At 35.6% G+C, this 60,948-nt stretch overlaps 4 protein-coding genes and 1 non-coding gene across 11 annotated transcripts; 4 read left to right on the top strand and 1 right to left on the bottom strand.

Moving 5' to 3' along the window:
• The first annotated feature begins 14,120 nt into the window (after positions 1-14,120).
• LOC110817604 (methylsterol monooxygenase 1-1-like) lies at positions 14,121-19,182 on the top strand. Its single transcript, XM_022046222.2, has 5 exons — positions 14,121-14,751; positions 15,491-15,813; positions 18,165-18,312; positions 18,411-18,443; positions 18,782-19,182. The coding sequence occupies exons 1-5, from the start codon at positions 14,422-14,424 to the stop codon at positions 18,857-18,859; spliced, it is 912 nt and encodes a 303-aa protein (XP_021901914.2). The 5' UTR covers positions 14,121-14,421; the 3' UTR covers positions 18,860-19,182.
• A 161-nt stretch (positions 19,183-19,343) lies between these two features.
• Positions 19,344-19,416, top strand: TRNAK-CUU (transfer RNA lysine (anticodon CUU)). The gene has a single exon. It is a non-coding gene; the product is annotated as a tRNA-Lys (tRNA).
• A 5,849-nt stretch (positions 19,417-25,265) lies between these two features.
• On the top strand, positions 25,266-30,382 carry LOC110817531 (uncharacterized). Of its 4 annotated transcripts, none has more exons than XM_088217588.1 (2): positions 25,266-28,202; positions 29,543-30,382. In XM_088217588.1, the coding sequence occupies exons 1-2, from the start codon at positions 25,846-25,848 to the stop codon at positions 29,604-29,606; spliced, it is 2,421 nt and encodes an 806-aa protein (XP_088073714.1). In that variant the 5' UTR covers positions 25,266-25,845; the 3' UTR covers positions 29,607-30,382. The 4 variants fall into 4 exon arrangements, with proteins under 4 accessions (XP_088073714.1, XP_021901810.1, XP_021901812.1 ...); XM_022046118.2 differs by having other exon boundaries at positions 25,267-28,202; positions 29,540-30,382; XM_022046119.2 differs by having other exon boundaries at positions 25,269-28,156; positions 29,540-30,382.
• Positions 30,383-41,301: 10,919 nt separating this feature from the next.
• On the top strand, positions 41,302-45,432 carry PHR1 (photolyase 1). Of its 2 annotated transcripts, XM_022046185.2 has the most exons (10): positions 41,302-41,773; positions 42,823-43,163; positions 43,249-43,322; positions 43,433-43,489; positions 43,733-43,886; positions 43,971-44,007; positions 44,236-44,294; positions 44,549-44,630; positions 44,713-44,784; positions 44,978-45,432. In XM_022046185.2, the coding sequence occupies exons 1-10, from the start codon at positions 41,465-41,467 to the stop codon at positions 45,143-45,145; spliced, it is 1,353 nt and encodes a 450-aa protein (XP_021901877.2). In that variant the 5' UTR covers positions 41,302-41,464; the 3' UTR covers positions 45,146-45,432. The 2 variants fall into 2 exon arrangements, with proteins under 2 accessions (XP_021901877.2, XP_021901876.2); XM_022046184.2 differs by having other exon boundaries at positions 41,304-41,773; positions 43,249-43,489; positions 43,729-43,886.
• On the bottom strand, positions 45,249-60,621 carry LOC110817578 (SNARE-interacting protein KEULE-like). Of its 3 annotated transcripts, none has more exons than XM_022046181.2 (21): positions 60,347-60,621; positions 54,850-54,908; positions 54,650-54,731; positions 53,429-53,507; positions 53,262-53,312; positions 53,064-53,160; positions 52,913-52,945; positions 52,012-52,137; positions 51,744-51,935; positions 51,565-51,648; positions 51,375-51,473; positions 51,221-51,297; positions 49,168-49,264; positions 48,813-48,938; positions 48,631-48,726; positions 48,389-48,508; positions 48,200-48,274; positions 47,208-47,398; positions 46,250-46,340; positions 45,821-45,910; positions 45,249-45,738 (listed from the first exon to the last, which is right to left on the bottom strand). In XM_022046181.2, exons 1-21 carry the CDS (start codon positions 60,417-60,419, stop codon positions 45,685-45,687), a joined length of 1,992 nt encoding a protein of 663 aa, XP_021901873.1. In that variant the 5' UTR covers positions 60,420-60,621; the 3' UTR covers positions 45,249-45,684. The 3 variants fall into 3 exon arrangements, with proteins under 3 accessions (XP_021901873.1, XP_021901872.1, XP_021901874.1); XM_022046180.2 differs by having other exon boundaries at positions 48,200-48,277; positions 60,347-60,619; XM_022046182.2 differs by lacking the exon at positions 54,650-54,731 and having other exon boundaries at positions 48,200-48,277; positions 60,347-60,428.
• Positions 60,622-60,948: the final 327 nt, after the last annotated feature.

Here is a 60,948-nt window from a genome sequence, read left to right on the forward strand (position 1 = left end):
AGACATCATACTGCATTTAAAACTGTAAAATAGAACAAACAACAACTGACCGACAAATACACCAGACTCGGGCTCCATTAGCAACCTCAAATAATTTCACACAGCTATTGATTCATGAAATACCATTTTATCATTTATTGCACTTTAATACCGTGATAGGAAATAGGGTGAGGAATCCTTACTTGTTTTAGAGTCCGAATACGGCTCTACAGTGCGCCTACAGACTGTAACGGCCCCGAAAATTTAAAATAAAACGTATATTAAAAATATCAAATGCGGAAGCGAAGTCAAAAATTCGATTAACATCCCTTACACTAAAACCAAAAACGTGCTCACAATCTAAAAGATCAAACTACCTAAAGGAGAAACTTGAAAGTAAAAGCTACGAATATGACTATGGAGTCTTTAGGCGTCCCCTTCGTCGTCCTCCTGCGGAACCGGCTCGGGAACAATGTCTTCCTGATCTGAAATGATTAAATAAGGAATGAGCTATACTAGTCCAGTAAAGACATCACGATATCTCACCGTCACGGAGGTAAAGGTGGGTAGAAAACACAAAAAGGCCAATGGAGCATAATTTACAACAAATCCTTTTATCAATAATAAAACCTTTACCATTCACTTACCTCGGTGAAATTCATAAAAACAATATACGAAAGCAATAACATCATCATCATCATGAAATCATATATAAACTGTATAGCATAATACTTATCAAGCCTTTCGTAATTCAATCGTTACACAACATATTTTCCTCATTTACCAGCCCACTAGTATTCATGGGGATCCATAGGGGTCCCGCTACCCGTTAACCCTTAACACTTGAAATCATATTTCAGGGCCGTCCCCATACCCCGTCTGGTATGGGCGCCAAAACTATAAACCTCATTACCCCATCCGGTATGAGGGTGAAACGGGCCGTCCCCATACCCCGTCCGGTATGGGAGACCACAATCCCGGTAGGGTTTCCTATGGACCCGGTCCGTCCACCATCTCCCAGGATATCTAGTCAGGCTGACCACATTATACAATTACCCATTTACATAATCTATCATCCTCTTTTCCCTCAGTCAGCATCATCAATCCACATACAAACATGCAAAACAGTAATTTATGCCAAACAGACAAACATACAGCATCAATATCCCAGTCATTCAATCCATAATCGGTAAAACAGTAAAATATGCACACGAAACTGTAAAATGAAAACATCAAACCTCATACTGCATTTAAAACTGTAAAACAGGCCAAATAACAGTTAACCGACAAACACACTAGACTCGAGCTCCATTAGCGACCTTAAGCAATTTCATACATTCGTTGATTCATGGAATACCGTTTTATAATTTATTGAACTTTAATACCGTGATAGGAGATAGGGTGAGGGGTCCTTACTCGTTTCGGGGTCTGAACACGGCTTCACAGTACGCCTACAGGCTGTCCCTAATTTTTCTTGAATTTTTCCCGGGGAACTGAAACGCACTACTGGTACCTGCACGATTTCCAAAAAATCCCAAATTAGGCCCAGGGCCCCTTTCGGCCAATATCGCAATTCCGGCACGGCGGCTCCGCCGTGCTCCGGTGACGGCGCCGCCGCAAGCGGCGGCGATTTGCCTCGGTTTGGCCGTTTTCGACCGTTTCCGGCCGAATTCGGCCACACTTGCATCGATCATTGCGATTAAACAACTCTAGGGCCCTCGGGGGCCCAAAAAATTACAGAAAACTGAAGCTTACCGGTGGCGGTGCTCTCGGGTGCGGCGGCTCTCCGGTGAAGTTCGTGTTTTGGTGATTCGGCTCTGATCAACCTGTAGAGAATAGAATGGTGATCACGGTAATATAAAAATTGCATTAAACGGAGGCCGGGAAGGGCCTCATCGGAGGCAAAAACTGAGGAGGGACGCGGCGACGCCGCAGGGTTTCGGCCGTGTTTTTCGGCCGTTTGGCCGAGATTTTGACTCCGATTTGGCCACAGGAGAAATCAGCGTGGAAAAACGAGTCGGGGGTATGAAATTTACCTCGATCGGCGGTCGGAAATCCCTCCGGTGCGGCGGCGGGTAGCGGCGGTCGGCTTCTGGTTCCTCTTCTCCGGCGAGGGTAGGCGGTTAGGGTTTTGTGGTCTGGTGTGGGGGTCTTATTTATACCCTTTTGCCTTTTGATCTCAGCCGTCCATTTTAATTTAATCTGAGCCGTTCGTTTTTGATTGAATCTGGGCAGTCCGTGCGGTTGCATCTGGGTCGTCCGATCGCACGCTTGATCTAGGCCGTCCGATCGCGCATACGCGGATCGCCAACGTGGCTCGTCCCGGATCGACGTGATCTTGCCACGTGGCAGGTCCCAGTTGGCCGGGACTGCTGACTGGGTCTGCTGACGTGCCCCCCCCCTTTTTTTTTTCTTCTTCAATTTCCCGGGCGCTACACTGTCCCTAATTTTTCCTGAATTTTTCCTGGGAAACTGAAACGCACTACTGGTACCTACACGTGTCCCAAAAAATCCCAAATTAGACCCAGGGCCCCTTTTGGCCAATATCGCAATTCCGGCACGGCAGGTCCGCCGTGCTCCGGCGACGACGGTGGCGATTCGCCTCGGGTTGGCCGTTTTCGGCCGTTTTCGGTCAAATTCGGCCACATTCCCTGCGATAAAACAACCCTAGGGCCCTCGAGGGGCCAAAAAATTACGAAAAACCGAAGCTTACCGGCGGCGGTGCTCTCGGGTGCGACGACTCTTCGGTGAAGTTCGTGTTTTGGTGATTTGGTTTTGATCAACTTGTAGAGAAAAGAATGGTGATCACGGTGATATAAAAATTGTATCAAACGGAGGCCGGGAAGGGCCTCATCAGAGGTAAAAATCAGGAGGGGCGCGGCGGCGCCGCTGGGTTTCGGCCGTGTTTTCCGGCCGTTTGGCCAGAATTTTGGCTCCGATTTGGCCACAGGGGAACTCAGCATTGAAAAACGACCCGGGGGTATGAAATTTACTTCGATCGGCGGTCGAAAAACTCCCCGGTGCGGCGGAGGGTGGCGATTGCCGGCTCCTCCAGCGTCTGGTTCGTCTACTCCGGCGAGGGCAGGCGGCTAGGGTTTTTGTGGTCAGGTGTGGAGGTTTTATTTATACCCTTTTGTCTTTTGATCACAGCCGTCCATTTTGATTAAATTTGGGTCGTCCGTGCGCGTGCATCTAGGCCGTCCGTGCACTTGCATCTGGGCCGTCCGTGCGCACGCTTGATCTGGGCCGTACGTGCGCGCGGGGACGCATCTGGGTCGTCCGATCGTGCGCACGCGAATCGCCCACGTGGTCCGTTCCCGGGTCGACGTGGTCTTGCCACGCGGCAGGTCCTAGTTGGCCAGGGCTGCTGACTGGGCCGCTAACGTGGCTGCTGACGTGGCACAATTTTTCTAAATTGCGTTTTGACCCCCGGTTTCTGATTTTCTTTTCAAAAATACCCCCAGAATCCTAATTTTCACCCTTTTTTCTCAAAATCAATTTCAATTAAATTCAAATAATATTTTTACCTAATTTTACAATTATTGTTGTTTTTATTTTTATTAACTTAAATTAAAATAAACTAAATAAATAAAATAAATAAATAGAAAATAAAAAATAAAATTAATGATAATAACAATAAAATTCTAAAATTGTTGGGCGTTACAACATATTTAAACTTTAAAATAAATACTTACTACAAAAGAAATAATTAATCTTAAGTACTGTTCAAATTAAAATTAAAATTAAACAATCTCTTAATAAATCTCTCACTGTTAAGGAGTGGAATTTTGATTATCATGATCTGAAAAAAAAAATAATAAATATGATGAACTTAATATACTCAATAAGTGTGTAAGTACCAACAAATAATAGAAGAATCAATCAAAGTTGATAGAAAATGTTTAAAACATTTTTTTTTTTAATTCAGAAAACATGTAATATATGCACCCCTAATTCATCCACCAAATATTCTAAATCAGTTTATTTAATAAATATTCAGAATTTATTGCTTTAGTGTAACGACCCCGGAAATATTAAAATGAAATGAGTATTTAAATATATCAAATGCGGAAGCGAGATCAAAATTTCAGTTAACATCCCTTACACGAAAAACCCAAAACGTATTTAAAATATAAAAGATTAAACTAACTAAGAGAGAAACTCGAAAATAAAACTATGGGTATGACTACAGAGTCTCTAGGCATCCCCTTCATCGTCCTCCTGCGGAACGGGCTCGGGAACCATGTCTTCCTGATCTGAAATGATTAAATAAGGAGTGAGCTACACTAGCCCAGTAAGAACATCACGATATCTCACTGTCACGGAGGTAAAGGTGGGTAGAAAAACACAAAAGACCAATGGAGCATAATTTACAACAAATCCTTTTATTTATGATAAAACCTTTACCATCCACTTACCTCGGTGGAATTTATGAAAACAATATAAGAAAAACAATAACATTATCATAATCATTGAATAATATAAGCTGTAAAACATAACACTTATCACGCCTCTTGTAATTCAATCATTGTACAACATATCTTTTTCTCATTTACCAGCCTACTAGTATCCGTGGGGGTCCATAGGGGTTCCGCTACCCGTTAACCTTTAACATTCATAATCAGTTTCCAGGGCCGTCCCCATACCCCGTCCGGTATGGGCGCCAAAACCATGAACCTCAATACCCCGTCCGGTATGAGGGTGAAACGGGCCGTCCCCATACCTCGTCCGGTATGGGCGCCAAAACCATAAACCTCAATACCCCGTCCGGTATGAGGGTGAAACGGGCCGTCCCCATACCTCGTCCGGTATGGGCGCCAAAACCATAAGATCTCCATACCCCGTCCGGCATGTGAGACCCCAATCCCTGTAGGGTTCCCTACGGACCCGGTCCGTCTACCATCTCCCAGGATATCTAGTCAGGCTGACCCCCATAATACAATTATCAGTCTACACAATCTTTCATTTTCCTTTTCCTCAGTCAGCATCATCAATTCACATACAAACAAGCAAAACAGTAATTCATGCCAAACAGACAACATATAGTATCAGTTTTTCAGTCATTCAACCCATGATTAATAAAAACGTAGTATATGCACACAAATCTGTAAAATGAACACATCAAACCTCATTTTGCATTTAAAGCTGTAAACAGGCCAAATAACAGTAAATCACCAATCACACTAGACTCGGGCTCCATTAGCCACCTTAAGCAATTTCACACATTCGTTAATTCAAGAAATACCGTTTTATCATTTTGAACTTTAATACCGTGATAGGAAATAGGGTGAGGGGTCCTTACTTATTTTCGGGATCTGAATACGATTCACAGTGCGCCTGCAGGCCGTCCCTAATTTTCTCCTGAATTTTTTCCGGGGAACTGAAACACACTAACAGTACCTGCACGTGTTCCAAAAAAAACCCAAATTAGGCCCAGGGCCTCTTTCGGCCCAAATCGCAACTCCGGCACGGCGGCTCCGCCGTGCTCCGGCGACGGCGCCGCCGCTGGCGGCGGCGAGTCGCCTCGGGTTGGCTGTTTTCGGCCATTTTCGGCCGAATTCGGCCACACTCGCATTGGTCCTTGACAGAAAACAACCCTAGGGCCCTCGGGGGGCCAAAAAATCACGAAAAAACGGAGCTTACCGGCGGTGGCGCTCTCGGGTGCGGCGGCTCTCCGGCGAGGTTCGTGTTTTGGTGATTCGGCTCTGGTCAACCTGTAGAGAAAAGAATGGTGATCCCGGTGATATAAAAATTGCATCGAACGGAGGCTGGGAAGGGCCACGTCGGAGGCAAAAACCGAGAGGGGGCGCGGCGGTGCCGCTGGGCTTCGGCCGCGTATTCCGGCCGTTTGGTCGGGATTTCGGCCTCGATTTGGCCATAGGAGGAATCAGCGGGGAAAAACGAGTCGGGGGTATGAAATTTACCTCGATCGGCGGTCGGCCTCTGGTTCGTCTTCTCCGGCGAGCGGCGGGCGGCTAGGGTTTGTGGTCTGGTGTGGGGGTTCTATTTATAACCCCTTGCCTTTTGATCTCAGCCGTTCATTTCGTTTTAATCTGGGCCGTTCGTTTTTAATTGAATCTGGGCCGTCCGTGCGATTGAATCTGGGCCGTCCGATCGCGCGATTGATCTGGGCCGTCGGATCGCACCCACGCGGATCGCCAACGTGGCTCCTTTCGGAGTGACGCGGTCTTGCCACGTGGCAGGCCCCGGTTGGCCGGGACTGCTGACCGGGCCTGCTGACGTGGCTGCTGACGTGGCCCTTTTTTTTTCTCCTCCTTTCCGGGTGCTACATTTAGTGTCATAACTCATGGCAAAAACAATTCAATAAATATCAAAATTCAATATTCAGTATCATAATTTAAATAATAAACAATTCAGTAAATGTTAATTCAATAGTTCAGTATTATAAACTTTACACATAGCTTATTATTCATTCATATCGGTTTATATCATATTAAAAATAGTTTCATAACGCGATGTCATTTTTTATGGTATCAACGAGAGCAACAATGATCTCCTTTACCATGTGAATACGTCACAGTTTACACTTCACAGTACATAGTTTACAGTTCAGAATAATTATCATTTCGCTACGTTTGGCTAAAGTTGTATCCATGGATAGGGTTCACCACAATTGTAGAGGCCTGGTGTAACACCCAAGTGTTATTATTTTTATTTTTTTTAATTATTTGAATTTTTTAGATTTTTAATTAATTTAATTTGATTTAATTTAATTTAATTTCATGAAAATACAAATAATAATAATGATAAAATTGGGTAAAAATACTATTTGGATTTAATTGAAATTGATTTTAGGAAAAAAGGGTGAAAATTTAGATTCTGGGGGTGTTTTTGAAAAGAAAATCAGAAACTAGGGGTCAAAACGCAATTTAGAAAAGTTGTGCCACGTCAGCAGCCACGTCAGCAGCCACGTCAGCGGCCCGGTCAGCAGCCCCGGCCAACCAAAACACGCCGCGTGGCAAGGAAACGCTGACCAGGGGACGGGCCACGTGGGCGATTCGCGTGCGCGCGATCGGACGACCCAGATCCGTTCCCGCACGCACGGACGGCTCAGATTCACACACATGGACGGCCCAGATTCAATCAAGTACGGACGACCTAGATTTAATCTTGATGGACGGTTGAGATTAAAAGGCAAAGGGTATAAATAACCCCACCCACACCTGACCACGAAAACCCTAGCCGCCAGTGCCTCGTCGGAGAAGAAGAACCAGACGCCGGAGGAGCCGACCGCCGCCACCCGCCGCCGCACCGAGGAAGTTTTCGACCGCTGATCGAGGTAAATTTTCTCCCCTTTGTTCGTTTTTCGATGCTAAGTCCGCCTATAGCCAAACCGGAGCCAAACCATCGGCAAAACGGTCGAAAAACCCAGCCGAAGCCCAGCGGTGCCGCCGCATCCCTCTTCAGTTTTTGCCTCCGATGAGGCCCTTTCCGGCCTCCGTTTGATGCAAATTTATACCACTGTGATCACCGTTCTTTTCTCTACAGGTTGATCGGAGCCAAACATCAAAACGCGACTCATGCCGGAGGAGCCGCCGCACCCGAGAGCACCGCCGCCGGTAAGTCTCGATTTTTCGTGATTTTTTTGGCCCACCGAAGGTCCTAGGGTTGTTTTATCATAGGGACCGATGCAAGTGTGGCCGAATTCGGCCAAAAACGGCCAACCCGAGGTGAATCTCCACTGCAAGCGGCGGCGCCGTCGCCAGAGCACGGCGGAGCCGCCGTGCCGGAATTCTGATATTGGCCGAAAGGGGCCCTAGGTCTGATTTGGGATTTTTTGGGTCACGTGCAGGTACCGGTAGTGTTTTTCAGTTTTTTGGGAAAAATTCAGGGAAATTAGGGACAGCCCGTAGGCGCACTGTATAGTCGATTTCAGACCCCGAAACAAGTATTGACCCCTCACCCTATTTCCTATCACGGTATTAAAGCTAAATAAATAATTAAATTGTATTGTGTGACCTTATAGATGCATAATTGATTAAGGTTGTCAATGGAGCCCAAGTCTGATACAGTGTTGGTCTGTTATTGTTTGATCTAATTTCTAGTATTAAATGCAGCATGATGTTTGATGTAATTATGTTATGGTCTCGTATGCATGAACTATGTTTCTTTTATTATGATTTGTATTATGGTGACTCGGTACTATATTGTCTTATTTGGTGTCAATTACTGGTTTACATGTTTTGTATGATTGGATGATTGAGATTAAGGAAAAAGGTAAAAAGGTTATGTGAATTGATAAGTAGATAATGTGGACAGCCTGACTAGATATCCTAGGAAATGGTGGACGGACCAGGTCTGTAGGGAACCCTACCGGGAACGTGGTCTCTCATACCGGACGGGGTATGGAGACCTTATGTATTTTTGCGCCCATACCGGACGGGATATGGGGACGGCCCGTTTCACCCTCATACCGGACGGGGTATTGAGGTTCATAGTTTTGGCGCCCATACCGGACGGGGTATGGAGACGGCCCTGGAATTAGGTTGTAAATGTTAATGGTTCACGTGTAGAGGGGACCCCCTATGGATCCCCAGGGATACTAATAGGCTGGTAAAAGAGGAAATCTATTTCCTGATGATTGAAATGTAAAGGTATGATATATGTTATGTTATAAAGTGTATATTATTTCATGATATTATAAAGTTATTATTTTCATATGTTGTTTTCATGGATCTCGTCGAGGTAAGTGGACAGTAAATGATTTTATTATTGATAAATGAATTTATTATAAATTATGCTCCATTGGTCATTTTTGTTTTCTACCCATCTTTACTTCCGTGGCGGTGAGATAGTATGATATCTTTACTGGGCTGGTGTAGCTCATTCCTTATTTAACTATTTCAGATCAGGAAGACATTGTTCCCGAGCCCGTTCCGCAGAAAGACGGCGAAGGGGATGCCTAAAGACTCCATAGCTATATTTATAGTTCTTATCTTGAGTATCTCTTTTAGTTAGTTTGTTCTTTCATGTTTTGAGTACGTTTTGGTTATTGTGTAAGAGATGTTAATCAAAATTTTTATTACGCTTCCGCATTTGACATTTTTAATACATATATTTCATTTAAAATTTCTGGGGCCGTTACACCTGGAATCTTTAAAGAAAATAGATTTATAATTTAAATGCGAAAGCGAATAATAAACGCTAGGGTTTATATTCCCTACACAATAAATTGAATTATCCAATAGGGTTACGAGAATATCTTTTTTACGTGATTCATAACAAACAAACGATAATTAAAGAAAAATGAATTAATAAGTATTCTAGGGCAACCTTCATTAGTACTTAAAGAGAATCCGAGATGTTGACTACTCATAACCCTCTTGCTGATCGAGATTTAGATCTTAGTCTTCTTGATTTTAAATAGTTAATGAAATGGTGAGTTACACTAGCCTAGTAAGAATATTACACTAATCACTGATATGGAAAATCGAATGTTAGTAAAAATTAGAAAATAACTAATGGAGTCATTGCTTTAAATAAATACATTTAACTTTAAAACTTTTTATTCAATACTTACAATTATGATTTTTTCCAAAATCAACCTATGAAAACAATTAACCAAATGACATTTCAATTTCATGTATAGGATCAGTAATCTTTCTTTTTAACCTACTTACTGGGACCTTTGGGGGTACATAGGAATATCCCTTTACTTGTGGACTCAGTATCAAGATTGAGAATTAACCCGACAGCTTCCATACTCCGTCTAGTAATGAGCGTTAAAAACATATCAACTCGATACCCCGTCAGATATGACGGTGAATTGTATCTCCTAAAACCTTCTAGTATTGAACTTCTCAGCCCCGTCCGACTATGTACCGGGTTCATCTACCATTTCTCAGGATGCCCAATAAGTTTTTATTTATTTAGACTCTTATCATCCAAACAACCACTAAACCATGCTAATATATCATTTCATATTAACATATTAATTCAAATGGCACTTAAACAAACGATATAGTTTAGCATAACCAAATAACCAATAACCAGAATACCGGATAAAAACCACCAATTCAATTACACACAGTATAATAGTAAGCAAATATATGCAATATAGAAAAATAAACAGGGAATTAAAATAAATGTAAACTAACAAGTTTTGGCTCCATTAGTGACTTGTAATATTTTTAGGGTTTTTTTAATTTTTCATAAAACACACAGTTATCGATTATTGATCCTCACTTTACTGTAACCGAGAATAAGGTGAGGGATCCTAACCCAAATTAGTATTTTGAAACTTCGTGCTATCTACTACACCTCTTAATGGGTCTCAGATTTTCTAAATTTTATATAAGAATTTAAAATACTCGTTACATATTTAAAAATACCCCAAACATTCAAAATCGGTGTTGAAAGCCCTTTTCGGCAAATTTTAAGGTTCCGGCACGGCAGTCTCGCCGTGCTCCGGTGCTGGCTTTGCCAGCCACAGTGGCAATTCACCTCGACTTGGTCGATTTTTGACGGTTTTATACGTATCCCTGCGAAAAAACACGTTAGGGGGCCTCAGTTGGCCAAAGAATCAAAAGAAACTGAACCTACCGGCGGGGGGGTCTCTAGGTGCGGTAGCTCCACCAGTTCTCCTTCACAGCTGGAGTTTCTCCTGCAGCTAACCTGCACAAAAAAAGATGGTGAATACAACAGTTAAAAAACTATATGAAACGGGAAGTGGGAAGGAGCTCATCGGAGAGGTTTTAGGGTTTCGACCGCAGCGGCTCCACCGAGCTTTACCTACAGTTTTTGACTCATTCACTATCCTTTTTGCTCCGATATGACCACGAAGAGACTCGAAATCGAATTTCAAACGGGTAGGGGAGAATTTTACCTTTTTTAGCTGTTGGCAGTGGCTTCGGTATGATAGTGGCCAGACGTCGGTCTCCTTCTCTGGCGAGAGCAGGTGCGGCTAGGGTCAAGATTCCTCTACAACGTAATGTTTATATATTTATCCCGTGTCGATATGGGCCATCCATTTGCGTCGACGTGGAGCGAGGAGAGTCTTCCAATTGTTGCATGTTTAGGCTGATTGTGTGGGCGAATTCAGACCGTTCATCGCGATTGATTTCGTTCGTCTGATCGAGCCTAAGGAGGGAATGCATCTTAGTCATTCAGGCGCGCAGGTTTAAATTTGGGTCGTCGGATCGCTGGGCACGCAGATCGTCAACGTGGCCTTTTGCGTGGCACCAATATTAGCATGTTTTGCCACACAGCGTGCTCTGGTTCACCGTGGCTACTGATTAGGCCGTCTCACGTGGTTGAATTTTTTCTTTTTGCATTTTGACATGCTGTTTTTAATTTTTCTTTCAAAAATATCATCCAAACTAAAAATTTCACCCCTCTTCCCCTAAATTACTTTCAATTTCGTCTATAACCTAATTTTCTCAAATAATTTAATAAAATTATATTAAAATAATATTTTTTTTATTATATATGTATATTTTATAAGTTAGAAAATTTATCCAGGGCCAGATTTCGGGCCCAGGTATTACAACAATTACATGCCAAAAGGCTACACATGCACCCACCTCTCGGTGATACCAGTTAAATGTGTTTTACAAGTCTTTTAATATTTATTTATGTATTTCAACTCATTACTAAATTCTCTAATTTTATTATTTAATATTTCTTATACCTGCAACACATTTACTGTAAATATTTATCGTTATAGACTCTTTTATGTACTCTTGATATATTCATAATTACACGGCAAAGTACATATATGATTCAGTTACAAAATACAGCAAAATAATTCATTAATAATTTCAGTAATATATGTAAATTAGAACACAAAAATTAATAATAAAATGTTATCAAAATTCTACACCTATCTATAATTGAATAATATATTTATTAATTATTAGATGCCATAATTTTAGTTTCTTAAACAGATTAAGCTATCTTTGTAAGCACTTGCACACTTACCTATTTTTCGTTATCGAATCTAATTCTCAAAATTATTCTCGAGATATAAGATCAACTTATTATAGTGATATATGTATCAGGTCAATAATGAATTGAGCATCTCCTAATTTTAAACACCCAGGCTAAGGCTTATTCCTAATTCTAAATTGGGAAAACAAACTACATTATCAAAATTAAATGGATTAATTAACTTTAAATCAAAAGCAATAAACCAATAGGGTTCTTGAACTCAAATACCCAAAACGAGTTTTTGGGACTTACTGCGCATGACCACATGAAGTCTGCAATTAAACCACCACGCGCCGCCGTTGCTCGCCGCTGCGGATTGGCTAGAATTCTCTGCAGAACATTTTGCACCCTCATATATGTTATAGATCTGGTGGTACCACGTCGAAACACACCTGGGAACGCGAAGTCACGCTTGGCCGTCGCCACGAGTTTCTTCTTCTCCGGTCCCACCGCTACGTGCAGCATCAATTTCTCATTCTTTTCTTCTTCTTCTTCTTCCTCTCCCCTATCTCAGCTGTCGATGGTGCTCCGACAACGGCGGTTTGCCTCGGGTTGGCCGTTTTCAGCCGAATTCGGCCACACTCGCATTGGTTCCTGTGATAAAACAACCCTACGGCCCTCGGGGGGCCGAAAATTTACGGAAAACCGAAGCTTACCGGCGGCGGTGCTCTCGGGTGCGGCGGCTCTCCGGTGAAGTTCGTGTTTTGGTGATTCGGCTCCGATCAACCTGTAGAGAAAAGAATAGTGATCACGGTGATATAAAGATTGCATTAAACGGAGGCCGGGAAGGGCCTCATCAGAGGCAAAAACCGAGAAGGGGCGCGGCGGCGGCGCTGGTTTTCGGCCGTGTTTTCCGACCGTTTGGCCGGAATTTTGGCTCCGATTTGGCCACTGGGGAAATCAGCGTGGAAAAACGAGTCGAGGGTATGAAATTTACCTCGATCGGCGGTCGTAAATCCCTCCGGTGCGGCGGGGGGTGGCGGCGGCCGACTTCTGGTTCGTCTTCTCCGGCGAGCGGCAGGCGGCTAGGGTTTGTGGTCTGGTGTGGGGGTTCTATTTATAACCCTTTGCCCTTTTGATCTCAGCCGTCCATTTTGATTTAATCTGGGCCGTCCGTTTTTTATTAAATATGGGCCGTCTGTGCGATTTAATCTAGGTCGTCCGATCGCACGCTTGATATGAGCCGTCCGATCGCGCCTACGTGGATCGCCAACGTGGCCCTTTTCGGAAAGACGTGGTCTTGCCATGTGGCAGGTCCCGGTTGGCCGGGCCTGCTGACGTGGCTGCCAACGTAGCCCTTTTTTTTTTTTTTTTTTTTCGGGCGCTACATTATGTGACAAAAATAAAAATTTTATATTATAAGTTATGAACAAAAAATGATGATAATTTTTTTTTAATTTTATTAAAATATTATATTGTATTCTTATATTATTGATTTGTTAAGAGTTTTTGTTATGCTTTATTGAGTTTTTTATTTTATTAAAAATTATTTTTGATTTGTTGCTAACTCTTCTATGTTTCTAAAAGTATTGAATTTTTACTTTAATATTTTGAAAATAATTTACTGTCTATTAAATTATAAAAATATATTTTTAGAAAGTTAGATCATTTAAAAATAATAATTTAGACTGAACTAAACTGATTTATTTTAGTTTAATTTAATTTTTACAGTAAAATAATTTACTTTGATTTAATATTTTACACAAATTACATTTATTAATGTTTTAGAGTTTATGGACAAATATCTAAGTATAAATTAGGCCAAATTAATTCATTTAAATCCCTAATTGATATTTTATATTATAACAGTATTTAAGAAAAAATATTGTATAACAAGATTCATAAATTATATTGAAACTACGCACTTGTATATAAAAATATTGATGTATTGGTATTTACTTATAAATAAAAATAATTTCATTTTAGAAAATAAGAAAGTGCAAAAATAGCCATTTATTTTCTTGAATACATGTTTTGTTTTCTAAAATAATACTAAGAAAAGATATATTTTTTAATATAAAATATACTTTTGAGGGGTTGAGGAGGGTATAAAGGTAATTCGAGTAAGGTGTATGATAGATATGTTTTTATTTCTAACCATCAGACATTTATGCATAAATATTTAATTATTTATAACAAATATTCCTTTGTTTTTATTTTCCCGGGATCCAAACAGTATATAATTTATTAACTGGTTAAGAACCGCCGTGTGGTTTCTCATGCAGGGCACCATTAGTTAAAGAAAACAGATACGACAGATTCCTTTGTCAAGTTCTCTCTCTCTCTCTCTCTCTCTCTCTCTCTCTCACCACTAATCCCTTCGTCGTCTTGAAAAATTCGGCAAATGTTTTGATTCACCCCAATTTCTCACTCTTCTTTCTTCACACCTCAAATCTGGTCCTCTTCTTCCCCCTTCTCTCTCGCTCTACCTCTGCCAACTGCTAACACTTTCTCTAAATTCGTCACCCTAATTGCTGCCGGCGGGGATAAAAAATGCTGCCTTACGCCACCATCGACGAGGCCGCTGCCGCGCTCGGCAGGAACCTCACATTCGCGGAGACCTTGTGGTTCAATTACTCGGCTAACAAGTCCGATTACTTTCTCTACTGCCACAACATTCTCTTCCTCTTCCTGATCTTCTCCTTGGTGCCTTTGCCTGTCGTCTTCTTGGAACTCGCTCGATCTGCTGGTTTCGATGGGTACAAGATTCAACCTAAAGTCAGGCTTTCTTTCGAGGAGATGTTCAAGTGCTACAAGGACGTCATGCGCATGTTTTTTTTGGTTGTGGGTCCCCTGCAGCTTGTGTCTTATCCTTCCATCAAGGTAAGTTTCCTTTCCGTATTTGATGGCCTTGTTAATCTTTGTCGCCAGATTTGATTGAGTTTTGGCTACTCGGTAGTCTTTAGAATTGATTAGAGTAGCGTATTTTGGGTGGCATTGTCTGGAAATTTGATTTTGGAAATGAAATTGATTAGGAAATTACTATTCGTTGGGCTCCTCTGGACTGATTTCTGTGAATTACAGATTTTTTATAATGACATTTATTGGTTTTCAATTATTATTATTATTATTTTTCATTTAATCACACATTAAGAATGGTTTTTATGAAGTTCTGCCTTGAAAGGGGCGGGGGGAAGGGGGTCTGGGTAGTAATTTGCAATTTCTTATGGAGATGTGAGGGAATTTTTGGATTCGAGTTTTTTTTTTTCTCTTTGGAGGCAGAGTGATGGGATTGTTTTGAAAGAGTCATCTGTCTAGAATTAGTTTATTTTCTAATCTCTGTGGTGGGGCTTTCAGGGGGTTTGACGATTTAATATGTGCCTATTTCTTTCTGCATCTTATTTGGTACTTTTTGGAATAGATACTTCTTTATTTTCCACTAGCTGTCTTTTGGGTAACAATTCCCAATTTTCAAGTTTCTATAAGATACGGTTGCCATTTTGAATTCTTTGATAGATTTTTAACTTCACAGTTATTAGGTAAACATTATTCAATGTGTTTGTTACAAAGTTGTAATAGTCGTATGAAGTGAATTTGTAATCACATAGTATTGCATTGACAGATGATCGGCATAAGAGCAGGGTTACCATTGCCATCAGGATGGGAGATTTTGTCGCAGTTGGTGGTATATTTCATGATAGAGGACTATACAAATTACTGGATCCATAGATTTCTGCATGGTAAATGGGGATATGAAAAAATTCACAAGGTTCACCATGAATATACAGCTCCTATTGGATTTGCTGCGCCTTATGCACATTGGGCAGAAATTTTAATACTTGGAATCCCATCTTTCCTTGGGCCAGCTATTGCTCCTGGGCACATGATCACGTTCTGGTTGTGGATAGCTTTACGGCAAATTGAGGCAATTGAGACCCACAGTGGGTATGCATATTACACCTTTTTTTAATTGCCTGCTTTAGTTGATTGTGACTAGCCGTTGTGTTTATTTAAAAAAAAAATTGAAAAAGATTGTGACTAACTGTTGTCAGCTTTAGAATTTTTCAGAACCTCTCGTTTATTAGGGAACTTCATATAAAGTACCTGAGTTTGTAGGATTGCTGGTACCAGCTTATATTTTGTGGATCAGGGCTAGGATGAGTTGGATTCCTGTACCTTTTCAACTCCTCACTACTTCATTTGCTTATTGTACTTCTTTTCCCAAATTATGTGCTACTATTACTACGTAAACATGTCCACAACAAACCCACAAAGAGCTGAAAGCACCCAGAACTTGCAGGTGCCAAGTCTACTAGTCCATTTTCATGGATTTTTGAGTTTGCAAAATTTTTTGTTTTTTTTTTTTTCTTTGCGGCTTCCTTCATCCAATGCTGTTACTCTACTCTAAATTAATATCAAAAGCTTTTTCCTCTTATTTCCTTTATCTGCATGAAACTTGTAAATTCACACTGTTTGTGACTGAAGGATTACAATAAGTTCAAATGGTTCATAGTTGTTGAATGACTCTAAATTTGACTAACTTTGTGATTGAACTATGTTTGACTCGTATCACCTTTCTCTAGCATTGTTTATTTCTGGCTCCAGTTTTTGCTCACAGGTTCTGAGTGCCTTGCTTCTCATGATATTTTTTTTAATAAAAAGATTAAGCTGGCCACTATGCGGAAGAATGCCGCACCCATTATCACTTTTAGAAGTTAGTTAGAGGGTAAAGAATGAGAAGATGAGAGATGTAATTTTAGAAAATCTTCTCAATAACCAGAAGTTGTTGCTTAAAACAAGAGAGACTAAAAAGCTGCTTAAACTTGCGCAATAGGGATTGTTGTCCTGTGCAACAGTCTAGCATAGACCTTTACAAAGTAATTATACGTGTTGGGTGTTAAATTTTGGTTGCATACGGGTGAAATGTTAGTGCTGGTTTTTTGGCTATACAGGCATTCTAAGAATTGCCATAACAATCATTACAGCATAGAGATAGACCAAAAAGAGGCATAAAAATTGTTGAAATCTTATTTGAGTTTTATGAATGAGAAGAAAGTGATTTATAAAGATTAGTTTCTCTGTGCTTCTATGATATTATGCTTCCATATTTGGTCCTCATTATGTCATGTGCGGTTGTATATTAACACTTTTTCTTATACTATTCATCTATATAACTCTTGCATGTTATTTATTTTCTTATCTTTATACATTTCTTCTTTTGGTTTTAAATAAACAATATTCTAAAGCTGCAAGAGAAAAACATGAATGATGACTGATGAATTTTTTTAGCTACATGTCATCAAATAAAAAGATTTGCATATGTTGATCTCCAATATCATTGCTCGTTGATTATCCAATAATTCAAATATATTATAAAGCTAATTCTTAGTTTTTGTAAAAGATGTGAAGCATGTTGTAGCAATTTCAATAGGTCGAGTTTAGTAATTCTTGCCGAGGCATTTTGATGAACTTTGTTTGGTCATTTAGGTATCAAATAAAAAGTACAATGATGACTGTTAGAAACAGAGTTACTTGGCTAGTTGTATCTCATTACTTCAACACAAGAATTTGGGATTGGGAAGTTACTTGATCACACAAATGGGGAAATCTTTTGAAGCAATATTAGAAATTAAAAGTTATGTGAAATTTAGGGGTTTTTTTTTCTATCATCTGATAGAAGAGAAAGAAAATGTTCTCAGCTAAAATATCTGCAACCAGGGGTTGTCTTTTTTGAATTTTCCATGCGATGGATCCTGGCACACTAGGAGTAAAGGGGTTTATTTATCAAATATGTTATGAATTTTGTTTGTTCATACCATCTTAATGCATGCTAATTGTTTGCTGGAAATTGTAGATAATTTTCTTCATTTCCGGTTTACAGAGTATTAAGTAATGCATGCTATTTATTTTCTTTTTGCTTTCTTGCAGCCTGATTTAAGCTGAAAAGAAAATACTTTTTGTCATTATCCCAAGACCTTGTGCTGTGTGCAGTTTCTTTCTATTTGGCAGCCATAGAGCTTTTTATTCTACATTCTCTACTCATTTTGCTCTTTCCTTTTCTGGCCTGCTTTAAATCTCCATGTACATCTTAAGATAATTTCAATTTTATTACACAGATATGACTTCCCTTGGACTCCAACAAAATATATCCCATTTTATGGTGGTGCTGATTATCATGACTACATTCTCTGCTCTTTCATTTTATTCTACATTCTCTGCTCATTTTGCTCTTTCCTTTTCTGGCCTGCTTTAAATCTCCATGTACATCTTAAGATAATTTCAATTTTATTACACAGATATGACTTCCCTTGGACTCCAACAAAATATATCCCGTTTTATGGCGGTGCTGATTATCATGACTACCACCATTATGTTGGAGGACAAAGCCAGAGCAATTTTGCTTCAGTATTCACATACTGTGATTATATTTATGGAACCGACAAGGTAATGCTCAAATTTTACTTTTTTCTCTCCTTCAAATCTCCTCTTCCCTTTTAGTATCTGTTGAAGCACTGATTTTCTAATATTATTTCTCTGACCAGGGTTACCGATATCAAAAGAAGCTCTTGTACAAGGTAATTTGCTGCCCTGTTTTTTCTTGGGTTAGATTATACCCTGCTCCTAGGGAACTTTCTGGGATCTGCCCGAAGTTCTCTAGTCTTGATAATATTTTATATAATGTAGCCGAAAGAAAAAATTGAATATTTTGGAAGCATGAGAAATTTGTTTCTACATGTTCCATTTCTGTTGATTTTGTCATGGATGTCTATCAATCTCATGTAGAGAAATTGCTGGCTCCAATTCACTACTTTCTGGTGTGAAGGAGTCTGTCATGTTTTAGTTGTGTGCCAGTGTTCTGCCTTGGATGTTATGTAGTAGCTCCTGCTAATTGTTCCTTGTCTTTCTAATTCAGTTGAAAGGGGAGCAGAAAAGTGGAGTGCAGAACGGAGGCTCTCATGATATTCGTATTGAGGATCTTAAACTTGACTAGGTTTGGGATTAGAGGACTCCTTCAGAGAACAATACCCTTCTAGTATTCATTCACCAAAGACAGCACTTGGAGACGCCTGATTTCTAGTTGACATCATTAAAATGCTAGATGGTAAATTAGTGGTTAAGGTGGGGATTAACTGAGGTGGTTCAAAAATATGCTTTGCCCAAGCTAGCCAGGGGATTTCAAATTATATGCGTTAAGAGTTCAAGGTTTTGCATGTATGTTGGTTTGACCTTGGTTTCAAATCAAGGAATCTGTGGATTAAATTATAACTTGCTTTTGAGTTTTGTTCAATGGTTAATTCTTCTAGCATTAATTCAGACACGGATGTTATATTTGCAAGTGATAAATGTATGCATCGTGCTGTAATATAAAAATGGAGTGTTATCAGACCACGAGCCATTATATGATATGAATGCAAGGTTGGCCGAGGATGGTAGACTCGGTCTTTTTAATTATTATACGCGATTTAGATCAAGAAGCCCGTCTAGCTCAGTCGGTAGAGCGCAAGGCTCTTAACCTTGTGGTCGTGGGTTCGAGCCCCACGGTGGGCGAGGATTTTTGTCTTTAACGACATGTCAACGGTTAATCCGGTTTTCTGAACAAATTCTCTTAATATTTTGTCAGAAGTCAAAAGCATTTATACTGACAGGATCAGTTGCCAATGGCAGCACCACCTGATTCTTTCTACTTCAACAACAAGTCTGACGCGTCATATCTCAAAACTTGTCAGCCGTTCGATCAACTTCAACGAATCTCAGCCATCAAAAACAAATAAAAACAACCTCATCCTCTACCTTTCCAACCGGTTGAACCAGAAAAATACCATTAATTCTCCATAAATATATATACCATTAATTGGGAAAGAAGGGGTAGACTCCACGCCTCTGACCTCACCCATATACATATACATATACATATATACTCATAAAATATATACATTTATTTCTAATGTTTCTATTTTAGTATAATTTATTTTTCAACTGTAAATTTATATTTATATTTTATTTTTTGATAGTTTTAATGACTATATCATTTTTTTTTAATGTACTTAAGTTTTTTTTTAATGTAATTCTTAAGTACATTTAGTATAATTTTATTATATCTAAAAGGCTTCTTATTTCATTTTTTTTCTTTAAATAAAGCTATTCGTTTATTAATTTTATTTTATTATTTCTAATTTTGTAATTTGGTGGGGTAACCAAATTAAATTTTATTCATCTAATTGAATAATTAATTCTAATTAATAGTTAAACTTGTTACTCACATAAATATATCGAATAGTTTCTTTGGAACCCCTCCAATAAAAATGATTTTATTATTTAAAAAGTAGAGTTTAACAAGAATTCTTTTTTGTTTTTAAATATCTTGTAATATTTAGGATTCAAATAATCTATTTATATATGTAAAAGTTTCAAATTCTTAATTTTCAAGATTTAAATTATTTTTTTCTAAATTTGAGACCTATTTTTAAAGAATTAAGTTGAGAAGTGTGTTAACTGTTAATTCAATAATAATTATATAATAAAACAAATAATCAATTAAATTTCTTAAATTTTTTATTCTAATTTGGTATTTGATATTTTAACTTGTAAAGTTATTGTAAAATTTAATTTACAATAAAATATTTTAGAAAATAACAAAAGTTATTCTTATTTTGTTTGGACAGTTTCTCATCAATTGTTATAGTTATAAATGAAATAAATCTGATTAAGAATTAAGATAAAATATATACTTATATCTTATATATATTAAAATTAAATCTCAATTTCTAAATAAAGTTGAATCTTAGAGACTTATATACGATACCAAATGATATAATTATACATGCTCAAAATGATGTAATCATTTATATCGAGCTTAAAATGAAGATATTGTAGAAAATATAACAAAAATTACCACTTATATTATAAGTGATTATGATAAAAAAAAAAAAATTGACAAGGATAAATTTTTGATAATATACAATAATAACAAGAAGAGGAGCTTGAAGACATCACTTAGAAATCTGGCAAAACCTTTTATTATTTGCGGGTACAAGAACTATTTTCAAATATTATTAAATAAATTTAAAAGTCCGATTAGTTAATGAGTAAAGTAAGCTACTGTATTTTGCTAAGATTTGTATTAAACTGTATTATGCTAGGCCTTCATACAATAAGTCTACCTTTCTCCTCCTTAAAAGAATATGTAGAAAAATTATAGATTAATAAGACACTTTTAATTGGTCTTCTATTTACGTAGTATTACCTACAATAAATAAATCTAAGAATTCTTATCTCTCAATGGGTTTTCTATTTGCAAACCTACCTGTGTTAGCAGTCTTGCATTCAATAATATATCTCATTTATACATGACTTACATTGCCAAACTAACTTGGTAATAGTAAATAATGAATCTATGCTTTGGATTGATCTCCTAATGATTTCAAATTTTATGAATTTATTATATAATTCACAAAAATTATTATTTTTTAAGAATATTTTACAAATTATAAAATTTATTTCGACTGAATCTGTAAATTCACTGATAATAAAACCAACATAAGAATTTTGGAAGATCCTAGAATCTCATGCCTCATATTCTCTTATGATTGAGACTGAAACAATATTAAATATGATTAAGATCTTAAGAGGAAAAAAAAAAAAAAAACTTTTTTCATATTAAATTAACAACGACTTGATTGTATAAGACATTTAGTAAGATAAAACGACATTGATTAAATTAGATTTTAGAAGTTAGGATTTTGATCAAAATATTTTATTTTGATAATATCTTATAAATCATTCGATGATAAAATATTAAGATTAAAAATTATAAAACGAGCCTCACAAAATAATCATCATGTGTCAATTTATGATTCTTTTATTAGTTAAATTTTGATTTAATATTTTTTTATTAAAAAAAAAAAACTTACAAAAAAAATAAAATTATTAATACGATAAGATCTATCGGAACATAAAAATGATAAGGTGCCAAAAAAACACATCCAAACAAACATATTCTCTCAAACAAAAAGCAATCTCGCATCTTTTTTTTTTAAAAAAAAAAAAAAAAAACAACTGAACAGGGAATCTCAATGAACTTTGGTAAATGAATATAATTAATGTTTGTATATGTAATATATTTATGAGCTTAATGAGAATGAGTTGTTGGGTCTTTAAATCAGATTAGTTGCTGTCATTGATGAAGCCCAAGTTTTCCATTTAATGGGTCACTTTGAAATTGCCCAATTTGGTTAATTATATCACAACCTCATTACAAATTGAATCTTGCTCCACCTACTTACACCTTTTTAATATATATATATATATATATATATATATTTTTTTAATTAATAAATATATATATTTATTTAGATTGATTTTCTTTTTAAAATTATTCAAGAAATTCACCAAATGTGGGCCCAATGGAGCCAGCTGTTGTAAATTGTAATTGCAAAAACAAGTTTGAGATTTGAAAATTTTATGAGGCCTCATTGGCCCATTCATTCCTTTGATTGGCTCTTGGCTTTTTGTAAAGGAAATTGGTCTCATCATTTCTTAGACTTTATGGTCTTCTTTTTTCTGGCATCATTGCGGAAATGTTTTTCCATCTCAATCCATGCCCTACACGTGGCACAATCATGTCCCTAATCAACACATTTGCTCATCTCAACACTCTCAATTCCCTAGTTCCTCCACACCATCATATTCCAAACACTACGTATTCTTCTAACACTGCCTTTTCCAAATATGCGTACGTGTATTTTGTGGTAAAACCCAAAAAATCATATAAAATCTCCCCCTAATGTACTTTTCTAATTTACTGACTATAAATAAAATTTTCCTTTTTTTTTTTAATAAAAAAAATTATAAATGTTATACCAATTTATCATTTTCTACCATCTATCAACAAGTTTATGATAATAATAACTAATAAAAATAAGATAAATATTATGATATATGCTTAATTATGTTTTAAAAAAATATGTTATATAAAATTAAAATGAATAAATTCAAAACTAACTATAACAGTGATAGTAACAACGGTAAAAATCATGGTGAAACAACTACGACGGTAACGCACTTTTATAATTGATTTTATTTCGACTAATTATGAATTTATTATTTTTTATAATTTCAACCGAATATTTTTAATGATTTTAAGTATTTAAGTGTGTTACTAAAATATAACGTATTATTTTTCTAAACTTACTTGATATTATAAATGATGTTTTATATCATAACTAATTTAATTTTAACTCGTTCGAATGTAATTTAATATTATTTTTTCATTAAAATAAGATTTTATATCAGATTAAGTTCAAGTTAATACAAAAATGATGAATAAGTGAGGCAGATTAAGGTTTGGCCTTTCAAAACCCATATGAACCTCACTACTACATATATGTTCTTAAATTTTTTATTATTGTAAATATGTTTATATAGTATATTATATTAAAAACTACGTTATATTTATATTGATAAATATAATTATAACAGTATATTATTACACATATTAATAAATATATTTTTAATTTTTTAATTAAAAATATAATTTTATTAATATAATAAAATAAACGAGTTGAAATAAGATAACGTGACTCGTAAATCCAACATAGTTAAAAAAATTAAAAAAAAAAATCAGAACCGCCTTGAGCTTGTGAGAGATTCGAGTTTTCTCTTCATAAGGGTAAGTTTCGTCCAAACTTTGAATTTGAGTTTGCTATTCACTGCGAGATCATGCTCACTTTAGGTCATCACTAATATATTTCTTGATATGATGTATTAAAATTTAATAATAGTATTAAAGTTTTTCTATAATTATAATAAGATAATTTAAGCACACTTATTTTTTACAAATTTAATTTTTACGATGTATAATCCAACTATTTTTCTTTTTCAAAAAGTTAACTTAGAAATTGAAACAAAAAGAATAATTTGAAATTCAAGCTTGAAGACCATCCACGAGGACATCATGTTGGTTAAGAGATCCATGAAGAGAGAAAATTATTCCATTATAAGTAGCTGTTAGAATAGTGCGAAATCAGTGCCCAAATTACAATAATCGAAGACATCGATGTCAACATTCTTTTTAAATAATTTGAAGTGGTATGTAATAAAGTTTATGCAATATATGATTGCAGTAATATGCAATATTTGGAGGTGGGAAAAAAAACTTAGATTCAAGAGAAATTGGTGGGTAGAGAGATTTATATAGTGTTTGAGTGATTGAACTTACTGAAATTTTAAATTTAAATATTCTGAAAATGACTTCGGAATGAATGTCTAAATTTTCATCCCAAGTAAGTTTAGTATGTATGAAATTTAATTTAATTTTATTTGTCAATCATCAAAAACATTCAACCAAAACAAATTTCTATTAAAAAAGCTTCCCGACATTTTCTATCTTTTTGAAATTTTTTTATTATGCCAATACCAAATCAAATTTATCCAACAAACCATAAATAAATCATCTTAGTTTAAAGTTTTTTAAGAATGTTCATTGAAGATATTGACAAATGAAGATTTAATTTTATAATTCATAAATTTTAATCACAAATAATTAAAAAATAAAAGACAAATCTATTTTCTAATTAGAAACAAAAAATACTTTATCACCTTCCAATAAAAATAATCACTTGAATTGATTTAAGCACTACACTAATAGTTGAGATAAAAAAATCTTACACGAATTGATTTAGTTTGTACTAGTATATAGCTTTTATATATATATATATATATAAATTGGGAAATTTCTCGGCATGGAAAATAAGTAATTTAATTTGAAATCTCGAATAATTGTTTACAAAAAAATAATAATAATAATAATAATTGTTTAGTAAGTTGAGAAGACAATAAGTGAAAAAATTAGAAATAAGTAAAATTTAGTGGGAAGTATAAAGCAATGACTAGATTCAAAGAGAGGCTGGGGGAGGAGGGTTTGAATATGGCTTCAAACACAAATTTTGGGAAAGAAAAAACAATGAAGAAGAAGAAGAAGAAGATGTAATGGGTTAAATGGTATTTGGTGGGATTTTTCAAAGGCAATTCTCTCAAGGGGGATGCTTGTGTCGTCTGGTCAAACACTGACCCAGAACAACTGGTGGAATTCATTAAATTCCTAGGTTGCCCTTTTATGTCCACATTCTCAATAAAAACCCACATGAACAACAAGTCACAAATGGAAACCAGTTTCTCTCTATCTATATATATATGTGTGTGTGTGTAATATATATATAATATATATATATATATATTTAAAAATAATATATCTAAATCTTCTAAAAAAGAATTTTTTTTTTAATTTTTAAAAAAGGAAGAAACAGACAAGAAGCCCCCTTCCCCACAAGACCCACAAACAAGACCCCAACAACTTGAAAAGAGAAGTGAAAAATAAATAAACAAAATAAAGGCAGGAAACAACGAAAGGGATACCCCCTCTTCTCTGCGCGTGCTCTTCACTCTCCAATCAAGCGCCACTCGCCTCCTGTCTCAGCTTACTGCTTTCGTACGTGGGACACTGGTTTTGCCTTCTTCTGCCAGTTACCATCAACCCTCGCTCCTGCCTCCTCCCCCAGGCGCACACTCTTCGCGCGTCTCAGCGCGTTCACTCCTCTCTCATGTCTTCCTCACTCCTTAATTTTCTCTTTTGCCCACGATGTTCATTTCCTTTTCTACTCTCTCCCTGTCTGTCTTTGAACTTTCTTCTCTGAACGGCTAAAAAGACTGACCAGTGAACCCAGAGAAAACCGCACCTCCAAACTAAAACTTAACAAACACTCGCCAGATCGTCGGAGCAGGCCATGGAGACTTTCCGGGAAACGCAAATCCGGCCACCCCGGCGGATTTTCCCGGCTGAGTGCAACTCAAGGCTCCGTCCTTTCACTACGAAACTATGAGCTGAACTAACTTGTCGTGAAACCCCTTTAGCAAAAGAGCCGAATAGTTGCGAGGAAACGCCTCAAAGTCCTTTTCTTGCCCTTCACTTGGGTCCCTGCAATGGCGGCCACCAACACCACCACGTCGCAACCGCAACCGCCGGTGGACTCGGTCTCGGCCGACGAGCTGGCGGCGAAAGCCGTGCACAAGCGGTACGAAGGGCTGGTGATGGTGCGGACCAAGGCTGTAAAGGGCAAAGGGGCCTGGTACTGGGCTTACCTCGAGCCCATGCTGGTTCATAACACTGATACAGGACTCCCCAAAGCGGTCAAGCTCAAGTGCTCCCTCTGCAACGCCAATTTCTCCGCTTCGAACCCATCTCGCACCGCCTCTGAACACCTTAAACGCGGCACCTGTCCGAATTTCAACTCAATGGCGAAACCCATTTCCTCTATCTCCCCATCCTCCCTGGCTTCTCCTTCTTCTCATCACCATCAACACACCAGCCGCAAACGTAGCTCTTCTTCTTCCGTTACGGTCACCGCCACTGCTGTCACAATTTCCCCGCCTCCACCACCCGGTGGCGGTACCTATCAGGTGGCGCCGTTGGCTGTCGTAGATCCCTCGAGATTTTGTGGCGGAGAGTTAGCGTACCCCACAGTGGCTGCTGTCAGCGGTGGTGGTGCTGCCGGGGCTCTGCTGACGCAACAGCCGCATTTGATGCTATCAGGTGGCAAGGAGGATTTAGGTGCTCTGGCTATGCTCGAAGACAGTGTGAAGAAGCTCAAAAGTCCTAAAACATCGCCCGGGCCAACTTTGAGCAAGACCCAGATAGAGAGTGCTCTCGATTATCTTGCCGATTGGGTCTATGAATCGTGCGGGTCGGTTTCTTTTTCCAGTCTTGAGCACCCAAAATTTCGAGCTTTTCTTAACCAGGTTGGTTTGCCAGTGGTATCAAGAAGAGAGTTCGCTGGGAGTAGACTGGATGCTAAGTTTGAGGAAGCCAAGGCAGAGTCCGAGGTGAGAATCAGGGACGCCATGTTCTTCCAGATTGCGTCTGATGGGTGGAAAGTGAACAACTTTGGTGGCAGTGGTGAAGTGAATTTGGTAAACTTGACAGTGAATTTGCCTAACGGGACAAGTTTGTATAGGAAGGCAGTGTTTGTTAGCGGCTCTGTTCCTTCGAAGTATGCAGAGGAGGTTTTATGGGAGACAATATCTGGTATTTGTGCCAGTGGTCTGCAGCAGTGTGTAGGGATAGTTGCTGATAGGTTCAAGAACAAGGCTTTAAGGAGTTTGGAGAATCAGCACCATTGGATGGTTAATCTTTCTTGTCAGTTTCAGGGGTTTAACAGTTTGATTAAGGACTTCAACAAGGAGCTACCTCTGTTCAAAGCTGTCACTGAGAATTGCTTGAAGCTTGCCAATTTTGTTAACAACACTACCCAAGTTCGAAATACATTTAACAAGTATCAGTTACAGGAGTACGGTCATGCAGAGTTGTTAAGAGTTCCTTTGCGTGATTATGAGCAAGTGAATTTTAGACCTGTATATACATTGCTTGAGGATGTACTAAATTCAGCGCGAGCCCTTCAGTTGGTTCTGGTTGATGAAGTGTATAAGGTAATGTCCATGGAGGATCCTATGGCAAGGGAGATAGAAGAGATGATTCGAGATGTGGGTTTTTGGAATGAAGTGGAGGCAGTGCTCTCATTGGTTAAAATGATCAAGGAAATGGCTCAAGAGATTGAGACAGAGAGACCCTTGGTCGGCCAATGCCTGCCACTCTGGGAAGAGCTAAAAGCAAAAGTGAAAGATTGGTGTTCCAAGTTTCATGTTGCAGAAGGATCAGTAGAGAAAGTAATTGAAAGGCGGTTTAAGAAGAATTACCACCCTGCTTGGGCTGCTGCATTTATACTTGATCCCCTTTATTTGATTAGGGATACTAGTGGGAAGTATCTTCCTCCCTTCAAATGCTTGACGCCCGAGCAAGAAAAGGATGTTGATAAACTTATAACAAGGCTTGTTTCTAGGGAGGAGGCTCATATTGCGTTAATGGAGCTCATGAAGTGGAGAACAGAAGGGCTTGATCCCGTATACGCACGAGCTGTGCAGATGAAAGAGAGAGATCCCATAACCGGAAAGATGAGAACTGCGAATCCACAGAGCAGTAGGCTTGTGTGGGAAACTTATCTTACAGAGTTTAAGTCCCTAGGGAAAGTTGCAGTTAGACTTATCTTCCTTCATGCAACTTCATGTGGGTTCAAATGCAATTGGTCTTTGTTAAGATGGATTAATGCTCATGGGCATTCAAGAGCGGGTATGGAGAAAGCTCAAAAATTGGTTTTTATTGCAGCTTACTCGAAGCTTGAGAGACGTGATTTTTCTAGTGAAGAAGAGAAAGATGCAGAGCTGTTGGCATTGGCGAACGGTGAGGATGATGTGCTAAATGAAGTTCTTGTTGATACATCCTCAGTGTAACATTTTTTCTAGTCCTTTAGAAATTTATATTTGTAGGATTTATTGAATTCTTTTCACTACTTTTTTTTTTGTTTACCACGTGTTTACTTACTCGTTAGAAGATTTATAGGGAAGTCAGGTGGGAGAAAAATGAGCATTGGTAGGTGATTGAATATTGTATTCCCACCGTTGCTCGGAGCAATTTCTCATCTTTCACCCTAGCATGAGTTTTGGAGTTTTTTTTTTCTGTTTGAAGGAACAAAACAAAAAATCTTCTTGTTTGTAGACATTAGCGTCAAACAGGAAGAACATTGTAAAATTGTTGTTCATCTAGTATTTTGGATAAATAATACTACTATCTATAAAGGGGAAAATTTTACGATTTCTCCTTTGTTTTTCAAGATCGAAATTTCTTTATCGCCTTTATTCTGAATTTTACCATCAATTAGTCAGATTTCATACTGTTATCTTCACTGTACTCTTGATTGTTATACCAATTGTTTGGCATTTTATCTAACTTCTCTTTGCCTCCCTGGTTTTGGAATTAGCATTTCCAGATTTACATGTCTAGGGGCTATGTAGGTTTCTCAAACAGGATGTTGGATACTTCATTCTTAAGCTTCATTTAGAACTTTACAAGTAAAGCGTAGTATTTTTCTCGCAACCCAGTTGCTATTTTATGTAGTTTTCACCATTATTGTTTGATAGATGAAGTTATTCATTGCCAAAGCATAAGCTACCTTTTTGCCTTAAAAAAAGCTCATTATATATACATAGATATATATGTATGTATATTTAAAGTCCAGTGAACGTGAACTTTGATTAAAGTATAGGATTTTGGCTGCTTGTTTTCAACTTCGTTGCCATGTGGATCCCTTGCTCAATCTTCCCATGATTCCATCCCCAGAAAAAATCTTTTTCTGTTCTTTTTTTGGTATCGAATTTGGACATCTTGTGGTCCTCTTATAAACAAGTCAAGGTCACAAAACTATAGTTAGGGGGTTTTCTGAATTAAGGTCCAGTTTTTGCAACAAACATAGCCAAAGGCATCGACTTTGCTCTATCAATGCCATGTAATAACATAACAAATTCTGCCTCTTTACATATTTGTCTCTTCTCTATGTTTTCTGATTGTAGGAACCCGAATAACATTCATTCCATCGGGAACTGCTTATACTTTTGTTTGGAATTGTATGATTGTTTTGTTTGAAAGTTTTGGTGGTCCAGACCATTTAACTATTGAATTTGCGGAAGAGGGCATGTTTAACAAGTTAGATGTTGTAGGCTTTTGATGAAATGAATTGTGAGAATAAGAATTATACTGACTTTAATCCGTATGTATTTTTTATGGCAGAAGCATACGGGAAAGGTATTATTGTTGGGGTGGAGAGACCGCGACCACCATAAGCTTGGTGGGTTAGTAGTGATGTCGAAACATGAATGCAGATTACGTGGAAACTTTTGGCTAGGCGCTGTTGTTTTTTCAGTCTGAAAAAGGCCAGAGGATTCCTGGAACTGGTAATGCTGATGGGTTATTTGCAAAGCTTTCTGGTAACTGCTTTCTATCATGATCTGATCTGATCTGGTCGACATATCTCCTGGTGTGAGTGAGACCCACCATGAATGAAGTGGAGGTCGTTTTCAAAGCTGAGAGATGAGAGGAGGGTTTTCCATCAAATCATCTTTGTTGGATAACTTCTCTTTTAAACATTCCAAATCCAGCTCGTGATGTTCATTCAGAGTCATTGCCCGCCCCGCCCCCCTCCCACTCCCATGATTGTGAGAAAGGTGTTTAGAGGACCCTATACAATGCCAACTATGTCGGCTTCAAGCACCACACTCATCTTCTTCCTCATTTATATCTTCCTACAAGCTTCTCATTGTCTCTCATTCTCCAATCAACTTAAAAATCACTTGCTACTTGCTATTTCATTCATTCATTTTTTCTTTTCAGTCAATTGCAATTTCTTCTTGTAATCTTTCAAGTCATCGGAATGAATTTACACGAGTGAAGACCTCGTGATTATTCTTTGAACTTGCCAGTTTATTTAGTAGATTTTTAGTGCAAAAATGTATTCTCTTCTGATTCTTGAGCTTAAGAAGCTAAAAGTCTTGTGAATTTGGCTTGGCATTTAATGTTTGTTTGATGGGAGAAAAGTGTCCTTTAAGGGTATTATGTAAAAGAGTTGGAACAAAATTGCGTCACTTTTTCTACTTATAATTCAATAGTGTGTGTTGTTATTAGCACACAATAGCTTTTTGGTTTTTTTTTTTAATGGTAAATATGATGCAATATTTTCATTAATTTAAATCCAACCTATTCTTCATTGTAACACATACGTGTGTGTGTGTATATATATATATATATATGTATGTGTATACTCACACAAAAAGCACTAACCCAGTTGGGTATCATTTTCACTCATCATATAAACAAACCTCTCCTGAAAGCACTTTTGAGCTTTTGCACCAAGTCATAATCTTTGTCTGGGTGTATAGATGGAATTAGATTCAACCTACCCACTGTAACACACAGTAAAAAGGGGTTAAAAATGAAGGAAACCCTAAAGTGGAGTAATAACTTTTTGGAGAGGGAAAATAAGTATAAGATTATTTACCAATCCACTAGACCTTTTGGTCTCCTAATTACTCATTTTAGTGGTGAGACAGAATTTGTTGTCGGCAACCCTCACTTATGCTGACTACTCACCAAACTAATCTACTACTACTACTACTACTATTATTATTATTATTATTATTAATAAATTAAACCCTTTTCAAATATTCAAAAAAAAAAAACCCTGTTCTCACTCGTATGGTATTATTTATATTTACTTCGCTCCACTCATTTTTTTGGGTTAAGAAAAAAAAAAAAAAAAAAAAAGATGTTAAAGGCAAAAGAAATATAATGATTAGTATAGGACGACACTTTCTTTATACAAGAATCTTTCCCTCGTCCAACGCTCTCCTACTCATTATCATACGAATTTACTTTTTTTTTTTTTTTTTTTTTAAAAAAAAAAATGATTATACATAGATATTCTAATTATGTATTTCTACGTGGGTATTGAGAAGGAAAAAAAAAAAAAAAGAATCATTCTTGCCAATAAATACGAAATGAACATTTGTGGAAACCTTGGAATGGAAATTAACAGACAAAAGGTGTTGATATTAAAGTATTGCTGAAGCAAAATATGAAAGACTTAAATGATGTTGACCATGCATAATTCTATGACACCATAATTTCCTCCATATCCCAAAATGGTCCATTTTTTTGTCTCGGCATTTCCGTGAAATTTCAACAATCAGAATTAATCCAACCCAAACTGTATGATTTTCAATTTTCTCACTTCCATTTTAAATTATTTTCTCAAGTTAAATTTTATGCACAATCCTCTCAATTACTAAAACCCAAACATAGATTTCATGTATATTAATTAGCAATAGTGATATTCTCTAGTGTTATCACACTTTTTCAAGAAACCCTATAATTAAATGGATTATTTCTAATTTATAATTTTGTATAATTTGGTTAATTTCACTTTGATGCCCGTGAATTTTTATGGACCACATAATTTTCTTCCTTGAGGGGGAAAAAAAAAAGACAAGTAGAATATATTTTTGTAGAGAAACAAAGGGAATACTTTCCTTGTGGAAAGAAAAATACATAGTCTACTTTAGATTTCACATGTTATATCATTATATTATTATACCCAATTTGCTATATATGACTAATCTCAACCCAAAAGTTATTCTCTCCTTCCTACCACATACCCTAATTGGATTTGTTAGTGTACTAGTCTCTATAATTTGAACTTTTTTCTTTTTCGTTTTTTTTTTAAATAAAAATTAAAAAGAACAAGTATTATGACATGAAAAAGAAAATTATCATGCATTTTTTTTATATAAAATGAAAAATATTTGGTATGCATGAAAAACATACCCACTAAATAATTATTCACATCCTTTATTTATAAAGCCTACTTTCTAAAATGTTCAAAAATATTCTAGATATTTTTGGTTAACAAGGAATCCAAAGTTTTATTTTCTTTTTTCAATAACAAAATATTTATACGTTGATAGAAATTCAACTCTTGTTTAAAACACTATCAAACTCTTAGTGAATGATCATATGAGCTTAAAACACTAAAAAAGAATATTTATTAACGAAATATTGTTAATAGAAAGTGAATATTTTTACTAACAAATCCAATAACATAACACAAAATTGTATGACGCAGTTTAACATTGTTAAAAAGTGGTATAAAATGAATTAAATATTTACATTATGATAAACGTTTTACAGTCAAAATACATTGTGAAATATTTTGAAAAAATACATTAAATACATTTTATCTCATTTAGATCTGATGACATTTCTCAAAAAAATTGATCTTAATATTAAGCAAAATGTTTGTATAACTGTTTTACAGTTAAAATTTAATTCTACATCATAAATTTATATTTTAGATTATAAAAAAAAAAAGTAAAAAATATTTAATTTGATTATACTTGAAAATTAACTTAGAAATTTAAAAATATATATTTTATCCAAACCTTTATAATATTTTATAATTTACTTATATTAAACTACTCTCAAAATACACCAAAAGAATAAATAAAGCGAGAGTGTATAATTGATGATAATAATGTGTTTGATGAATAATTAGGCACTTGCATGATTAGGGTACTGTAACCCAGACACGTGTCGCCCTTATATCATTTTTAATATTTATCTCCGTACGTAAGGTGGGACCACCATAACTAATACAGAAAATTTCTCTCTCTTTTTTTAATATTTTTTTAAAAGTCATAAGTAGAGGTATCAAAGCCGTCCATATATGAGAGTTGTGTGGTCCCCTACAGAAGGGGACCACGTGTACGGTCAAGATAGAGTGTACCAACATGGAGTCCTCGATGTCGGCACATCATCGTATTAGATACCAACTTGCCAGGACATTCATTAACACGACGCCGTTGGCTTAACTCTTTTGACATCTTGCCTCCGTCCGCCTTGTCCGAAGCAAATGTTGCCTTGGCATTATCAATCTTCAATTATTTTCTCCTTAAATTAATTAATTAATTAAATTCCCAACGTCCCGCCAAAGTTGACACTTCATTTGAATCAAACAAAACTTTCAGGGGGGAAAAAAATGAAAAAAAAAAAAAAAAACATAAACTTGAGTCGTAATATTCCTCGTCACGCGGTCAACTACTGTTGTTTAATGATTCATAGGATTCATCTTATTTGTCAATGTCCGTACGCATGACGTCACATATTCCTCTTGTATGACATCATTTCAAGATCTTTGATTTTCAGTGTATATTATAATGTTTGGCCATCAAGGTAGATCACATGTACATATTTTTGTAATTTTTTTTTTAGTATTACATTTAAATAAATTTGACCGATAATGTAAAATCTTAGGTTAATTTTTAATTACTCAATGATCTAAGATGGGACATATTACACAGTTTATTCTATATATATATATATATATATATTAATATTATTATACTTTATATTTAAGAAGTTCCAAAATGTATATATAAGGAGGAGGCTTTTTTTTTTTTTTTTCTTTTAAAAATATATCATATGGAACCAGATCCTAGAAATCGGGAGGGGGAAATTACTTGACGAGACATGGAAAAAAATTGATTTAAGAGAAAGAAAACAACTTCTTTACGTACGAAAAATGAGTATTAAATAATAATATTTGTGATAAAGATAATATTTAATACAATAAAAAATAATTTATATTATAAAATATATTTAATTAATAATTACCTTAAATAATATTCATATAAAAGATATCTTAGTTGAAAGTTAGGCTATGTTTGATATTTATGTAGAGTATAATAATCACATAAATATGGTTATTCATAAATAAAATTCTTATTATACTATATTTGAGTAAAGAATGAGTCATATAATATAGGTAATCATACTAATTATTTTTATACCATATTAATACTCTTAATGATAGTAACAATCACAATTACAACAATAATGATTGTTATAACAATAACATTAATAGCAATAATATAACGATAGTGTTAAAAATGATAATAACGACAACAATAAAAATAATAATGATAGAGATAATAATAGTAACAATACCAATGATAATGATGATATTGACAAAAATAGTTTGCAGATGAGACAATGGTATTGACTTTAAAGTAGTGATAATGATAACAATAATAATTATATTGATAGTAGTGAGAGTAAACAATAGTGGTAAAAGCAATTTAAGGGACGATGGTAGTTACAAACAATGTCAATGATAATGGTAGTGGAGTTAACGACAACAATGTTATAGAGATAGTTGTATAGGTGGTAAGATGATATTAATAATAATAATGATAATAACAATAGTAGCAAGCGACAAATGAGAAAATTAGAAGACATTGGTCATAAATGACAATAATGGTAAGTTAAGTGAGGCAACAATTACCAAGAGTAATATTAATAATGTAAATGACAATGACCTGGGTAGTATTAAAAGTGTTACTTTAGTTGTTTTTTGTCAATTATAAAAGTAAAAAAAAAAAAAAAACTTACATTATTATTTTAATTTTTTATTTAAACATTACATATTATTTATTAATTTATTATAAGATAAATAACACTATCCACGTTAAGTAGATGGTATAATACTTTTGTTTTTTTGGGTATTCTTTCCTTCTTTTTCCAATTTTTTTTTTGTTTTTTGTTTTTTCTAAAGAGCTAATTAATATTGGTTTTGATTAGATTAATTGTTGGTTATGAGTATAATGATTTTGTATAATAATATTGGATTCTGATTGGTAGATAAAAAGCAAACTTGTATAATTTCAAATTGTCCATTAGGATTTGATCGAAGGAGGATACTGTATGTAATTTCCTCTTCTGAAAAAGAAAAGCTTTAACACTGTTTTAAGATCTCAAAATGAGATTTGGTGTGTGATTCATTGGGTTGAGTTGCTTAATATAAAAGTAATTAGGGTGTATAATTATTGTATTGTCTTAACTCTTCTCTATCCATTTGTCACGCGATACAATTAATTGTACATCTTTTTTTTTTTTAATAAAAATAAACTGGCACGTGATTGTGTGTTGCACATTAGAGAATTTTAAATTATAATCACCGAGTTAGAGAATTTTAAAAATGAATATCTTAATTAGTTATTTAATTAACTAAATGTATACAAGTTGTGTATTTAATTATTAGGACTCAATTTGTAGGTAGGATCTCCACATTCATTGGAATTGTTTATTATCCCTGATTGGGAATTAATAAAAATGTTCATACGATACTGAATCAATTGAATATGGTGGCAACAATTTTGTCCTTTGCTAGATGGTAGTTTTCAACTATCTTCCCTTTCTCCTTCAAGACCCAAAATAAAAAAAAAACCATGTTAAAATATGTAAGAAAGTTTATAATTTAATCTGAATAAAAAAAAAAGTAATTAAAAAAAATGATAAGTAAGGATTAATATTGAATGATTATGATTTATGAATTTATTGTTTGTTCTAATTTTTTGTTAATATTATTAATTATTTTTTAAAAATGTGGAAACAAAGTTTTTAATTATTAGAAAATGATGTTTTTAATGTGTATATTTGACATAATTCTCATATGATTAATCACTTGATACCATTTTGAATTAAATCTTTAGAAGGTTCCCTTAAAAATATTTATTATAATTTGTTTGTAATTGGAACAACATTTATGCCCAAAGTTTGGTGAAATGATTATTAAGACAATCCGTGTTGGGTGTCAACGAACTTGCGAGCGTTGATTAGGGATTCTAATCTGATGCTTTTTCTTTTTAATTTTTATTAAATAAATTATTTTAGTTATTAATTAAATTTTATTTTTATAATTTATTAATTAAAATATAACAATAAATCACCATATATATTTATATATACATATTTTAATAAGGAGGAGACATGAGTTACTCGTCAATCTTATAAATAAGGACAAGTTTAAAAAAGAGAGAAAAAAAAAAAAAAAGGTATGGAAACTTTTCCATAATCCAAATTTGGAATCATAATTTTTAAAGTAAGATTCTTGACTTGGCAATTAACGGACAATTTATTATCATAATTTATTATTGTAATACACATGTACATACATATATAGTAATTTTTTGCTTTCAACAACAAAGATAAAACTTGTCAATCAACCATTTTTAGGTCTGAGAAGGAAAAATTAACTTCAATTTTGCAGGACCCAGATGAGCAATCTCCTTGTAATTGTAAGTTTCTGGGATAATTTTGTTGCACAGCACAATTCGTTTTCTTTTTTTTTTTTTTTCATGTAGGTGGTTTGACTGCATAAATAAATAAATAAATATATATATATATATAGGTCAAGCTCTATAATGTGGGTGATGTGCCCTCTTTCATTCTGGTTTGTTTTTTAATATCATTATAATATATGAAAATAGATAACCTTTTTCAATATATGAGCCCCAAGATTCACCTCTTATAAGCTTCTATCAATCACTTGTCTCTACCAACAAATATATCGGGACATAGAAAAGCATAATCATTTTCCACTTGACATTAATTCCCACTATTTGTAATTTCTCCAAATTCAACACTTAACTTGATCCCTTTGCAATAATCAACCCAATGTTTTGACCTTGCTCATCACATTTTTCTCTTTCTAAATCTATTTCTTTACCATATATTTTCATTTCCATCACATTCAAATACATATCTTATTATTATTATTTTTTTGAATACAAACAGAATGAAAACCGCAAACAAACAAATAAACATGGGAAGAACAAAGCTAGAGATTACATATTCTAAACCAGAGAACCCCAATGAGGTCATCTTTCATGATGCTTATGAGCTCTACAGGAGAGTAATGCTGGTAGTATGAGTCGTGTAAAGATTCAAAACTAAAAGTAATGGAAATATTGAATTATAACAACTATTAACAGAAACAATTTAGAATTTAGGGTTCACTTTACTTAAACAGTAAATTAGAATATTTAATAGGGTTACGAAAATATCCATTTATACCAGTTCATAGTAATAGAATAAATGGTTAAAACAAAACGAAATAGAAATCCTATGAGATTATCCTCCGCTGGGCAACTCTAATGGGATCCGAGAGGTAATCTCTATTCACAACTCTCATGCTGTTCAAGATCTGAATTTTAATATTCTTAATCCAAAATAGTTAAAAAGATAAATGGGGTACACTAACCCAGTAAGAACATCACACTTCACACCGATATAGAAAACTAAATAGTGGTAAAAAAATAATAAAACAACCAACGGAGTCTTTTTCTGTTTCAGATAAATTCATTTAATTTAAAAACATAAGTTTCATACTCATCTTTTAAGTTATCAAGTTCGACTTGTGAAGATAACAATTAATATAACAATTCATCATGCATTTCAAGGACCAATAATAGTCAAACTTTATATTTTAGCTACTTACCGGTACCTGTGGGGCTCCATATGGATGTCTCCCTACGCGTGAATCTAATATTCAATTTGTTAATTAACTGGTCGTCCCCATACCCCGTCCGGTAATGGACACCAAACACACCATCGCCTCGATATTTCGTCTGGTATGAGGGTAAATTATATTTTCCTAACTCCTTCCGGTATAAGACTTCTCAGCTTTGTTCGACTGAGATAATGTCCACAGTAAGATTTTTTCTATGTACTGAGTCAATTCACTTTTTTCTAGGGTACTCAGTAAGCTTTTCATACATAAATTCACATTATCAACCAATTGCATTCCAATATCTCATTTTATATTTACAGATTAATAGAATGATATTTAAGCAAATAATATAAATTCATATTTTAACAATTAAGAATCCTAATTAGGACATTTATTTTCAACCAATCAACAAATGAAAATAATGGTTAAACAATCAATAAACGAGAAAATAGTTAAAAGTAATAATTTAAAGCCCATGGTGTAACAATAAGCAATTTAGGCAATATATGAAAATAAATAGGTAATACAAATAAGGTAGGGCAATTGTACACTGATCAGTTTCGACTTCACTGATGACCTGTAATTAATTTTAGAATTTTTCTAATTTTCAAAAAATACAATGTTATTGATTATTAAGCTTCAATTTATCGTAACAGAGAAAAGGGTGATGGACTCTTACTTTGAATCGATGTTCGAAACACTGTACTTTTCACTGCGCTTCCTGGTGATCCATTTGTTTCCTATGTTTTTTCTATGAAAATTAAAAATACCTGTCGCGTATTCAAAAATACTCCAAAAGACTAAAATAGGTGTTTTAAAACTTTTTCGACCAATTTTAGGGTTCCGACATGATGGCGGCACAGTGCTTTGGCGCCGACTTTACCGCCCATGGCGGTGGTTCCCATTGATCTGTCTATTTTTGGTTGGTTTAGGCCGATTTTGTGCGTAAACTTGCGAAAAACCAAGTTAGAGGGCCTCTGTTGGCTAGAAAAGACAAACATTGAAACCCTATCGGCAGGAGGGTCTCCGAGTGCGATGGCTTCACAGTTTTTCCTGTACGGCCAAGATTCCTCTTCAGCTAACCTGCACCATAAAAGGACAAAGAACATGATGGTAAAAAAATCATGCAAAACGAAAAACGAGAAGGGGGTTATCAGAGAGGGCTTTGGGTTTTGGCTGCGGTAGCTCGGCCGAGCTTCGTTTGTATTTTTTGGCTCACCCGTTGGCCTTTTGGTTCCGATATGGGTATGGAGAGATTCAAAATTGAATTTCGAGTAGGAAGGAAAAAAAAATACCTGTTTCGGCGTCAGCAGTGGCTCTGGTGCGGTGACAACTGTGGCTAGTCTCTTTCTCCAGCGTTTGGTTCTTTCCCCAGCTACCCATCTTTTTTTTCTCCGGTTATCTCCCTTCGATCCAGGCCACCCGTTCGAGCCAACATGGAATGAGGAGAATTGTCCGATAATTGCCTATTTAGGCCGATCGCGTGTGCGAATCAAGGCCGTCCATCATGATTAATCTCATATGTCTAATTGCGTCTGAAGGAGAAATAGATTTGGATCGTTCATGCGAGCGAGATGCGATCTCGACTGTTGGATCGCTCAGGCACGCAGATTGCGCGTGTGGCCTCCTGCATGGAGCATATGTCAGCGTGTCAGTCACGAGGCGTGTCAACCACGCAGCGTGTCTTGATTCGCCGTGATTGCTGATGTGGCCGTTCCACGTGGTCATACTTTTTTTTTTTTTGCGATTTTATCCCATATTTTCAAATTTTTTTCAAAAACACCCTCCATTTTTCACAGTTTCGTCCACTTTTATAGAATTATTTTCAATTTCGTCTCTAATTCTATTTTTTAAAAAAACTTTATAAAATTAAATTAAAATAAAGATTTATTTATTTTAAATATATAATTTTATTAATTAAAAAATTATCTCAAGCCAAATTTTTAGATCCGGTTATTACAAATCGGGAGGTCAGGAAAAGACTTGATTAGCTAAATATTATGCGCAACGATTTTTTTCTCGGTAGACATGCTAGAACTTGATATTTCAATATGTAATATCTGTTCTTATCAGTATAAAATTTGATATGTAAGTCATTGACTCGCATGATATCTAAAAAGATACAATAAGAACCTGATGCACCCTACTTTTACATATCTTAATTATTATTATTGTTGTGGTACAGTTTATTTCATACCATTCTTATATGCTATATAAGCATGTTGAAGCAATATTCATTTTTATATTTTTACCAAATATAACATATGGTCTTAGAAAAAATGTGAGAGAACAAACTTGGGTAATAATGAAAATTGGGAAGCAAGACATTATTTTCTATTTTTGAAGGAAAACAAAATCATTTTTAGATAAATAAAAGAATAGAATTGCAAATAAAAACAAGAGTGAGGAGTGGGGCAACTACTAAATTAATATAAGAATAAAGAGAGATTGGTATTTGAGAATCCATGCTTTTACTTTCCCAACCAAAACTGGTGGCTTTTCTCTTCTAATTTAAAAAAAGTAAAGAAAAAGTTTTTGAAAAAATAGAAGTACATAAAGGAGTTTAGTATATGTAAAGAATCAATTTATAAATTTTGTATAAATTTGCATTGAATTTAACTGGATGATTCCAAATGTTAACTTATTCATATTAATTGTGCAGGGTCCCATTGTATTGTATTGTATTGTATTTGGAGTGGTTGAGTAATTTTGTGGGAATATCATTTCTACTGTACTAGGTTGAAGACATACTCAATCTACGATTACATATATATATATATATATATATAGGAGGATTTGTGCAATTCATGTATTGGGTTTGAAGTCAAATGGAGGAATCTCCAAATTTTGAGTCCGAAACTTCCAATTATTACGAGCACAAAAACATATATAGAATACCGATGGAGTATTAGTGAACTAAAAATGGAAACTGAAGCAAAGGAGGACCTATTCACAAATGTCCAAAACCCATTTCTGAAGAAACAAAGAGCTTCCTACATCTGATATACGCCTGTATATTTTGAGGTCAACCCTAATCTATATACTTAAAAGACTACACGCACAGTTTGTGAAAATTGTAAATTGGGTAATCGGACTCTGTGAATAATTTGATCAAGGAAAAACACCATAGATGAACCAAACTCAAACTCATCATAACAGTAGATTCATTGGATAGAAGAAGGAAATGGGATCAGTGGATCTATAATTTTAGTTATTGTAATTAAATGTGTGACTTTTTATTTGTTAGAACTGAATATATCTATGGATACATCTTCACTGTATAATAGTCACGTTATCAAAATTAATGATGCATTTATTAGATTGATGAGCATTCAAATTAAAATTAAAAATAATATATTTATACAATTGAATACTTTAAAATTGAATAAAATTTTAAATGCAACCTATCAATTCATGTGATAATACTTGTATGACATATGTTTAAATTAAAGTAATTAATACAAATTTTTATTAAATAGATTTGAAAAATGGAAAACCCCACCCAGGAGAATGAGGCGGCCTACCAGATCAAAGTCCAAACAGTTGAACGAGCGGATGACCGTTGATGTTTCTTGCCACGTGTCAATAAAAGAGGTCGTCCACGTATGTCATTTCAAAGCCACATGTTTAACTGTATCCATTTCCCTCCATTGCTCTCCCCTGTTCTTTTCCTCTCTCCCTCTCGCGCGCGCTCTCCTATCTCTGCTGTCCTTCTGTTAACCTACGCACTCTTGGCTCACATTATTCTCCGTCACCAGTAGTTCAACGTCAGTAAACCCCCGATACTTTTCCCCCTCTCTTTTCTCTTCACCTTGATGGCTTCAATCGCCTCCATTCAATCGGGTAGATTTCGGGTCCTCAAAGAAGGCTCGAGAACGTCCGATCAGGCAATGGGACCCGTTGTGTACTGGATGTTCAGGGATCAACGGTTGAAAGACAACTGGGCGTTGATACACGCTGTTGATCAGGCAAACAAGGCGAACGTGCCCGTCGCCATTGCGTTTAATCTGTTCGATCAGTTTTTGGGTGCGAAAGCTAGGCAGTTAGGGTTTATGTTAAGGGGTTTGCGTCAGCTTCATCGCAGTATCACAGAGACACTTCAAATTCCTTTCATTTTATTCCAGGTGAATTTAGCGATGCATCTCAAGACGACAAATTACTGCTTTTGCTTTCTCGGTTTCTACGAATTTTTTAGGGAATGAAGTGAAAGTGAGGTTTGTGAAGAGGGAAATTTTTCTTTTAGGCCATGTTTCAGACAACCCCATAATTTTTTTGCACTTGTTTTGCAAATCCAAACTAAGAAAGGGCACTTAGTTCACTAGGACAGGATGTAAGTTTAAAATGCATTGGTTTAGTATCAGTTCAATTTTATCATTCTAGCCAAAATTTTTACATTCTAATTATATTTGGAACAACTGTAAAGTTTCTATATAATTCGTTTCCAAATCAATTCAACTGTAAAATTGTGAAAATATTTTGTTAGGCGCAAAAATTAATGAAATTTGGAATTCATGATCCTAGAATTTACTTTTTTTCTATTTGAAGCAGGGATAGGTTTTAAATTGCAAAAATTCCTTTATTTTTTTTCATGCGAAGTGTAAGTTTGGATTTACAAACGAATTTCAAGTTTCTGATTTTGTCCAACGATAGCCTAATTCTGTTCATATTGTAATTGATTCGCTGTTAGCTTTGAAATGACTGGTAATGTGGAAAGGTGATTATTGTTTGTATCAATCATTTATAGAGGCTCGAAGTTGGTTTTGTTTGAGAAACGGTTTTTTCCCATTCGAATGGAATTTCAATGAATTATATTTTTAAAGATATAACCTTTCATGGTAAAACTTTGTATGTAAATTTGTTTCTTGGTTCATTATACTATTCCTCTAGGTTTATATATATCAATATTGATATTACTAAATGGTGTTTAGATGCAAGTGCAACAATAATATGAAAAACTTACCCGACCAAGCTTAGTCATCATTTGAATGGCAGTTGAATGGAGAATTTTGTTCTAATTTTGTTTTTACTAGCAGAAAACTTATGTTAATAATGGCTATATTTTTTTTTGTTTTTTTCTCTAGGAACATATTTTTCGTGTTATTTTTTTTCATTTAGCTGCCAATTTAAGGTTGAAAATGAAAATATTGATATATTTAAGAATTGAAACCTTTAGGGAAAAGCTGAAGATACTATACCGAATTTCCTCAGAGAATGTGGAGCTTCACTTCTAGTTACTGATTTCTCACCTCTGCAAGAAATTCGGAGATGTAAAGAGCAAATTTGCAAGAAGGTGACTGATTCAGTAGTCATTCATGAAGTTGATGCCCATAATATTGTGCCTGTTTGGGTGGCTTCAGACAAGTTGGAGTACAGTGCTAAAACAATAAGGGGCAAGATAAATAAACTGCTCCCTGAGTACCTCATTGATTTCCCCACGCTGCAATCACCAAATAGAGAATGGGCATTGAAAGATAGGGTGATTGATTGGGATGGACTGATTGATGATGTTTTAAGGTTAGATGCTGATATATCTGATAAGTTAGAATTGACTTGAGATTTATTGGGTTTGTTATAGAAATGTTTACCTTTATATGGGTAGGAAAGGGGCTGAAGTTCCTGAAATTGAATGGTGCGAACCAGGAGAAGACGCTGCTCGGGAAGTACTAATGGGAGGTAAAAATGGTTTCTTGACCAAGAGGTTAAAGAATTATTCTGCTGATCGAAATAATCCACTTAAACCAAAAGCTCTTTCTGGTCTTTCTCCATACCTGCATTTTGGACAGATATCAGCACAACGATGTGCCTTAGAGGCACAGAGAGTCCGCAAACTTTGTCCTCAGGTTTGTGTCGACCAAGTTTTGTTTTATATTTTAACTTTTATTTATTGCTGGAATGCAAGGGGCAAATTTACCTTGCTCTTGACAGAACCCTATTACTTGATGAGGATCATTATTACCACCCACAATCACACAGTTAATTATCAAATTTGATTCATCCCAAATCTTTGATGTTTGTTATTTTCTTTTCTCATTTTGATATAGTACTTAATCTTTTTGGATTTGCTGCTATATCCTTGAAGGCAGTTGATACATTCTTGGAAGAGTTGATTGTCCGCCGAGAACTTGCTGATAACTTTTGCTTCTATCAGCCTCATTACGATTCACTGAAAGGTGCATGGGGATGGGCTCAGACAACCTTGCTGAACCATGCTTCTGATAAGCGAGAGCAAATCTACACGTCAGTTGCATTTCTTTTTATGGTCATTTACTGCATAGGGAATCATCTTATGGCTTCTCAAAATTTGAACTGTTGAAATTGCAGGAGAGAGCAATTTGAGAAGGCACAAACAGCAGATCCTGTGAGCTCCTTCTCTTTTTGGATCATTTCAGAATTATATACATGGCTAAGACATTAAGGAACTACTGAAACTGAACTGTGCTTCTGTTTATAAGTGGTCAAGTTTTAGTTTATTTGCCTAATTCATTCTCAGGAGCTCCTCTTGGCTCTATGACATTATGATTACTGAGATCTCTGTTTATGAGTTCTCTGGATATTCTTTCCTTCAAAAATTATATTTTCGTTTCAGCTCTGGAATGCTGCGCAGCTGGAAATGGTTTACTGTGGGAAGATGCATGGTTTCATGAGGTAAGGGTTTTGTCATGGATATTTTGGTTCTGACTTGTATCTTGAGACGGTTATTTTCACTGTTTTGTCTTTTCTTATGTACTTCTCAGGCATTAGTAATCAAGGTTTGTTGGTGAAAGTGAAACCAAAGTTCAATATTTTATTCCAATCAAATAGCTCATTTTTAAGCCAAATGCCTTGTTGAGTTCCTTATTGGAAACTAACCTATTTACTCCTTCCATTTGCAAGTCTTATTTTTAGAAAATGATTTGCAGGATGTATTGGGCAAAGAAGATTCTCGAGTGGACAAGAGAACCAGAAGAAGCTCTTTCAATATCCATTTATCTAAATGACAAGGTTATTCAACTAGGATTTACCTTGTGCTTTTATGGATGATTCCCAGCACCATCTAGTTCCTAATCTAGAACTCTGCATGCAGTATGAGATAGATGGGAGAGACCCAAGTGGATATGTTGGTTGCATGTGGTCTATCTGCGGCGTCCACGACCAGGTTTTTGTTCTTTGTTCTGTTATCTTTTCATTTTAGTTAAGTAAAGAGTACCTTCTCTTTAGTGTCCGCCAAAAGGGGTACTTTAGACAAACATATGCACCTGGTTCTCAAATATGAAGCCCTTCACTGGATTGTATGCTACATCAGAGCAGGGAATTATGAAATTGAGTCTCTTTTGAATTGGTCTTTTAAGGGATGGAAAGAGCGTCCAGTTTTTGGGAAGATACGCTACATGAACTACGCAGGGTGCAAGAGGAAATTTGACGTGGATGGATACATTGCCTATGTGAAAGGGCTAAAAAAAGTCAAGAGAAAAGCTGATGACATGCTCAGCCCAAAAGCAAAGGAACTTCACAGTTGAAAATTTCAGCTCCTGTACCACATGCTACCATTGCGGCTGGATTCAAGTCAAGGCATTATACTTCCCAGATTCTACTCTGAAAAAGAAACGGCCAAAACTTGAGTAAGGGAATTGGCACGGCAGTGATTTACACAATGGAAAGAAAAAATATTGCAATCAGCCGGGGTATTACTTTAACCTCGACAAGATGCATGTGTCGAATTACATCAAACATTAATGTAACAAACCAGCTATCAGAATGCTGATACTTTCGGAACTTAAGGTTCAATGGATTGTTCTTCCTATTACATAGAGTACATATTATACACTGGATTTGAACAAACTGCTTAGAATACACAAATCATAACTCCAAAACCTATGCCGATTAAGACACTAGATGCAATGGCCCCAAATATGCAACAGCCACTGTTATCAAGCGCCAAGCTTTACATTCACTACTAAAAAATGGATTAGAATGAAATAGTTTGGTTGGTATACAAATCTATTCGAGACTATCAAAGCACAATTCCCATTTTTGCACTCTGTCAAGTTTAGTTATATCATATCTGGAGATCATCCAATGAGAGTTCATGTGCAGTCAGCAGCTTCAGTTTCTGTAAAGCAGAAAAGAACATGAAATTATTTTATTAGGCACACGTACTGAGGAAATTAAGGAACCATTAAACAACTCCATACCGTTATAAACTGAGGGGGGTCATCAAGACTTGATGAGCCTAGAACAACTTCCCTCTTCAATTTCGTAGTAAGTTTGTAACAAACCCTTAGCTGTAAATGAAATACATCTCATAAAATTTAAAAGGCCATAGAAGATAACATCTGTAGTTACATAAATTTATTTTGAATCTTCTTCTCAAGATTTAAAATATGCTTAAACACAGATATGTGGTAACTAAAAGTAAAGACAAAAATTGAAAAATATTAGTGAAAAATATGGCGTGAGTTTAAACACTATAACTTTCAAACTTTCTTCTCATTTGCAACATCAAACCATATTTCTGTGTATAAAAACATGAATATAGAAGATAGAAAAATGGATACAATTTTGTACAACCAAACACAGCTAAGCTTAAATATTTATAGACATGTATTGAAAGTATTTTGTACCTCAGATCTTGTAGCTCCACCAACAATGAATACAAATATGCGTCGCCCCATCTTCTTGCAATCACTAGATGCATGTCTTAGCACGGAGTCACTGAACACAGGGAAACGTAAGTACCATTATGAATGAATCACACTATGGCAAATGACAAATCTCATATTACAAAAATTGTATTTGATTCAATATCTATTCCATTTCCACCTAATTCCCACATTTAATTTTGTATTCCTCTCACCAGTAAGTTTAGTTCAATTTAATTCCATAGAATAGGGAAACAAATCCAATACAAATAGAATAAAAATTGAACGAAAATAATTGAATGCAAATAATATTTGAACTCTAAGTAAATTCTACATTCATCTCAAGTCAGACATTTTTATAATTCCTTGACAGATATACAAATTCACGAATTTTCTTATAGAAAGAAAGTCACAATTCTTTGTGAAATTGAAATGAGTGGAATTGATACAATTATACATCAACTATGTAAATTATAACTAACTTTGATATATATCAAATAATTAAGATCCACTCATTGATGAGTAAATTAATACACAATTTGTATGTTTGATCTCACTCTGCTAGCTTCACTCCCACCTTGAATCCCTTTAGTTTGAGAATTCAAAGAGGAAATAGGAATAGATCAAATATACAGATTATTTTCTAATTCTACATGATAAGATAATATGAACATTAGAGATGAAAGTTAGTTAGAAAGGAAATGGCGATTGAACAAAAGTAGTTTAATATATGCAAGAATACAATGAAACACCATTAAGAGTCAATTGTTATCTCCTCTAAGAGATTTGCCATATCACATAAACATGCCAGTGTATTAAGGTCTCCATGAAAAACTACTATCTGAGTTAGTCCTGTAGTTAATTCCCCACTGCAATGCATATCCTGGACACAGCACACAGTAGAGCTCATTCATCTACAAAGGAAGAGCAAAAACAATACCTTGAGTACCCATCATCAGAGTTCCGAGGCCGAGCCCATGTCGGTGTTCTCCTTGATCTCATTGAATGAGCACCAGAAGCTTGAGTTGCTGATGCAGAATGGGATGTTCCATGGAAAGATGGGCTTGGGTCATTCATACATGGATAATCGTCCTTTGAGAGTTCCCCTTTGCTAAGTTTTTCAACAAGTTCCTGGAAAGAAACAAATCATAGTAATCCATTAAGGCCCGAAAATAGATAAATCGTTCCATCTCAATTGAAAATGCAAATATTAAGGTAAGACACAACATATACCATAAGATAGTGCAGTCTTAACTACTAAAATCTACATCAATGAGAAATTTGTGTTGCATCTGCTAACCAACATGACTAACTATCGGGAAGGGCTTGACTTTTGGAGTGATTCTAGGACAATTCTCAGCAAGCTTTTTGAGATCAAGCAGTATCAAAAAATTTGAAAAGACACAGAATGGAGAAAGACAAGGGGAAAAGCTGACATAATTTGCAATTAAGACAACCCTGTACTGCCTCAATTATTATGTGAGGGATACACAATATCAAACTGCCAAATGCCAGTGAAACAATCACCCATTGCTCGGGTTGGCCAAAGCAGAAATGCATTGGAGAATTCATAAGTAAAGATTTGAATGAATGCTTTCTCTTCTCACCAAATTTGCCAGCTGATTTAATGAAGACAAAAACATAAACACCGAGACTTAAATGTCGAACACAAAAAGTTCCCAGTTGAGGTCTTCAACAACAATAAAAGAAATTGACATAACTCAAGCTGAAATATTTCCTATAAGCAGAAATTTGGATAGTCTCTTGGATGGTAATCCGGAAAACATTTCCCAGTGTAAAAAGGATTCTACGTAATAAAAAGAATTACTTTCAATGCAATAGTAAAGGTGTTGAAGGATTCTAAAACTTAATTATAAATTAACATCACAATTGTAAATTTTATAACATGAATTAACCTAACTTTATTTTTACCTCTATCATGGGGTAAAAGCGTGACAACTGCCACGTTTCTTCTTCACCAGTTCGATCTTTCCTCACTGCCCGCTTCTTCTGGAATCAAATGGTGGATGGGAAAATGAAAAAACTAAAAGTGCATATTGACAATTTGTAGGAATATGTTGCTACAATCAGGTGCAGGTGTTCCACCAAACAGTGACATACCTTATGAATGTCAAATTTAAGAGTGAATGCTCCACTGGAACCTTTTTTAGCATCTGCTGGTGGTGCTATCAATCTCATATTATTTACGGCATTCATATCATCAGGTGGTAATTTCGCTAACTGAAGGGATTTCAAGCATCAAGTTGGAATAACCATCATTAAAAGAGCAACTATTGATTCAAAGAGGCAGAAAGAAATTTTTGAATCAATAAAGAAATTAAGAATAGAAAAAGTAAAACAACCTTCATCAAGTTTTGGCCCTTTTCACCATCAAACTTCTCAGGATAAATTGCTGCAAGAACCATCAACAAGCGTAGCTTATTTTCACGAGTTGCATCCTGCATAGGAAACTTCCACTATTTCAAAACATTTTTCCAACCAAAAAGAAAGGTAAGAAGATCAACGATCAATTATCAGAAGTTACCTCTTTTGAACTCAAATATTTAATTACGTCCTTCATTCCTACATCACCAAAAACAAGGCCCTGCTCTAGCTGCCCAAGTTCTCGAAGCCCCTGCTCCCTAATAATTCTGTTGATTTTTCCCGCAATCTACACTAATAAAACCTCATACAAGTTAAGCGACAACTTGGATAAAAGAAACTGAATCCGCACAAACCTCTTGCATGGAACAACACCACGAAAACATAATTCAAACCGTCTTCTTTTTATTTCCTTTCTTTTTCTTTTGGGAAAGGGAGGAAAAGGGAGCGCAGTTATATGGGTCAAAGCATCCCCTTCAAGAAAGGATATTATTCACTAATAGAGATACAAAACTTACCTCGACATGGAGGGACAGCTTGTCAATTTGCTCGCTATATTGAGGCAATGCTTGAACCATCTTTTGCAAGTCCCTCGTAGAAAGTTCACCACCATCTCTACATAAAGGAAAGTGGTGAAAAAACGTCCCTTAATAGAAGTAAGATTCCAAGTGCTCTTGAAGCCCAGCAATCAAGATAAAGACATAAAAGAACTCTTTAAGCAGATATCTTAGATAACGTGATGTCTTGTTCGGTTCAATTTAATTCCCATTCCTTTGACATTCAATATCTACGACATACATTAACTTACATTTGCTTCGAGTAATTGAATGGTAAAACAATAGGAACTAAATTGAATCAAATCTAAAAGTATTTTAACAGTCACAAACACCCCTTCACAGCTCATGGGTTAATTGTATGGATAATTGAGGAGCTCCAGAATAAGAAAATTTTAACATTCTCTATTCCATTGAAGGGGCAAAAAACTGAAAAAATGCTTGATTCAACATTTTATACATTCAACATCTTTGGTTGCCGAAGTTTGTGCAGGGAAAGGAACTTGAGAACCTATGGAGGGATGAAACAACCCATTCATAGGTGCAGAAATGGTTGTACATTCTTAATGTTTGGCTTGCAAGTGACACTCAGTCTGGATAGTCCTTATATATATTTTTGCATCTTCGCAAGTTTTCTATAAGCTTGTTCATGGTTAGCAACCCCATTGGTTCTGTGTGCATAGTAAAGTTTTCTTTTCCTATTACAGGAGAAGAAAAAAATTGGTTGCTGAAATGATTTCTCAAATTTTTTTAACCATGTTACAGTGAAATTTGGCTTAGTTTTATGCTATAAAATCAGCAAGTAATGTGTGACCATTTACTTGATATACTATGTTCCATTATTGTCAAAGTTTGGCTCCCACTTCCATGATTATTAAGACATTATCACAATTGGAAAATGCAAGGCATTGCAGTATTAGTACATGAATTTTTAAAGGATTAAATTTGTATAGGACTATTATTTTCCTGTTCAGTTGCGTTTGCTACTTGGTTGGTGTCTATTTTTTCGTACAATAACCGGTCATAATAGTGTATCTAGACACCTATAAATAAATGGATAATACTCAATTGTTATTTAGATTGCAATAAAACTAGACTTCTTTTTTTCATGTGTCGTCTTTTCTCCTATTTTTCTGTTCCATCTTGCAACAATGATTCCCTTTATCAGCCCAAATTAAACTCTTCACCTACCTTAACCCTTCAGATACCTGAATCAAATCGCTCTTCTGTACGGACAAGTCCTCAAGCTATTTTCTTGCATAAAAGTTCAACCATTTGGGTAACCATTTTGCTTCCATTCTTACTAATGAAATTCACTTCTCACTCTCTCTAAAGATCCATACTTGAGAGCAACAGATAAAAAGGAAAACTTATGGTATTCTTGGGAAATGTAATGCTCAACAGTAGCAGCATGCCAAAAGGGATTCAGAGAAAGGATGCTGCCATATCATTATGCAAACCCCAAAGGGTTGGAGTAACCAATACAAAACAATATGGGAAAAGGCAGCCAAAAGAAGATAATACTGAGTGTAGTCTAAAATATTCCATCATTTGTGTTGACAAACATTTGCTTTTTAACATCTTGGAATCTCACCGAACAATATTATCTTCACATAACTAAAAAATGGGTTTGTTATCAGAATTTGAAATAATTAGAGAGGTATGCATTTAAAAATAAATAATCACAGTATTTTTAACCCTTTGGAACTATCAGAAGGACACCAGGATTTTCAGAGATCATGTATCTCATTTTTCCCTTCTTTTTCTATGTCTCTTTGGGTCAAGGCACATGTTCTTTTTAAATATTATTCTTTATCTTTTTTATATAAAGATTGGCCGGCCATCATTTACTATGTTTTGCCAGTTTTTCTCTGTTTCTGTTCTCTATATTTTCCTTATTTTTGGAGTCCTTTGTGAATGTATTTCTCTTTCTTTCTCGAATAATTTTTATTTTTCTACTAAAAAGCATTACCAGTAAAGTAAAAAAGTAAATATAAAAAAAAAAGAATCCACCAACCTCGAACCATGTTGAATTTGTGCAGCTTTATTCTTAGATACAAAGTTGGTCATCTTCTCATGCAATCTTTCACTAGCCTGACAAGAAAGCCAATAGTCAAAAACCATTCATGTCGTCCATATATTGAATAAAAGTTTTAAGAACCGAAAGATACATCTGCTATATGTGCATGGCGAAGCTCTAACCAAATATGATCATGTTCCTCCAAGAGAACTTCTTTCTTCTCCGGTTGCCCACCTGCTTTGCCTGGAACCTAAAAAGCAGGAGACCTGCCATGAAGCATCCAGGGAAAATCTGCGAGCCAGTTCAAGAGCTCATACAGAACATGAGAGAGTAGAGTTTACCTCATGCACATATTTATTCCCTTCCATATTTAGTAAATCACGGCACATGGCATCATATGTCCACTCATGTATGATGGGAGCAATCTTAAATCACAAAAAAAAAAATCATAATAAATATAAGACAAGACACATTAGCAAGCAGACCATCGGTTTTGTGAACAATGTATCCATCTACCAACCTGGTCCACAGATCTGTCAAGGATGATTAACTCGCAAGTTTCAGTCTGTGGAAAGTGTTCAATTGTTTGCTTATATTTCATTAAACAATTCCATACTCCAGCAGCAAGTTTTGTAGGAATTAAATCACGAAAGGTTGTCATTGTCATTGCATCAAGAGACTTGGCAGCACGGTAACGCACGAAAGGAAATTCCTAAAAAAGAAAAATCATCATCATTGTGCCTCAAAAGAATACATGGAAATCTACTTCAGAAAACCACAGATTATACCCTTAAAGAAGCAAAGACTGTAGCAATGCGGGTAGCCATTACATCCAAGCATGCACCGCCATTATGACAATTTTCCTCATCCCCAAAAAGTTCCTCCAGAGCCCTCTCGTTATCAGTAACAAAACCCTGCTTAGATATCAAAATTGACGAAAATGATGATGACAATAACACATTCACATCATACAGTGAAACAACCAATCAGTTAGTGATACCAAAGGAGAAAACATAACACATCAGGAGATACTAAAAACCAAGGATAAGGAGCAAAATCTAACTCTAATTATCAAAAGGTCATCATTCTCAGAATTTCTAGGATGAAGTTTCATGAAAAGTTCTAACCAGCATTATTGTTTTGGAGGGAAGGAAATCTTAAAGCAGTTGCGGAAATGGATGATTACCAGGACTATTTGGGTACTCTTCCCCCAATAGATACTTTAATCTTCAACAACCAAAAGATGTGGTGAGCTATTAGGCTTCGTATATATGATTCATGTATTACTTGAAATTTTTGCATAAGTTCTTAAACCCATGAAAAGGCCATTTCCTAAGCAATGGCATTTGACGTGCAATAAGGAACATCTCTGAAGTTCATGAATATAAGCTTGGAACATATCCTTGCACTAGCATAAAAGATTTTCTTGTGATTTTTTTTTTGATGAGACATGAAAATTATTTAAGAGTTGTTATCCAACCCAAGGATAAAACCTAATGTAGTGCCTCAGTTGCATAAACTAGAAAATTCACCAATAGACTATATCAGATAATTTAATTGAATTCTTGAAATGGTAAGTGTGAAATATATTATTTTTCTAAGAAAATATTTGAGGCATATCAGAAAAGAGTTGATTCTCCTGGTAATCTAATTGAAGTATCTAACCAAGCAATTGAAGTAGCACCATACCTGGCTGTCTATTGCAAAGTATTCCAAATTCATCTGCATGTTATCAACCAAACAATTACCCAAAAAAAAATCACCATTTAATGACAATGTTTGAACCATGGAACAATAAAAGAAAGTAAAATGTGTCAGAATATCAAAGCAAGGAAATGACCTCTCTCAGTGCACTAATGCGAGGCAACACAGTTGTATCCCTCTTGATATGCATAACCAGCTCTTTTGAAATGGGTGAACTGAAGAAAACGAAAGCCCTTTCCACATGCAGTAAAAAGGAACCACAAGAAAACTTCAGACTTTCTAAATATGTAATAACATAATTAGAAAAAGGATAAAGAGAGGACATTTTGCATACTTCTTATATAAAGGCGATCTTCCAGACATGTCTGACAAAAACATGACAATACTGCCAAAATATAAAGCAAGAAGATAAAATATACAGAGAACAACTCTTGTTAAGTAACACTGCTTAAATGAGAATATATCTATAACTAGCAAGTAAATACAAGGAAGACAGATTACTTCTCTTTGGTTGGTTGGATGAAGTATATTGCATCCATGGAAGGCAATGGCTGCCTACGTCTAAATATGTCTTCTACCACTGCAAGAGAAAATGAAAATTAGATTCTCTAAACAAAACCAAATTCACAATATAACAACCAAATTGCTGAGTAGCAAACCAATTACAATTGATTTGTAACCCAATAAACCCACAAAATAAAAGAAAAAAACTTCCATCTGAAAGAGTAACAAAATCTCCTGATGTGCATAGGAAAATGCAGAAGAGGACACATACAACAGGGAAAGGAATCTACTTTAGACTATTAGCTGTGGTAAAATATATCTTTTATTGCCTTGAAATAAGGGGTCATAATTCTCCAGATCAAATCCAGATTTAATGAGGCCATAGAAGGCCTTCTGCCAATAGAGCTACAAGCTCTTGGCAGCAGGAAAATATAAATAAACCTCTTGTTGGACAATTTTCATTAAACTATAATTTCAAAATGGCATAAGAGTAATGTTAAGACTATTATTGAAGTAATAAAGAATTCGCATCCAATTTTGTTGAACAAATTGAATCACTTTATAGGAATTTGAAAATTTTTCTCTTTTGTTTTTTAAACGAAGAACTTTAGAACACTTTTAATACCTTGTGAATGTTTCAAGAGTTCATCTAAACTAGCTAGTCACAATACAAATACATAGCCCCCAGAAACAGAAAACATATCCAAACTTTATTCAGTGTTCAAGAATCCAGTTCATTAGTTGATTTGTATAAATAAAATGGCAGCTCATTCCATTAACAAACTCACACGTCCCCACAGACGAGCGGTATGAAGATATATTAAAATTAGGATGTAAAATTCCATCCTGCAGCTAATAGCATGGCATGTGGTATGAAGATATATTAAAATTAGGATGTAAAATTCCATCCTGCAGCTAATAGCATGGCATTGATCTTGACGAAAACTGCAGAAACACCTATAGCTGGAAAATTAAAAATAAAGGACCAGCATGCGACATCTTTTACAAAGAGTTTATTTTCTTTCCAGAAGAGGAAATGATTAGAGACGACCAGAATAATGTTCCTAAAATTTTTTCAGTCATGCAAGACCAGGAAATACACTTCCTAAAAATGTTTTCCATCAACAAAAATAATTGCTGCTTGTGTAAAGGAACATGTTTTCAGGAAAAAAGTTTCTCACAGCTCTAAAGTTTGGATAATGTACTTTTGATTCTTACATGAAACTCCCTCCTGTGTGATATCAGCCATTTTGCAGGCATAAGACATTATTTTTACAGTAAGTTTGTCCATGATGAGTACCTACAGATAATAAATCAACAATACAACAAAACTTATCACAAGTTAATGAAAAAAATGTATCAGAATACTAGATACCAAAAGGTACAGTGGAAAAGATGATAAAGTTCATTGATTATACCTTCCAAGTTGATTTCGAGTTTCCAGTCCTGGCAAACCGAAGCATCTCTTGCAGCAATCCTGTACAGAAGAGTTATTTTCTTTTATACGAGATTAAATTTGGACCAAAAATAAGTGAATCTACCAACTCAATAAGCAATATAGGCTTGCCTATACTAAGATAAAAGTAATCAGCAAAATTAACAGGTGATATCAAACTGAATCATGGATCACAGATTGACATTCACTCATGATCTCACTGTTTCCTAGGAGTTTGAAAATTCCAAACACCTAGATACAGATAATAAGGGTAAGGCATAGACTATACATTTCCAGCTTTGCACTGAAAAACCACTGCTACCATAAGCTTGCCTAAAAGGTGATTGTTAGAGAAGGATAGAAAGCAATAATTTAATTTGTAGGGCTGTCGGATCTTATCATCTATTGTATATACTGAGGGAGCATACCCCCTTATGCTCCCTTTTAGTATGCACACAAGCAGTATAATCAAGCCTCTAGAATAATTCAGAGGTCAACTTGCTCACCATGAACCTTTCTTTTTTAATCTTTTCAAAAAATCTTAAAATAGTTCCAAATGCTATATCCAAGCACATCAAGTAAAGGCATAGCTTCCAGAAAATATAAAGTGGTAATCAAGACAATTTTTTTTTAAAAAAAATAGAACACTTTTTAAAAACTTGATAAATAAATCGTCCAACATGCCGTGTTTCTTGAAAACAAACCTTTACTAAGTATGTTTACTATAGCCTCATCAGTTAATTCAAGCAATTTTCGTGAGAGCTTAACAAAGGCTTACCAGAACCTTTTTGCACCCAGAGAGTAGAGATGTAATAAAGGAATGCACAATGAATATGGAACTTTTTATGGAAAACATTTTAGTATATATTCCACCCCAACAGCTAACAGCAGTCATTAACTGCTGCCTGATGCCTTAGTGCATGTGATAGTACACCAGCACAGCTTCAAGGTCATTCAACTCATCTAACAACTTGTTGCTGAAGCAGTGTGTAAATGCAGTGTCAAACAATTAAATTCCCCCTACTTCCATAATTCCCTCAAGCCAAACTCAACTAGGAAATTAGTTGACTTCTTCATCTATTTGTAGCTAATGCCTGATAGCCAGAAGTTGGCAAAAAGTCCTCATCTTCTGGAAGCAAGAAAATGTGCAAGAGGAAATGTTAAATTGAGAGCTATTTTCCTAGGGACAATTATGTCATGGTGGATAAAAAGCAATTGAAAGTTCTTTTTCTGCCCTCCTTTGTTTTTCTTTTTATTGTCTTAACTCTTATAGTTTATTTTTATCTTCTTAGTTGATCACTGGGTAAGCTATTGAACATTCTAGTAAGGTTAAATTTTTTACAGTCTCAATAGAAGAAGGAGGTAGTCTATTAAATTAAGCATCTGTACATTCTCTACAAAAGAGATTCAGGATCTGCTTGGGAAGAGGAGGAGTGCAATGACTATTTAATAATATCTGTAACCTGGGTGATCATATTGGGAAAGTCCTCCATCAACTTTCAGGGAACTGAACAAATACTACTTTGCTGAGGTCAATCAAAATGTGCAAGGTCATCCAAATACTTTGTGGAAGGCATGAGATCTGCATTACCACCTCAGTGGTTGAGGGCGGAGCAAGATGGAGGAGTTCGGAAGAAGCAATTGAGAGGCTGTCAATATCAGGTGGTGAATCAATACACACCAAAATTCTGTCCATTGGAAAAGCTGAATCCAATAAGACTTCAGGTATGGAAAGTCCAACAACTACAGAGGTGGTGCATGGTGGAAAAGGGTCTTGCAACAATGGTGCCTGGGGAAAAAGAAAGTGCTGCTGCGTCATTCAGGTCAGAATGCAAAATAAACAGTTTTAGAAGGTCTGAATCTGTTTCGTGAAAAGCGGGCAGCAAGGCAAATAACTACGTTAGTAACGAGAAGATTTTGCTTGTTAAGGCAGTTATGGAAGATTTGAATATGCTGGAGAATAAACCCTTACTTTTACAGTCGACCACAGTGGGCATGGAGAATTTTTTGATGGAAAAATCCAAAAAATCAGAAAAGGCTTTTAAGTACAAATTGATGGTGTAAATGGGTTGCAACCCCTTGGTGCCTATAATTATATATCTTAATACTTTTTATTTCAAAAAAAAAAAAAAGTACAAATTGCTTGGGACTTCTGTGTTTGACAGACTTGGGACTTTGGACCCCTTGTTCAACTACCAAAAAGGAATGTTTTTCTCAAGGATAGAGCCTGGTGCAAGTGGTAAGGGTTTTTCCTCCAGGTCCTTGCTGTTTTGGTGGATGGCAAATTGAGATCTTGATTTCTATGGCAGGGAAGTCTGAGATAGGAGAATCGTCTCTCCCCTTTCGTCTGCACAGTCTTGGTGGATGTTCTATGAAATATGTAATCCTGTGGCAGGGAAAGATATGATTGAGGGCCTTCGTGTGGAGTGACATAGGGTGGTTGTTTCCCATATCCAGCTTGCTGATAATAAGATCTTTTCCTTTCCCATGATCATGTAAAGTTGTAGAATGCTCTTACAATGATGCAGATGTTTGAGAGCATATCAGGTCTATATATCAATCGCAAGAAGACAGACTAGTTGGTATCAAAGTGAAACATCAGTTGGTTAGAGGATTGGCAGAGTCAGCGAGCTATGATGTTTTAAAGTGCACTATCACTTAGGTCTCACTTAAGGGATTAATCCTTGAATTGCTTCTCTCTGCAACCCGTGATGTGTGGGACATCTAAGTGTCTACAGTGTTGGAAATGACACCTTTTGTCCCTTTAGTGGTAGGGCCACTCTTATTCAAGCATAGAGTTCTAGTTTTTTTTTTTTGGAAATAAAAAGTATAAATTATATTAACAAACAACAAGAGGACGCTGACCCGTATACTTATTTACATATATATCAAGATATCAACAAGGTTCCCCAAATCCTTTATTTCAAGAAAAAAAGGTCCCCAAATTCTCAATAGAATAAAAATGATGACCCAGAATAAAAACGCCAAGGGTTTTTTTCTTTTTTGTTGAAATAGAAAAAACATAAAAACACCAAGGGTTTGGAACCATCTATTCCTAATCCTATCGAAATCCCACATTATGAATCAAAAGCTCTTATATTCCTCTCATTCCATATTACCCAAAAAATGGTGAGTGGAATAAGGTCCACAAATTTCCTCCACCAACCAATACCTAATAAACCATAAATCATCTACCATAGTTTATACGCTAACGGACATCATAAAAGAACATGACTAAAGGTCTTCGCAGCACCTTTACACAAGTAACAAGTGTTCACCATAGTCATTCCTCTTCTCATCAATTTGTCAATGGTCAAAATGCAACTGCTTTTGGTCTCCCATGCAAAGAAAGCAATTACTCTCCTCTACTATTTCTCTTCGTTTAGGGCTCTTAGTTTTATATTGGAAAGTATTGAGAGGGTGATGATGAATTTCCGTTAGTCTCTTCAAGTGAGTCTGTGAGGGACCATTTAGTCAGATGAGAGGTTGTTGTTTGTCTAATAATAATAGTGGCCTTGGCATTGGAAAACCTTTTTTTTTGGGACAAACTTGTCTTAATTGGCTAAATAGTTCAGGTAATTTTCTTTTGAACCTAGCTGTTTGTGGCAAAGGGTGGTCAAGAGCAAGTCCGGCCAACATCGAAATAGTTGGTGACAAATATTAATTCTTCTCCTACTTCCAGAAGTCCCTAGAAAGCTATTTCGAGTCTTTATGCTTCTTTTCTTCCCTTGCTAAGTTTGAGGGTGGGTGATGGTTCACACTTTCTTTCTAGGAAGATCCCTAGTTTGACATTATTCTTCTGGTCATTCATTTTCTGCATATGTCCCAGAGTCATAGAAATACACATAATCTTTTTATTACTCTACGGGCCACATGGCCATGTGTTCTTTTAAAAAAATCTTAAACAATCATGAAACTGATTATATAATTTCTTTTATTTAACTTCTCAATTGTTTTTCTAGACTCTGATAGTAGAATTTGGTATTTATACTCTTGATATTTTTAGATGCAAGTCCTTTGTCTTCTTACCATAATCGTTCTATCCATAATGATGCTTTTACTATGTGTTTTGGTTCTATCTTAATAAGTACGTATTTCATTTGTATTTCAGTTTTGAATAGGTTACATACTAAGATTTTCTCCAAATCCGCAGGACAAATCGCGCTTTGTCCCCTATTGTGTGTGTGTATATGAAGCGTTTCAAAGTTACTAAATCTCATAGTCACCTTTATCTGGATTGTGAGATAGCTTGGAGACTTTGGACCTGCTTATTGATACTTTTGATGTTATTAGGTTTCTCCTATCTTATAGGGATCCTTTATTCTGCTGTCGATGGCTTTGGTAGGAGGATGAAGGATAAGTATTTTTGGTGTGGGCCATTTTGTTGTTGTGGTGATTTGGCTGGAGACAAACGCCAGAATTTTCATATATCTTGCCTCTCATTTTCTCTCTTTGGCATATGTTATTTTTTCCACGTCTTTTTAGGTTAAGAGGCATGGGATTTTAAAGAATTTCTTTATTTATTTGCATAGAGCTCGGCGGCCATCATATATTGAATCTCAGCTTTTCTCCTTTTCTTCTATTTCTATTTTCATTCTTTTGGGAGGATAACTAGTCCTCCACAGTTGTACTTTTCATTCTCTCGCTAATGGTATTTCTGTTTCTATTAAAACAACAAAATGTGCAATAGCTGCATTCCTCTCTAGTGAGAACTCGTGATTTCTCATGATCAATAAGTTAACTGCAGGAAAATATTAGTGAATATAGCAGTGCGATGAGCATTTCTTACACTCCCCATTGTAATTAGAATCATCTATGTTAATTAATTACATTTCTCTGCCAGGTAAGAGGGAAAATTTAAGAAATAACAAAAAGTCACTGAACATGGAGACTGCTATTGATGCAAATCAGTTTCATGCGTTCTAAAAAACTGACATTTTAAATTACAGTTTGAACACATTTCCTTCCTGGTGCATTTTATGTAACTTGGTAGAAACCAAGTCACTATTACTTGTACTCTTTTATTGTTAGATTTAGTGAAAACACAGCTATTAAGCTCTGTATCCAATAAATCTAAATAATTCATCGTAACAAATCATTTTAAATTAAACACGGCTATCAAGCTCTGTGTCTGATAAATCTAAATAAGTCATCATACCAAGTCACCTTAGATTACTGGCATACATTCAATATTAACACAGAATCTTACTTGATCAGTTGCTTTTCTTAAAAGTAAATCACCAGAAATTGCCGCAAAAACCTCAAGCGTCAAAAGTAAAGTTGCAAATCACTAGAATTAACGAGAAAAGAAAGAGGGAAAACCGCAATTAAATAGCGACTACTAGGTATTTAAACAACAAAAAGAAATCGGTTGAATCAACAACAATCAGATTAGGTGCTTGTAGTTTTAGTTAATTAGAATTCAAAAAGGGAAAGTGAACATAAGAAGGAACATCGAGGGAGGGAAGCGAGGGACTCACGTTCACGAGTGATTTGTCTGAAATTCTTGTACTCGCCACCAGAAGACGACGAGTCAGAATCCGAGTAGGACATGTTTCAAGCTTCCTCTCTTTCCTCGTCTGCGTCGACCAACGGATTCAAAAGGCCAAGATGAGCGAAGTGGCAAGGGATCGTGCAGTGATCGATGCAGAGAGGAACGGGAGGAAAGAGAGAGAAAAGAGAGGGGAAAGAAAATGCTGTGTAATTCAAAGCTGCAATTGTTAAATGGTGGGGGGGCTTTTGTTCGTGGGTTTCACGTGTTGACTAACCCCAACATCGAAACGGCAATTCGCGTTTCGTATCGAGCTCGGGCAATGAAATTGAACCAGTCATTTGGTCGATGGTTAATTTTCGTGTAACTGAAATGACTTCTTTACCCTCAATTCCATTCATAGTGGTCCCAAAGTAATAAGGGTACATTCGTCTTTTCAGTCGGAAGCTATAATTGTATAAAGTCCTTGAGGAGTTTCTTCTAAGCTTCCTGTATTAGAATTTGTCTTAAGCTGAGAACAAGTCATTTCTTTTATTTTTCTTTTTTTTGAAGTGTTCCCTTAATCTGAAAACAAACTACTGCATTTAAACG

The sequence above is a fragment of the Carica papaya genome, chromosome 4 (genome assembly GCF_054855325.1).
Source record: "Carica papaya isolate Zhongbai chromosome 4, ASM5485532v1, whole genome shotgun sequence".
NCBI classification, from domain to species: domain Eukaryota; kingdom Viridiplantae; phylum Streptophyta; class Magnoliopsida; order Brassicales; family Caricaceae; genus Carica; species Carica papaya.

Excerpts from the sequence above, each read along its gene's own strand:
- LOC110817604 (XM_022046222.2), top strand. The coding sequence starts at position 14,422 with ATGCTGCCTTACGCCACCATCGACGAGGCCGCTGCCGCGCTCGGCAGG. Across the intron at positions 14,752-15,490 it reads TGTCTTATCCTTCCATCAAG|ATGATCGGCATAAGAGCAGG; the intron begins GTAAGTTTCCTT and ends TTGCATTGACAG. Across the intron at positions 18,313-18,410 it reads ATATTTATGGAACCGACAAG|GGTTACCGATATCAAAAGAA; the intron begins GTAATGCTCAAA and ends TTCTCTGACCAG.
- LOC110817531 (XM_022046118.2), top strand. The coding sequence starts at position 25,846 with ATGGCGGCCACCAACACCACCACGTCGCAACCGCAACCGCCGGTGGAC. Across the intron at positions 28,203-29,539 it reads CTTGTTGATACATCCTCAGT|AAGCATACGGGAAAGGTATT; the intron begins GTAACATTTTTT and ends TTTTTATGGCAG.
- PHR1 (XM_022046184.2), top strand. The coding sequence starts at position 41,465 with ATGGCTTCAATCGCCTCCATTCAATCGGGTAGATTTCGGGTCCTCAAA. Across the intron at positions 41,774-42,822 it reads TTCCTTTCATTTTATTCCAG|GGAAAAGCTGAAGATACTAT; the intron begins GTGAATTTAGCG and ends TGAAACCTTTAG. Across the intron at positions 44,295-44,548 it reads AAGATGCATGGTTTCATGAG|GATGTATTGGGCAAAGAAGA; the intron begins GTAAGGGTTTTG and ends AATGATTTGCAG.
- LOC110817578 (XM_022046180.2), bottom strand. The coding sequence starts at position 60,419 with ATGTCCTACTCGGATTCTGACTCGTCGTCTTCTGGTGGCGAGTACAAG. Across the intron at positions 52,138-52,912 it reads ACTTTGCAATAGACAGCCAG|GGTTTTGTTACTGATAACGA; the intron begins GTATGGTGCTAC and ends ATATCTAAGCAG. Across the intron at positions 45,739-45,820 it reads ACCCCCCTCAGTTTATAACG|AAACTGAAGCTGCTGACTGC; the intron begins GTATGGAGTTGT and ends TCTGCTTTACAG.